The sequence below is a fragment of the Scomber japonicus genome, chromosome 19 (genome assembly GCF_027409825.1).
Source record: "Scomber japonicus isolate fScoJap1 chromosome 19, fScoJap1.pri, whole genome shotgun sequence".
Classification (NCBI taxonomy): domain Eukaryota; kingdom Metazoa; phylum Chordata; class Actinopteri; order Scombriformes; family Scombridae; genus Scomber; species Scomber japonicus.
Window position 1 is genome coordinate 9,342,798 of NC_070596.1, and position 72,089 is coordinate 9,414,886.

Consider the following 72,089-nt stretch of genomic DNA (forward strand, 5'->3'; position numbering starts at 1 on the left):
TTGACTTTTAAAGTGAACAGTAAAACCCACAACACAAGCTATGCCATCCATTACTAGCTAGCATCTTACTAGCTGTTACACCTTATCACCCCCCCCCCCCCCCCCCCCCCCCGCAAAAGGTCTTGTGTTGTCCAACATACTGGTTTCTCACTCACATTCAATCCAGTCTCCATGCCAGCTGGAAACCATGAATAGATGTCTAACACCAGGCGCCCATGTATCACTTATATAAAATGCCATTACACCAGGCTGCACATGGCCATTTATGTTTGTTTATTTATTCATTTTTACTACTATTTAACTTTAAAAAATAAATTTTTTTCCTCCAAAAGATTCTGGGTTGGACATGCACATTGCCACCATACCCACCCAACTCTTGAATATATGCACATTTTTCTTTTGGCTCAGTGTACTGTAAAAGCTCCTAAAATAAGCAAAAGAATGGGTAAAATCTGTAGCTCATGGTGCCCCATGTCACCGACAGTCTCCACAACTCCAGACATCTGCACAACTCACTACCAGACCCATTTTCTCCCAATGCCCTTAGAGCATACAGCAAGTAACACAATTGATGAAACAGTGATATGTTTTTTTTTTCTGTGCTAAATGAAAACAGCAATAAATGTATGCTAGTAGAAAATATTAGCTAACGTGAGTTTTCTTGCTGCAATGAAATCTGTGTATTTGTCACTTGTGGCGTGCAAGTCATCATGAAAACATCATTTTAACTGGAAATGACATAAATTGAAGCAGTTGTCGACAAATGCGGGAAACATTGTACTGTAGTCTTTCTCAGCTGATAATACTCACTGTTCAACACAATGACTGGTGCAGTGCATTAGCTTGGTTTACACTTATTTTTAAGGATGTTGGCATTGGGATAGCATCCAATAATGGCTCAGGTGCTTTACACTTGTGTCCAACATTGTATCTCTGTTATTCACCTGCAGTGATAGCCTGTAGCTGAATGGAGACTAGCCACAATACAGTGTCATCAACTCAGTCAAAGATGCTACTCCATCAATGTCATTGTTGTTTATTATTCTGCTGCATTGCGTCTCACTTACAGTACGTGCAATCGCCTGTCCTGCTATAGACTGATCTCACAACTCTGAGCCAGAGATAACAGTTTGAGCTTAAAACTTTCATCTTTTTTGCACAACAGGCTGATGCTACGTTTCATCGGTTCCTTAAACTCAACACAGAAGTTTCACAAGTTGTTTCTGACACAGAGGTCACATTTGCTGGTGCAACTGGGGAATTCATGTTTAAACTGTGGAAAAGAAAGATACCCACTCTGCAGCATGAAGCATCAGAGAATGTTCTCTCTGGTTTGATTGAGTAAATTTCAGGAAAGAAAATCTCCCGCTGCTGCCTCAAAGTTCTTTATCATCTGCTTAAAGGTCAGATCAGTCTCTGCATCAGTGTCAGAGCTGAATTACTGCTGTTACCAGCTACATGATAACAATCAAGCTTGGATTTTATGACTGTTATCATCCACAACTCTAGTCAGCATCTTGAATATATTGTACGCTGTCTAAGCTGTGGTTGCCTGAAAGTTACATCTTTTAGGGCAGTTGTTAAACTACAGGACCGGATATTTGAAGGGGGCACTTGTCGGTCAATCAGAAATAAGAATTTTCTGTGAAAAGTTGATGTAGTACTGGCTCTATGTACTTAATGGTCAGGGTTAGGGTTGTTTCTAATAACTAATGTCAGATTTGTCAGAATTGGTCATATTGTAAATGTATAGAGCATATTTTGGCATAATGTTACTATATGATAGATGAATAGTAATTCAATTTAATTATATTTAAAATATTTGATGTTAGAAAAATATGTTGCATCTATACAGTTTAATTGAAAAGATCATGAGGTAATTAGATCTAGTTTATGTAGTTCTGATCTGTGGTTTTCTCATCACTGAACATAGCTGAACAGATTATTCCAAGACCACAAAAAATAAAATAAAACTATTTATGATACAATATTTAACAGCGTTCTGAGCTGATTTGTAGGTGCTTTCAAGTACAGGGTCTCTTGTGTGGGAATATGTGATGCCAGTGCTCAGAGAGAAAGGCAACATTGAGGCTACTCAGCTCCATAATTCAAAGAAAAGATTTTTTCCCCCCTTTTCTTCCCTTTGTACAGTAATAAGATTCCCATTATGCTGAAGGCAGAAGGAAGCTTCTCTGCTGCTTTTCTAGTATATCAGACATCATGAATCATTTCCTATTCTACCAAAAGATTCCTTTGAGCTGACTTCTGTGAGCTGGGTTGAACCTCAAACACTAGTTATTTGAAGTAATGGAAGAATATCAGTGCAATATGCACTTATACCATATATTCTTTTCTATTTTTGGTATCATTAGAAACATTGAGTAAGCCACATAATCACTATACATGAAACTGAGAAACGCTATGAGATTTTTTTGAGGTTATAAGCCTCATTAAATGAACTCAGATATAATAATTTCTGATTAAGTGTGACTCATATTGTCTTAGCCTTGAAATATTATTTAAATCTTAAACCATGAATGAAAGTAACGTCATGTCTGAGGTTGCGGCTTGATTTTTCAAGTCTCAGTGGAAAACTCACTCCAGCCTCGGGCAGCTCAGATTTACCTTCTAATTTCAAGCTGTGTTTCTTCACAGTTCATTGTGTTTCTGTCTGGGAAGTAGCAAACTCATCTAGTATTTTCCTCTTTAGAAAACTTCATAGAATGGATTGTCTTACAGCAGTGGCTGACTTCATTTTTTACACAAACAGAATAGTCAAGCAGCTCATGAAGTCAGTGCTGACAAGTGTCTGAGCACTTGTTTATCAGTTCCATCCACATACATCTACATAATCTCAATGTTATTTTATTGGTGCGGCAGTCGCACTAGTTGATACTTTCCACTGTGCATTTTAGATTTATAGTGTTCAAGCTATGGTAGACAACTCTGAAGAATGTTGCTGTCCTGCAGCTGTTGTACCATCTCAGAGACACTAATTATACCCATTTTCACTGGACACATTCCCATTGCTGTCTCCTCAGATAGAGCAGTGTTGTGTTTCTCTTTGGCCTGAGACAGATTCTCAAGTGAAGGCATAGTTAGGGTGAAGAATGAGATAGGAGAAACAGCGAAATAAAAAGAGAAAAGAGAGAGAAAGGAACAAGATAGCAGAAAAAATATGGATCTGTGATTAATTCGGTTGCGAAATCTTTAAAAATTTGTGTCCCTGAAATAATGGCATGTCGCCAACTTGGTTCCCCACATTCTATTTCTGGTAATTGGCCTTGTAATCTTCTAGCAGTGTGCTAGCTCAGAAAATCTGTTGTTCTTTTACAGTTTTTATGCCTTGAAGTGATTTGTACAATAAGCTCCACCTCAAAAAGTTAGGTTCAAAGTTTGGTCTAAATCTGCCAGATGGCATAACTATAACGAGTTTGGTCTTGAGCCAATAATGCATAAAATATTTGTCTCATTATGAAACCATACTAATTCCCATTATTCTGTATAATTTTAAAGATTTTTCAAATACCAATGAATGTAGTCATTTTTATGAGTTACAGTAGCAATAATAACAACGATAATAATGTTGTTAACTTAATCTAACCAGGTAAATATCATTAAAACACATTGCCTGTGTTCTTAGAGGTGTAATAACAGTTGTAAAAAATGGAACAACTTCAACATCACATAAAATGAATAATCAATTGTATTTGACCTGTGAAATGTGGAGGTGGAACATGGTGCTTTTCAAATTACAGCAGCAGCCAGAATCTCCCCAATGAAATGTTCTTTTGGGGGGAAAAAAACACACCTTCCTCACCTTCCTGCACAAGCCAAGTTTAAAAATTGGTACATGCAGGATGTGTGTTTCTAAATTAATTCCAAAAAAGTGACAAATCCTAATTATACACACTGTGTGTAATTTATTGATTACACTAAATTCCTAAGCATTATCCACTTCCTCTCCAGCAAATCTGGACCCTCAGAATTCAGCAGGATTTTAAATTATTCAGTGTGGTTAATTGAGGGCAGGAAATGCTCAAAATCTCTAGATGGTCTGAGGCTACACAGTATATGTAAGGTGGCTGTGGCTAAATGCAGCAACATCAAAGCACAAAACATCCCCCAAAAGAGAACATTGTTCTGTATATTTGGCAGCCCCCCACCCCCCCTCCCAACACACACTCAACTGTTTACATCCTGTGGGCAGAATCATGTGAAAATGGTTGTGCAATATTCTGTAAAGTAAGTTGCATATTAGTAATGCAGTCCAAATCCCTCTCTATGAACCACATAATGAGGTAGCCTACTCCTCAGCTGCGACAAACCTCCTTCTCTCTCTTGTTTTTAAATATATATTTCTTGAGTCAGGATCATAACCCACCATACAGATTATTTTATGCGGCTCTTTTCTCCTCTCTGCTCACTGAGGTGTTTGACGATGTGATGAGCACCATGAGAAGTGTGGGAAGGCTGCCAGTCTTTTTGATGTTGAGGAGATGCTAGCGTGTGGAGGTGCATTAAGAGAACAGCATCTAAATTCACACAGGCATTTTATTGTTTAAGGGCATGAGGATGGCAACACTCTTCCTCATAATTCTGCTTCTGCCTGTTGTTTCTAGCTGTAAGGGCCACAGAGCCACTTCGTTGCTCTACATTACTAAACAAAAGGGGGTGAAGTTCTTGTTAGGATATGTTGGATTTTTACAATTGCTACATCTTTATTAACATTATTAAACCAGAAGGAAGAATTTCAGTATCCCTAGGGAATACATTCATATTGGACAGTGTTTCACCTTAATGATTTGCATCCAGTGCCAAAGTGGGAAGTAGCAGGCTTGATTTGACTTTCATACAGGAGATCAAAGTTTGTGTACTGTCACAGACCTGCAATTAAAATGTGAACTTTTTTATTAATCATAATTGTAATCTTTTCTTAGGTTCTAAGCCAGTCAGTTTTGATTGCTGGTAGGTTGATAGTTACCTACTGCTCTGAAACCTCATCAGCACAGTGCCAGTTAGTGCTGATTAACCCTTAAACAGGCAGGCAAAATTAAATGTGACTAATAATGTGATGTTACTACTCATTTGCACCAAAGTAAAAAACATTTCCACACATATTTTTAAAATATTTTTGATATTTTGTATTTCATGAGTCGTAGCTCCCAGGATACGCTGCTCCTATTAAGGCATAAAAATGGTCATAATGGTAACAACTTTAATGGTAAACAATGTTTTATTTGATGAAGAAATGTGATATATTCTTGTTTTCTCCAGTCATTAACATCACACATACTAGTTCTTCTAGTTTCTAAACTGATTTTTATCAGTATAGGCCTACTATAAGCTTCAAGTATACCAATCCATTTCAACAAATTCCATTTTTCAACTAATTCTAAAAAATTCATGCCATTGACTGACCTGAAGCACTTGAACATCTTGGCAAAGGTGCACTGGCCTCTGCCTATCCCCAAAATATTGATGTTCAATACTATGTTCTCAAGACCAAAATGTCCCACTTGACCAATCAAAAGCAACTGAAAACCAACTTCAAAACCTTCAATCATGCTCCTAATGGTTGGTTGTAGTAAATTAAAGTTTACTCTCCACTTTACGGACTGGTATCTCCTATACACTTTCAAACACTCCTTTATTCTGCTCTAGCACAGCTATTATAGCAGAATCCCACACAGTCCACCTGGTTGGGCATAGTGGTTCAGGGTGGCCAAAGGTGTTCTTCTTTTTTCTTAACGCAGCTGCCAGCCTGTGTAATCAGATTGATGCAGTGTGCACCGCAATGCATATAGAGGGCTAATGGCTGCTGCCTCCTCAGTATTGCCTGTGCCCCCATGTACTTTCCTGCCATGTTTGAGGCACCATTGTAAGTCTGCCCACGTAAGCCAGACATGGGCAGATTTGGCCTGAATAACACATCACCTGCCACCTTTTGCAATGTCCTGACCTGTTGTTTCAGACACCAATAACTCCTTGTGTGGAACAAGATAGTGGCCCACATAGTACAGACAGATGCTTCTGTTCAGCACTAGAATGATCGTGAGTACCTTCAACAATGACTGAAAATTGAACAATGAAAAGGGGTGTAATTTCAGTTGCAATTGCCTCCAATTATTGTATTGGTCATGATGTTCAGGATTTCATTCTGTGATTTGGGGCTTGGTACTCTCTGTTAACCACTTCAGTAAAATGGGATCATCCTCTTCTGCCTTAAGTTTCAAGAGCTGATATAGATGACCACTTTCATCAGTGTGGCCTCACCACATTCTGCACAAAACTAACAATTTTCCTTAAGCAATGCCTTGCTACCTCCTGTTGTTAACCCCATGCACTGGATAACTGGGTACTGATTGGATTCGGCGAACGTGCGCTCACAGTTGAATAGTGGCAGTGGGCTTGGGAATTTTCATGTGCAGTGAATTTATCAATGGGCTTTTTTTTCCTATTTATGAAGCGTTCACTGATGGAAGCAGCATCAGCTCTGTGTCCAAAGATGATTAGTTTGAAAATCCTTGCTATAGTTCTCACTGATTTTCACTGTAATGCAGCCATTTAAAATCTTGACTCAACTTATAAGCAAAAGTTTGTGTTTCTATACATTTGAGATTTGGTTGGTTGAGGTCTGAACTAAAATGTGCTGTGCCCCTATCCCCCTGTATTGGTGCTGCTATTGCGCCCCTAATGATCTGCTTTGCACCTGTCCCATGTGCTGTCATTTAAAGTCTCAGGCCCTCTCCCTGGTTCTAACCTTTCCACCACTCTACTGACTGTGAACAGTCCATCTCCTAGAATAGAAAAAACCCAAAACACAATTCAACACAACAAGACTATTTTCTTTCCTTTTTTTACATGCCTAAATAAGAGAGGGCTCTTTATTTCATAACACTTATAAACAAAAGCTCTATGCCTCTGTCTTACTGCCTCTGTGTGCCCAGCACTGTTCTCTGTGTGCCTTTGCCTAATGATGCATCATTATGACACATTTCCATAAGCATTTCATTCTTTTCTTGAAGATATTGTCAAATTGCCTTTGATGGTACTGGGGTCTTTCTACTTGGCGTTTCGGAGTATTGAAAAATGATTGAATTGAATTGAATTGTCTTTTTTTTTTTGCTGCAGGTTTACTGACCTGGCTGACTGAAAAATACACACACACACACACACACACACACACACACACACACACACACACACACACACACACACACACACACACAGTAGAAGAGAAGCAACACTCATTAACTGAACTAAAGGTATTATATGCCTTATTAGATTTAGTTTTCCTGAAGAAGCAGATCTCTTGTGTCTTAGTCAGTGTCTTTTTATGTATTAAAATACATTGTTTTGTATCTATAATAACATAGGTGCTTTCAATACATCTTAATATATTATTTAAAATGATATAGTTATGTTTACAATGATATATTGCTCACTGTTTTGCCCAGAACTCCCTACCTCCCACTCCAAATTATAACCCCTCCAAATTATAACCCCCCCATGTCTGTTTCAAATCAATAATGGAAGCCTATTTTGACTTCATGCCCCCCTCCTGGGTGGCATCTGCCAATTTAAGTATCTTTACTCTCTGTGTGATCTGAAAATAATAGCAAATCATAACTCAACTCATGCCTGTCTTTATTTATAAAATTACATGTCAAAAAATAATTCAGTCACCGTCTGTCCTAATTCACCTCTGAGTAATGTTCTTACACAAGCACATTCTGAAACTGTTTTTTTTTTGCCTTCCATGTAGTTACACTGCCTTGTTCTCTTTAAATCAAAATGTCTTTTTCTCCTTCTATATTTCTGTGCTTTTGAAGAAACACAAGGCATATTTGACAGGAAATTCACCACAAGGTGTCTCATTTGCGTTGCTACTGGCTGTATCTCTCCTTGGTGTATTCATGATAGTTTGAAATACAGAACGTCCGCATCAACCCATGCTGGCATTTGGACTGAAATATTGCACAAATTGCAATGTTTTAAAAGAAGCCTCACAGGGACTCTTTTTTCCCCCTCATATCTGTCTGTCTTTACATGTATCTGTATACTGCACAGTATGTGTGCATGATTTATCTCCCAGATTTTTCATTACTCTGGTGATTTTGCTGAAATGTTGGTAGACCGTGACTGTAGTTGAACACTGTCAGGCCTTATTACTTGTGATGCTGGTATAAAACAGCCTACATATGATGTAAACATCACAGTGAAAGCAACACATACACAGTCCATGACTCTTTCTGCATGGCCTAATTTCATACTTCACACTAACCCTTGACATATTTTAACCATGTTCCCAGTAAATAAGACACACACTTGAATTTTTCAGGATGCTCAAAAATTGTTAGATGGTGGTGGTGACACACACCAATAATACAATCTTAGAAAGTTTGATTGATGTGATTTCCTACTACACATGTCACATAGTGTATACTGAATTAGTTTCAGAAAAGAGATGAAAAGCGATACAAGTCAGTTACAAAATTTAAAAAAAACCTTTTTGATCTGATAATTCACTACAGTTCATGTTTAGCGTTACAATTGTGATCACAGTTAAAAGAAACCAATGCTGACTGAAATGAAAAGCTAAGGGTGGTCTACCGTATCAAAGTTTGCCATTTTGTTAACCTATCCCCACCTCGCCCCTCCACAGATTTTATGTCACACTATTTCCTCTGCTCCCAGCAGTAAAGACTCATAATTATATAGTTATGGGGAATTTATTGAAGTTTTTCTTTGGAGAACAGTTACAGATATCCTGCGCCCAGACAACCACACCATGTTGTTTCCTATAGCACTACGGTATTTCTCACTGGAAAGCAAAGTGGTTTAATCTCAAAAGAATTACAAGCTGTGATTCAGCCATTAAAACATGGAGTAAACAGCACCCCTGTGACTTGAAATAGACATCTTAGAGGAGGAAAACATTGTAATGCAACCTCCTGGTGGTACTGGTGGAGAGGTCAGGAAAGGGCAAGGTCCTTTAATGACGAGGCTGAACCATGCAGAGATACACTGTGTGTGAAATCATTAGCTGCACTCTGATGGCGACTGAGAAATGGTGTGCAGGTTGAGTCTCACTGCTACAACTTATGTTCCCACACTCGCATTGACATATTGGTACTGGAGTCACTTTGTTAAATAGTGTCTCATACATCAACAGACTCTCCTGCTAAGTACAACCAAAAGCTGCACTAATATTCAGCAAATTTTAATTGCTGTTAATCTGAATTGCTTGAAAAGAAGAATATTAATCAGTTCAGGCCCATGTTGACTGGTCCTCTGGATACGTTTCACTCTATCATCAGTGACTAGATATAAAGCTTCCTTCCCTCACAGCTGTTCTAGTGACTGTTAGCAATGTGCTCTTTGAATTTCTTCCTGCTTGAATCTGTACCCTGTTATCTGTCTATGACTCATCTTCCTTCCTTGCTGCCTTGCTTTTGCAGACTCAAACACTATTCCTTTGGTTATTCACTCCTTTGAAAAAATCAGTTTACTGACACAAATATTTCACATGTAACCTATATTTAACTGGCCCAAATAAGAAATACTTTATTAAAAGTTAGCAATAAACTTAAAGCACAAAGTTACATAAATAATATTATGGACTTCAACTCTTGCATGTGTTAATTGTTACTAGTTACCAATAAAAAAAGTAGTGACATCCACTCCCACTCTGGCTGTCTGAATGCACACCCGTTTCTAGCTGGCCAGCTAACTTTCAGCTATCTGTTCATTTGAATGGGAATCAAATTATTTATGTTATTGAGCCAAGTGGATCACATTCTGACTGTGAAACAACTAATTTCATGGGGTTGTCAAAACAATTTATCCACTGTTTTACAGCTGCAACAGTAACAACAGGGTCTGCTTCGACAAAGTCTAATTATTAATAATAATAATAGGAATATTTTTTACAGTCCTTATACTACACACTATAACATTTGTTCATTTTCATGAAGATGGAGCTGCTCATTTTGACAAAAAAAAAAGTTTTTGGCTGGTGGAATTAGTAAAGGTTGCTGTGTTTCACTCAGGACATTTATCCAGAACACAGAGATCAAAACACAAACAGCATTTGCCTTATCTTCAGCCAAAGCTCTCCAATAGCCCAGCACAGGGACTTCAAAGCGAGTATCATTCTCTTATGTTAATCATAGTTTGAATTTCTCTTTTAAAATGGTTAGATCAAAAGGCATAGACAAGTTATTATGTGAAATTCTGGAGGAAATGCAATCAAGTGTGGAGGGAGAGAGGAAAAAGGAATAAAAAAAAATGATTGATTGTTATTCTGTCCGTATTGAGATGATACAAGACTAATCAATATTCTACAGCCACACTTTTGTTTGAGAGAGAAGTCCATTACACTTTTTGTCATGAAGTTCCCCAGAGTTGGCCTCGAGCAATATTAATACCATAAATTAGAAATGAAAGGATGGCAGCAGGTACCACCGAGCCATTACATTTCATATGAGTGGATGAACACTTAGTGACAGAAGTTGGCTATTGCTCCCTTGGTTGCAGCAATTATACTGTTCAACGGGCACACAATATATAATGAGTGAAACTTCACCACATCTCTTTGTATGTGTCATCCTGATATATCCTTGCTGCTGAAAAGCATTGTTATGCATGGGAGGATTAACATGACATCCATATTAATGTTAAGCCTTCACATGCAGGACCAAGTCCATTGTAAGATTTCAGATGAGTGATGTCTTGAAATCACATTATGTAAAGATGGTAAGTTCAGACAGTGCTTCCATTTATAATACAAACTATGTGCATAGAATATCTCAGACAAGAATAAACCATGAGGACATTCTTTACTGCAGTTGATACAAAGGTAGGTAAACATACAGATGAATGGTCTCATGGGTAATACAGAATAATAAAACTTTTACCTGTCAATATGTACTGAGCCAGGTTTAATTACCCACAATATATGTCAAATATGAAAAGTGAAGAGCGACAACAGCATGATGCACATCATTAGACAACCATGGCACACACTGCATGCACCATACTGACAGAAAAACTAGCAGGATGTGTTGATCTGTGGTGCTAATCTGATAAAATTGCTGGTTTTCTGGAAGATGATGATCAAAACGGGAAAACAGGATGATGCTGTACTCTGATGTGTCGACATGCGTCAATCTGAGACGGTGGACGTCAAGACACAGTTAGTGTGTGGGACTACATGGATAACAATCATGGGCAAAGTTTTTTGAAGTTTTTGTTAAGTCTTAAAGCCCTAGGACTATTTTCATTATGCTTTTGAAGTCATAGCTGCAAACCAAAATATAAGTAATTGATGAACAATGTAACAGTGAAATACATGTACGTGATTTTTAAAGGGGATATACAGCCCCCTTAAATATCAGAAGTTATATTTTTAAGGTTTAACACTTTCTCATCCTTAATAATTTCTGTGCCTGTTACACAAGCTTTTAGAATTCTTTCTTTCTGTCTGTTTGTTTATTGTTTGGTGTATTTTTTAATGGATTTCTTTTGTTGTTGACTATCTCTTGATTATCTTGTGTGTATAATCTTTACACACTTCTGTTCACTAGTTTAAAACAGCAGGCCTGAAGATACTCTAGTTACCACAGCGGTTCTCTGTAAAGGTTCAAGTTGTAAGGGTCAATGCACAAAGTCTGATGAATGTCCACATACAATACAACAGACATATTCTTTCCAGTCATGTCTCTTACACTAACACTTTTCCATAAAATGACTCAGAAGTCAGCAAGCTGATCAATAAAGATAATCTCATCTTCCTTACATGAGTATTCTCCACTGACTTAGAGATACTTGCAGTGTTTATGAATATACGGATGCTGAATTTCTATAATGGTCCACAGCTGAATAGTGAACACAATCAAAATGATAGCTTTGTACGTTTTATGAGACTGAATAAATTGATTGGCTGTCTTTCTCCCTGTCTTCCTGAGGTTGAACTTGGAATTTAGAATAAGTTTCATTATTTAATTGTTATTTTTTGATGATTATTAATATTTTCTGACAGCCACATTTAATCTAAATGCCCTATGTTACAATTGTGTATGACCCCCACAGATGGTTGTTCAAGTATAGTCTTGAATTGTGACTAGGAGGTAGAGAAGATTGTAAAGCACAGCTTTAAGAGTGAAGAATTGAATTCAAGGCTGCATAGTTGTGTAGCTTATCATAAAGTAATCCATCATTTTGTAGAAGAAAAATTAACCTGCAAGCACTTCTCATTTTCTTTTACTATAATGGGGGGAGATATGAATGTTCCTCATATAGATTGGTTTGCAACATGTTGTTATGCTGATCCCAGTTCTATGAATTGCATATATCAAATAATCACTGTCTTAAATCACTTAAAATGTGCTACCCAGTGGACTGCTACTTTTGAGTGTCCGTATTATGTAAATGTAAATAATTCCCTTGCAAACTCCAGCAAGTGATTCACAGTATAATGTCCCACAAGGTAGATGTGTGCATTGCTGTCATGATACTGTGTCCAAAAATCATAATTTTAAACCATGGGTCTTAGTTTATTAGGGATGTTATGGTTATCACAGTATTTACATTACAATTATTTAGATAAACCCTAGAAAGGCCACCATCTGGCCAACGTGGGTGGCCACCATCTGGCTACCTGTGCAGCCTGCATCATCAGTCTGAGGTAAAGGTAAAATCCTTGACTGGGTCATGCCTGTTTGGGAGCCGCCAGCTCTCCTGTGTGTTAATTACTCCTTGTTGTACAGCCAAGGTGATGGAGGTCTCTGATCATCCAGTATCTGTGAGAGAGATGACCAAAGTGATTTAGGCCATGTGCCAGGGTGTTCATGGTGTGGACAATTATGTAATTGTGTTTCATGCATTAGTGACAAAGGGTGGCTTGAATAAGGGATCTCTCCTCATTGCCTTTCAGTATGGTTCAAATGACACTGTCAGCAATGATTTACCTCCCAAGTTGATCACAACTCCTTCATTGCTTTCTCCATTGGCATTACCTGTTATCTTAGATAGATAGAAAGTTATGTTACTCACTTGAAAGACCATTACTGCAAGCTCAGCCTCTGTCCCAGCTTCTTCCATCCCTCAGTTTTCTTGCCCTTTATAAGACACTGCAAGTAACACTACAACATTGTGCCCTGCAAACAATCAGTATCAAGCTGTGAAAAAATCTATTCATCTGAGCCTTTAATCTCTCCTCTAGAAGGCAAAGGTCACTGGTGAATGAAAAGACACTGGTGAACCAAATCAGTTCTGTCTACACCTTCCTATGCTTGCTTTTGCATCCTGCTAAAACAAAACATGTTACCTCCCTCTAGTGCATGTACTCAGACTAAACTTCTCTCGAATGAGTCATCAACAATGTATTTGTCTGTAACATATACCTACCCTCAGTCTTAAGACTCATACAGTAAAGAAGACAAATACTTACTTACTTAAAATAGACAACTGACTGTGAACTTAACTGCTCATGTGATTACGAGCCCAGATGCAGTGGATCACAGTTTACTGCAGAGTTTGCACAGATTTCCATTCTCAGCTCTGTCTCATGCCACTGTGGAACTATTTAATATATAATCTGTCACAGATAAATCCCTCTTCATACATGACCACATCTGGGACAAAGGGCTTGATTCATATGTCTAACTGAAATCTGGCATAAACCAGGGGAATACTCTGTGCTTAATGAAGCTTGCCCTCCTGGCTATAGTTAAATGGAAAAAGCCTGCAGTTCTACCTTTAGCAATCATACACCTGGCTGAACTGCAACGTCTCCCCTTCCAATGCCGGATCTTTCTTCTATTGCCTTGGCCTTAATGCCTCATTCTAAAATGTAAACCTCCATACTCAATGATGGCGCTTTTCCATCCGCACACCCAAACTAAATGAATCTTTCTTCCCTGAGATGCACAACCTCCTCACCTTACACTGCTTCATGTCAACCAGCATTGTCATTGTTGGTAATCCGCATGTCGATAATCCCTCCTGTTGTTTTGGGGTGGATTTCTTGAGTCTGATTAATCTTGACCTGAAGCAGAATGTTGATGTCCCAGAGGGCACACAGTTGACCGGGTCATCACTGACTCCACCACCATCAATAACCTGCAGATCTATGATAGAAGTGTGTCCGACCACAAGGTGGTCTCAATGGATTTGACATTCTTGTCACCCACTAGACTCCATTCCCGCAGCTCTGCTCAAATTCTCATTCTCAGCAATTTGATCACCAAAAAATAGTCGACCTCTCCCTTCAAACTGGTAGTGTTTCTCAAAGCTGCAGTCATCTGCCCCCTTCTCAAGAAGCCCAACAACCTATTTGAAAAAAAATTCAGAGAGGTTTACCTTCAGGTCACTGCACTGAAACAGCTCTGCTCAGGGTTGTGAATGGCATGCTGATGGCAACTGGTGCTGGGTCCCCTTCTCTGCTGATTCTCCTTGATTTGAGCGCTGCACTGGACACTGAGGATCATACAGTACTATCCTATTAGTGTGCCTCCACACCACCAATGGACTGTCAGACTCTGCACTGAATTGTTTTCAGTCCAACCGGAAAGGTAGGACTGAAAAGATGAAGGTCTAAATGGGAGGATGAAGGTCTAAATGGCTCCCTGTCACCTGTGGCATTAGTTCTTGGACCAAATCTGTGTACCATCTGCTCTTTCCATCCAGACATGTGAAGTCTTTTCATTGCTATGTTGATGATACCCAGTTATACATCAAAACTGCCCCAAGCCCTTCTCTGGCTATGTCACATCTCTGCATCTGTTCTAAGGAGGTCAAGGCCTGGAAGAAGACACATTTCATCAACTTAAACTCAATATCGCAAAACATCACCCCTAACTAACCTTGTCAGATGCAGGAACATGCTATAACACTGTTTTTCACTTTTAAACTTATCCATGCCTTTATCTCCTTAAGACTGGACTACTGCAATGCACTATTCACAGGGATTCCTGGCATGAGCATCCAGAAACTCCACCTCATTCAGAACAGTGCTGCCAGGATCCTGATGAGAGTGTGAAAACACAAACACATAACACCAATGCTGTTTACATTGCACTGTCTCCCTGTCTCCTTCAGGGTTAACTTAAAAGTCCTGCTACTCACATACAAATCCATCAACAGACATTCACCTTCATACCTACACCCACATATCTGCCAGCAGCTTGCTCCCGCAGGCCCCCAGTACTACGCACAATTGCCAAGTCTGCTTATTATAAGTGACTTTAGGGTTGTTTTTCTGTAAAGTCGGCTCCAAATCTTGGTTCAGTTCTAAAGTGTAGTTTCTTATTTTGGCTTGCTCTCTATATGTCAAAGGTAAATAAAGGTAAATAAAGTTTGACTGAGCTTTATCTAAGTTGTCAAATATCGCTGCCTGCTGTCAGAACCACGCATGTTCTTTCTACGCATACATTTAATTAGTGCCGGGATATAATGTTAAGAAGGGAAGATTTAGTCAATAACGAACAGGGACCAAATTTAGCTAAACGTTGTTAATTTGATTGTGTGTGTCTATGTGTTACAGAGGAACACAGCTGATAAGACAAGGAAGACGACAAAAAGAAAGCCAGGGGATGCGCTAATGTTTCTCTAGTCACATGTACTGTGTCAGTGTGCACACATGTGATTTGTGTGGTACAGAGGAACAGAACTGATGACAAGATAAGGAGAGCAAGGACAAGGCTTTTTTCTTTCTTTTTTTTCCTCCACACATTAATTGATATGGTTAATTGAAGGCCCTTTGGGTGTAATTTCTTATTTTAATGATTATTCAAACTGATTGAGTTACGTGGCCAGTTTTTCTATATGCAAACTCTTGATATTTTTGATTATATCAAAAATTGATTTGATATTCATTCATTCATTCATTCCTCATTTCTTTGTTGGCCAGTTGGTCTTGTTCTTAATTTATGAGTGCTGTAAAACAAATTCTCTCACACACACACACACACATATACATATACATATACATATATATATATATGGGGATCAAGCCTTCCGTTTTGCAGCACAACACTTGCGAAACAGCCTTCCTAACCATCTGAGGGCAGCACAGACTCTCTCTTTTTAAAAAGGCCCCCAAACCTTCTATTTTCTATTCAAGGGGGCTTTCTCATTTAAACTCTTATTAATATTTTTTTCTTTATGTTGTTTGTTCTATGCTATTACTGAAACACCACAGTGTGGTACAAATTAAATGTATTGTTGTTATCATTGTTATTATTATTATTATTATTATTATTTATTTTATGAGTACATGTCATAAAACCATTTTGAATGAATTCAGTTACACCTCAGTGATTACCTGTCATGCCCATCATCCTTGGTCATCCATGCCTGGTGAAGCGGAGTCCAAGTCCACCCAGGCCAGTCCACAGGGTCAGAGTTGCCATGGTCACTATCTCTGGCACTGCATGGTCAACATCTTCTATCTCTTCCGCTTTTTTAGTAGAACCTTCCCAGTCTTCACAGTATTTCTTTAGAGTATGAATATTTGAAAAAGGTATGTGCTGAAGAATGAAGGATTGTGTCATAAATCTTCTGCCATGCTCTATTTCCAGAGGCAGACTGTAGTCACTGATTAGCTCTAAAAATGTAGCCATGGGAAAATAGTTATGGATGCTCTCTTTTGAGAGATTATTCTCTGTGCAGCTGCCAGGTTCCTCTTTTTTGTGAAGAGAAAAGGCAATTCTGCATTGGCAACTAATCACAATCACAATCAAGAACATCATGCCTGCGCCTCACATTTAAAGACACTACCATTTTTACTAAATTGACCTAACCAATGCTTTCCAAATTTGTTGGGAGGTATAAGTGAATTATCACATTCAGCACCCTCAGTGGACACTACAAATACCTTATCATACTGACTGGGAACTTCAATTGGATTTCACATCCTTGGCCTTGAGGTTTACAAAAGTTAGAACTTTTTATTTGTATGCTGTTATCGCCTCTATTCTGGAGTTTATGATGTTAGATTGAATGCAGTGGACTGGTGCAGCCCAACTTTCAGAGACTATAAGAGGTACAAGTGAAGGCTAATTATTCAATAGTTGTAGTAATTTGATGTTGTGTTTGCTTGCTAGTCTGCATGAGTTTGTCTTCCCATACTGGCACTGTCCCAAGTTAAGCTTTGCTTGTTTTACTGTTTTACCATTACAGCAGATATTGCAAACTATAGATACACTTTAAAATAATATCACACATATCTCTTTCTGGATTTCATGAATAGTATTCATTATAACTAACTGTTTCTGGCACTCACACTCAGCAAAACTCTCTAATTATCATGCTGAAAACTTTGCTTTGGTGATATTTAGAAGATTTGTTCTATACAAACAAGGGAAATTAGACCCAATTATGATTTCATTTTTATCTCCAGGATCTCAAAAAGTGCCTTTGTGAATTAAGTAAACTAACTGTTTATATTCATGACAATGAATTTACAGAAAGGTAAATGTAATACTAATCTTGTGATTTTTAGCAGTCCTGATGTGTTATGATGCTGTGTACAATGATGAGAAAATCTCATTCAAGCAATTAAACATGGATCGTGATGTAAATAATGGATTAAGTACATCAAAATAAATAGAATTTCCTCAGCTTTCCCTGAAGATGAAATATGTTTTATTCAAAAAGACACAGACCCAATCCCAGTCACCTTCAGTCTGTTTTCTGACCTCCTCTCTGTACTGTTAGAGGGATAGATTAATTAGAAATAGGCTTAAGCCTTCAGGAGGCAAAAGCTCTACTAGACAGATGCTGTTTGAACAGCAAACTGGTATTAGGATATTAAAGGAAGATGAGAAAAATTGGACTAATTGGAAATGGAGGACATATGGGTCACAGACATAGGCCTCTGGGATGAGAATAATATAAAACTTATCTTGGGTATAAGTATCAGTAACAAACATTTTTGACACTATCTGTTTCAATAATGTCTTTTTCATCATAAGAGTGATGGCAAGAGTGTTGAACTGCTTCATTAAGCATAGTTCAAGACTTCCTTCTTTGGGTGGAAATCTTTGTGAATCTCATAATTCAATTTGATTCTGATTCTGGTGTTCGATTTGATTCTTAATCACTTCTTGATTAAACAAACGTTTCCTAATTGAATGAATAGTAAAAAGGGTGCAGTGTACTCTATTACACTATGCCAGACCAATCACTGGTGTTCTTGGTCCACTGAAATGCAATTTGACATATAACTGGCTATTTATTTGATTTGATTGGCTATGGTTCCTGTCACTGTTTAAGAGTTTGGATTTGCTGAAGGCCTTTTGATTGTTTATTCTCTAATGGTGGAACATGATTGTCTAATCACCATCAGATGTGTCCTGCTATTATTGTTGATTTTGAAGACCTGAGAGCCAAATTGTTATCTAAGTAAAAAAGAGAAAAGCATATAGAGCCAAGTGTGTGACACATTTTTCCCTCATGTGAGGTCGACCTCAAGTGATCAGCACCTCCTGATAACCCTTGGTGTTTGTTACTTGTCCACTGTATGGTGACATGGCAATATATGTACAGAGCACAGCAAAATAATGGTAAACACCAAAGGTTTATCAACTCGCTCAGTCAACTCTTAGTTTTCTATCCAGCTTCATGTGAAAGAGGCTTGTTAATTACAAGTGACATACAGAAAACCTTGAATGGAAAAATCACATGATATCAGCTGAAACAGTGATGCCAATTACGCCACCTGTGGAAAAATACTGATTAAGCAAAAGTTATATTCAGTTAAATTAAATGTAGCCTGTAATCACTAGAACAAAGAGATTCAGAAACACTATAAATAATATCCAAAGTAGTTATAAACTACTTATAAAGTTAGTATTTTTTTGCTATTTAGTTGGATGATTAAGACAGTTTCTGTTACTGAAGGAAAGAGTGGAAATGTAGTTAATGACTGATGAGGTCTATCTGCCTGAAATATGCCTGTGCATTTATAATCATGGGAGCCAATTAACAGTGTGTGGATTATATTATGTGATATTCTTTTTGTGTGTGTGTGTTTTTATTTCCAATTATCTTCACACAGTTGTCTCATGTCGTTCTCGGCTGCGGTGAAGGGATCAGAGTGTAAAATCATCCACACTGTCAGCTGTCACTCTGGGGATAAAATAGACTTTGCAGAATTAAAATGCAGCTGAAATCATAATTATGTGTTAAGGGTCATAAACAATCTCCCTTTTTATTAAAAGCTCTGTTTTAAAACCAGAGTGGTAACAAAAAGCCTGCAGCAATAAAATATTTCTAATGACCTATGAAGACACATATTGCACTTTTTTTTTTAATTGTAAACGCCAGATTTTTGTCTATTCTGCAAAAATGAAGACTTTTTTCCCGAGCGATATAATTGGTCACAGACAAATGACTTATGCATGAAACAAAACTTGGGAGGAACTCAGCACCCAGACATTTCTCCATTATCTGTCCTCTGAGACTGAATGAGAATAGCTGGTCCACCTATAGGTCAATCCACATTAAGTGAGCCTGGTTAGGTTAGGTTCCCATTGTCACTAACTCTGGGACTATAACCTCTTCACTTTTCCAGCAGTTGGGGATGCAACAGAACAGACTTTTCTTGGTCTTGAGAAGCTGCAGCATTTATTAACCGTATATTGTACATCTCCAGCCAGGTTGACAACTTACTGCTACCTTTTTCTTCTACTCCACTCAAATTATCCGTCATTTTCTGCCATTCGCTGTTCTGCTCACTTGCTCAACCACACACTCTCTACACACACACACACACACGTTATGCACTGCCCTATTCCTTAAAGGAGCTACACTATTCTTATAACAGTACCTTTCTCATAGATGTCATTTGAAAAATGTCATTTGAAGAATGACTCAAAACGATTCCAAGATAACACAGGGTGTTACTGTGCTTGCACGGAATGCAAGTAAAAATCATCAGTAGCCCACTGGCCCACAGGTGAAATTTTAGCAGTAGTGCTCAAATGAATACCAAGGAAACATTACACATTTTCATTTCTAGGACCAGTGCATTCCACAGTGCTGTTACGAAGCTACTTGCTAATTTTACATTGCAAGTGCTCAATGCATCTACATACTGACTGGCCTGTTTGAAGGACTGAAACAGGGGGAAACTGTATCTCATGGTGATATAAAGGCTAACAGTCTGGGCCAATGTGCAAAGTATGGCTTATACTCCATGATGGATCTCAGCACCAATAAATTAGGTTCAGTATTCACCTCTTTCACTTAACCGTCATGTTTGGTTAACAGACGTTATGAGTGGGCCTAGACATGAATGTGACATCTAGACATGAATGTGACAGACTCCAATGTTACAATGCTGGTATAAAAATACTCCTTCAAGGGTAGGAGTAATCACAATGACGGCTGGAAATTATCTCAGTAGCTACAACAAAACAATTCCCACGGGAGAGTTATTTTTTCTCCGTTCACTTTGATTGAAAGCCAATTAGCAGAGGAGCCATTCACCTCCATTTTATTTTGGATCTTGAAACCTGCGGCGATTAAATATCAAGTCTTTTAATAAAGGCTTTGAAATTCATCAAAGTGTGATCTGTATGTCATTTCATTTAGTACTGCTCTTTAAGTATTTTTATAGAGTTTCAAAATTGGAGTCTTTGGCACTTCCTTGTGTAGTCCACCTCATGATGTCAGTTAGCCAAAAATGACACCAAGATGAATGAAGGCAAATTAGGATCATTTCATCGTCACAATTCTGTTACTTCTTGTTGTATTTTTTTGGCCGATTGGCATGGAAATGTAATCAACTCTTCCTTGGTTGAAGACTGATATTTCTACAATGTTTCATGTAAATCGGCCCAAACTTTTTTAAGATATCTTGTGCACTGACTGACTGGGCAAAAACATTACCTCCTTTACGGAAGTATAAATAAATGAGTTGTGCTGCGCAACATTAACATCACTGTATAAAAACAATCTATGCCATCTTTTAAATTGTTCTCAGCACTTACCAAGAAGGTGGATACGGTCTCCAAGGAGATGAACTGCAAGAAGGTCAAATATAAATCACCATCGTCACCATATTATTGTGGCTCTTAATCAAAATGTTGTTTTTTGGGTAATTTACATTACTCCAATGCTGTCCCCTTGTGTATATTACAGAGGGAGCAGTGCAGATAATTGTCACAATAATGAACACTTGACAGATTGATAATTTTCTGCTGAGAAAAAAGCAACGAGTTGTGTGACAACGGCATGATACCTCTATTCCTTGTTCCTGTCTTCTTTTCTTTTTCCACGGTAGTTCAGATTTGACACCAGTGTTTTCCCCAAGCGCAGTTGTCAGAGTCTTCCTCCAGCATGTCTGCCTGCCTCTGTGTTCCTGTGACTCACCTCCTGCCTCAGCTCATCCCTGCACTATAGCCCCACCAACCCTCACTTTAAAAAAGTCAATTGTGATTCATGCAAACATGACATTACTAAACTGAATGAATGAATAATTGTTTACATAACAATGGAAGGAAACAAAACATCTGTATCAGGAAACAAGCACACCTGTGTTGACTGTATCAAAGAAAAAAAAGACGTTTTGGGTAGGTGGTAGGCGGGTAGGTTGTCTATCTTAAATTGGGTTAAATTGGGAGTTGCATTTATTTGTTTGCTTAATGCATTAAACGAAAACAGTAGATGATGACGGTGTAATTCATCAAGCAGCAGTCTGCCTCAAATCATTTAGACTGTATGGATGGATGAAGGCAGTGATTTCTTGTGCTGAAAATACTCAATTCCTATGTGTTTAATCCATCCATTCATCCATCTATATGTGAAAACCTTATACTATGTTGTTTAATTTAATTCTGACAGCAAAGGGAGATCAGTAGTTTAGCCAGCTATCATTCCAGGCTTTCTATTTCCACTATGGTTTTAAAACAAAGCATCTAACAAATGGATAATGATGACTTTAGCTGCATTTAAATTGTGCAAAGTTATCCCTTGAGTGACAGCTGACAGTTTGGATGATTGTACATACTGATTCCATCATTGCAGCTGAGAATAACATGAGACAACTGTGTGATTATAATTGGAAATAAATACAAAAGGTTGTGTTTATTAGAAAAAAATAATCCACACACTGTTAACTGTCTCATAATTATAAATGCATCATTTGGCTCAGATAGACCTCATCAGCCATTAACTACTCTGCCACTCTTTGCTTCTGTAACAGTCTGGCATTACTTTTAAGTTTTGGTTGTTTTATGTTTTGTTTTGTTATCCGATACAGAATGGTTTCTTCAGCATCCAATTAAACACTCTATACTGAGGTCATATATATATTAATACATATACAATATGTATTTGAATCCCTAGCCTACTGTTAATATGGAAATGTATTCTAGTGTTTCTATATTGTCCTATTTACAGACTATTGTTTTCATTTCATTTAGTTGAATATGACATTTTGCTGTTTCTAAATCATTTTTTTCTGCAAGCAGCCTATTTATCACTGTATCATCTCATATCACATGAAGTACTTCCATTCATGGCTCTGATGATGCACTTGTAATTAAAAAAGTTGTCTTGGCAATATGTTTTCTGTCTTAAGCTAATTCTCCTAACTTGCCATCATTTGCTCAACTGTTGCACTGTAAACATCAACTGCATCCATGAGGGACACATGCCACTTTGGTAGTCCTGCTGACCTGGCACAGAGTTGACTGTGCTAGGTCACTGAAATTCTGTGTGCGGGGGGGAAAAAGCCAACAACTTAATTTATTAATAGCTAAACAACTTGATGATACATGATAAAGCATAAGATAAAGAGATATGTAATAAGCCCTTAAAAAATAATGGCTTGAAATAATGTATGACTCACGGGTAATGTATTGGGAGAGCTTAAGGGAAAGCTATGTACTTCTCTAAAGAAATGATCATTAATTCATTTTTGAAAATCAACCTTTATCACAAAAGTAATTTCATTTTACTGTGTTCATGATTTGTTTGCTGCAAATATGTCTTCTCAGCAGGTCTGGCATTTGTTTTGGTTGCTCTTTTTGTGAAGTCATTCTTCTCTCAGCAAGCAAGCCGGTGTCTGATCCAAGCATCGCTGTCTTCTCCGTGTTTCCATGGAAGATTAAAATATGTATTTAACTTGTTGAAAAATAAAAAAGACATCTTATTACAATGAGTTACCAGAAGACAGCTCAAAGGAAAACTGCTCTGAGGTTGTTTTTATAAGTTTGGACAAGACAGGTGGAGTTTTAGGTGTGTTTTAAACATTTTAGCACCATAGTCCTGATGAATATTTATTTTCCTTGTTTTGGGACTTTTAAAGTGTGGCTGGTGCTTTTGGCTTTACAGAAGCAAATTAATTTTCTACACTGGGGAATTAAGTTTGAGTTGTCAATACCAAATTCACACTTCAGAGTCATTAAATTGGGGAGTACAGATGCAAAAGTGTCGTTTCTACCCTGTGGCAAATTGTTTTCACACATGCTACAGTATATGTAGGTGGGTGGCAAATTGCAAGGAATCTGAACATGCATTCTGTTTATAAATGGTAAATGGACTGTACCTATATAGCGCCTTTCTAGTCTTTACCACCACTCAAAGCGCTTTACATTACAACTATAAACAATAATGTGTTGAAAAGCTTCAGTTCTCCTTGGCATGGATTATCCAAGTCTCTGGAAAACCATTCTTCCAAAAGATATTCCCTCATGGTAATAGAGAGAGGTCCGTCTAACACGTCACTCCAAAATCTCCCATAGTGTATGCACAAATGGTTTTTGAGATGTGTTCAGTGCGAAGACCATTGCATACAATTTACATAATTTCCATCCTCATCAAACCATTCAGTGAGTCCTCGTGCCCTGTGGAGGGGGGCGTTGTTATCCTGGATGAGATCACTCCCATTAGGATAGAAATGTGTTATTATAGGATAAAGGTGATCAGCCAGAATAATTTAGCATTGATTTGAGTCTTTTCTCTAAGGGGATAACTGGAAAATGCCCCTCACTGCATAACAGATCCAGCTGACCACCTCCCTGTAGGAGTGCTGCAATTATGCCTGTAGGTTTCACTTGTCCAGAATATGTTGAAGGATGACTCATCTGACCTCATGATTCTTTCCACATCTCGGTATACAAGTGCTCATGCATCACAACTCTATAATATCTCTCTTTTGGTGGGAAGAATGGAGCTCAATTCCTCCAGCAGAGCTCCAGAGACTTGGAGAATATTTGCCAAGGAGCATTGAAGCAGTTGTTGTGGCAGTATAAAGTCTTTTTCTTTTTTAATTTGTCACCTATCTGTACAATATATGCCATGTACACATCATGTTCCATGTTGGAAAACTGTGATTATCCTGATTTCCCAGTAAATCTGTAAATTACCCAACTAAAGTGTTGATTTTAGTTGGGTAATTTACATTTTTCACAGCAAATCTGTATGCTCACTAACCCAATGATGAATGTGCACAGAAACAGGTTATGCATATTTCCCGACCAGATGGGAAATCTGGGTGGCTTTCCCAATGAAAAGGTTAATGTGGGTGGAAAGCACTGCAGTGCTGCACAAGTGGTGAGTCTGGCTGTGTGCATAGGTGGATAATCACAGGCACTGTGCATCTACATCTTCTTGCACATGGATGCTGTATGACTTATCATATCTTTCTAAACATGCTCAACACATTTAGGTTGGAAGCACACAGACACATCTTAAAATACACCCGATAATAGGATCCCTCAGCATCTGCTCTTAAGTGGTGTTCTAAGACTTCCTTGAAAAAGTGAAGTTGGCATTGTATCTGTAGCAGAAAGCTTAGGTGGAGAGCAAATATATGAATGTCAGGATCCAGTTGCCCCTCTGCCTCCACGTGTGTGTGTGGGAGCAGGTCAAGGACTTACTGGTTTACGTCTCTCCATAATCGTTCAATCCTGCAAACGATTAAAGTGTTTAATTAGTTGTGTAACACACTTGACAAGGTTAAAGTAAGATTTATGCACTTATTAGTTTGTTATGCATGTAATACAACCCATCAATATATCCATGGCTACATGCCACCGACACACATTGTATGGCAGGGTGACTTTGATAATGGTATTCTATAAATACATGAACTATGGCACACATGTTTTTTACACTAATGTTTTTAAAAGTCTAAATGAGTGTGTGCTTCAGTATATATTCTCTGTTGTGTATAGGCTTTTAGAGCACAGGGCCCCACACAGAGGGCTGTGCTAATTTAACATCCCTCCTTTCATTGTACCCATATACAGTACATACAAAGCACATATACACCACTGTATGAAATATTGGTACTTAACTTATGCATGTGTGTACTACACATCACAGTTGGCCATGCAGAGCAACAGGGAGAAGGCAGAGAAGCTGTTCCTCAGTTTCTGTAAAGTAGTTACATTAAAGATCACATAGCTTGGCTGTTTTCTCTACTGCATGAATGTGCTTCTCTGTAATGGACAGTTGGTGTTAATATTTGTGGACATGATTGGCAGTGGCACTGATAGTTATGTTTGAGACCTATAATGAGTTTACATCAAACGCTAGATTATTCATATGTGATACATATTATTATGATAATGTTTTGTGTTTCTATGACAACATCAACAAAATGTGTGTCTCAAAAGAGTATCCTCGCATTTGTGTGTATCAGAGAGAGCGTGTCAGAGAGAGCTTAAAGTGATATTGGTATCAGTCTCGGGCCAAAAAATGGTAGACTTTGTGGGCTGAGCTAAGGCAGGAGTTTGGGGGCCATGTAGGACTCTATTCTAGAGGTCTGAACATTATACCATTGAACTCTTAAGAGGATAGTCTGGATCTTGATATGGTTGTAGGAGTTATTGACTAATAGTGAGTTTTGGACTGTGTCCTACCATTGATTGGGGTTGCTTACAGGGGTGTGGCTTTGAAGGGATTTTTATTTTGGATTGGGACATATTTTTCTCTGCCACCCAGGTCAGTTTGGAAAGACAACAGCAACAGCAACAAAGACAATCTATCTACAAAAATATTTTCAACCACAACAAACATGCAGACAAAAACCAAAAATAAAAAAAACATATCTTACACACATGGACATAAAGGAGACTTCTAGGTGTACATACATTTAAAATCATTCCATTAGTGCAGAAACACAAGCACATCAGCTTAGCATTGCTACATACTGCAGGCTATCTCAGTCTATTGAATGATATGTCCTCCTGCACCTTGCCCAAAGGACCCACTAAGCTTCCCCTAGTGCCTTTGCAAGCTTTACTGATTGTAACCACGAAATTAACCCACAGGCTCTTGTGTGTCCCTAATACCACTTTTCTTTAAACAACAGATAATCTAACACTGACAAGTTACTGAGAAGATTTAGTCTTTTTTGTGGGCTTGCTGGCAGGTATCCAACCAGAGTAGCCATTACCTGAGATATGCCCCAAATCCAAGCACTTATTTGAACGTCACCCCACTTAACTTGCTCACAATCATATGTCCACAACAACCACAGCTCTGGTGAGAATGGCCAAACCAAGCATGATTGGTCAGTAAGTGCCCTGAAAGTCTCATGGGACTTGAACATAGTACTGAGCGATTACCCAATTATATTAAATGCATAATACACTCCTCAAATCAGTAAATCTTAGAGTCTAGGCATTTCAATATTGGTCAATAACTCCTAAAACGGTATCTCACAATTCCTTTTTCGTTAGATGCCAATTCACAATGACATGACAAAAAAGTATCTTAAAAATGTCTACATGTGAGAGATGTTACACACACACAGCAGAAACAGACTTACTCAAGTGATATTAATTTCCCAATTGAGCCAAGGCTTCGAGAATAGGGTGCTCTCCAGTGAAGTACCACACATTCAAATAGTCGTACCCCATTGCTATGAGCAAGCACATACTGTGTGGGTCTTAGATGATTGCACCAATTATGAACCCACATATGTGCTCAAAAAGGAGAGATGACACTCTGTCTTGAATGGACAGTGTAATATAAGCAAATAAAGAAAGACTTAACCACCAGAAAAGGTGAAGAGTAGCTTAAATTAACATACCCTTCAGTATAACAGTAAAATGACTTCAATCACCTTGTTGCCATTTATAGAATGACATTATTGCCCTTTCACAGTCCTCTTCAGAGCGTGTTAGATCTACCTACACAAGTCAGACGTGTTCTCTGCATTTCTTAGAATGTACATGTTCAATACAAGTTTGCCGCTCATATGAAGTCAGGTTCAGTCTCCCAATCTCTTTATAGCACTGAGAGACTCATAATATGCACATTGCAGGCTTAATGTCTTATTTTTTATGTCACTCTAAAGATGAAGATACACAAATGCACGCAATGTGCCCTGGATGCATTGACAGAGAGCAAGCTGTGGGAAAAACATCTTCAATATCAGGCACTTCGGGAGGCTGATGACTGCTTGAAGAACTAGCTACACTCTCTGCAACCCTGTTCTGTTTCTCAGTGATTCTCTCTTCCACTGACCCTGCTGTGGTGGTGTACTGCCTGTCTGTCGATGAAGCTGTCTTCAGATCTTAAACTGTTGCTGTTACTCTCCACTGAACTCAAACTGGCTCTCTCCAGATTTGCTGGAACATTTAAACAGTGCAATGTGATCACAAAATTAAAAGGCATGCTCATCATTTCCCCCCAGTTTCATTGTCTTGTTGTAGTGGCATGCAAAATTGTTGTGAAGAAACCAATATACTCTGTGTGTGTAGATTACCATTGTTTACCATTTGCACTGTAAAACAGCCAGTAGGTAACAATGAATTGCATGGGTGTTGCACTGACAGGCAACATGACTTAGGTAGAACAGGATGGTTCCTGATGCCAGATTTCTCTATTGAATCAACAACAAAGCTATTCCTGCATACACTGTAGATCTTAAAAGAAGAAAAGCCTGCAAAGTTTTCTGGGAGTAAATGTGCACATTGTATCCAATTAAGTATTATATCAATATAAACTAGCTCTATGACTGATATAAAGCTTATTGCCCTGCATATGGCATGAGGAATGAATTTACATCCAATTTTGCTGATATATTACCTCTCAACATCATGTCATGTATTTAACCAAGTGGTTCAGGCCATGTAATAGAACATGATTATAATATCCTCATGTATAAAAGAACATATATGAGACAGATTTATATACGTTGAATGATATATCTATGTCTACTTTCTAAAGTTCAAATGTACTTTTTTATTAGGTAGCCATGGTAACCAATACACTCTAATCAAACATTTCATTAACTGTCAGCAACACTTACTTTTTAATCCAAACAGAAATATTCAGTAGAGAAGCTGTTTACTCTCCATAGTTTGAGGGGAGTTGGTGATAATAACAAGCAGTAAAAACCTATGGCTACTACATGTGAGAGATACTCCTGACAGGAATATGAAATTATAGAACTGACAGAGGAGAGCGGGGCACAAATGGACGACCTGTTTGTGATATTTACCAATAATAGAAGGAATTACCAGCACTCATGAATAGTGTAGCATAACATCAATTTTGCGCACAGCTATTCATTCTGATATTTACCAAAACAACCTATCACTGAACATTTGAGTGTGAGGGGAATGAAACATACAAAGCAACACTGTTGTTTTGATATATTATTCATATTTTGTGATGTTCTAATGAGCAGTTTAAAGACCAATTACTTATCAAAAAGAGAAAAAAAGTTGAAGTATATTAAAAAAGGTTAACATTCATCTCCATTTGGATCCAGATTTTATCTTTATTATTTTTAAGTAGCGTAACAAAGTCTTCTGTCTGTCTGACTGACATGATGCATAAGGTGGACGAACTGGGACGGCCACCTTCCAATAGTGGATTATTATAACAATTTGTACATGAAGTAATGTGGATACAGGTATCTTTAATATGCCCCATTCAGTGGTGGGGGTGGTGGTGGGTGGGGAAGGGGTACAGATCCTGTTTCGGGTAGGGGGAAGGGGGAAGGGGGAAGGGGGATTGTGGGTGGGATAGGGATACAGACCTTGGTTCAGTTAGGGGGAGGGGAGGAGGGGTTGTCAGGGGTTGCTGGGAGGGGTCTGTGTGAGTGTGTGTGTATGTTGATGTGCGTATGAGTTGTAGGAGGTCCGAGTGGGAGCGAGGGTGGCCAAGGTGTCGTTTTTGATTTTACGGAGGAAACATTTGGAGTATTTTCTGTTTTTGAGGCTATGAAAAAGGGTACGGATGGTGGTTTCAAAATCTGACTGGAGGGAGGAAATGTGGTGGTATCTAATGATCTGAGATTTGATGATGCCTTTAAATGTGTGTTCGGGATGGTAGCTGGTTTTATGGAGAAGTGCGTGTGTGTCTGTATCCTTAAAATAAACCTTAGTGAGTATTGTATTGGTGGTAGTGTCAATGGGTTTGAAGAAAACTATAGTGTCCAGGAAGTTAACTTGTTGTGGGTGTATGGAAAATTTGACTTTAATGCTGGGATGGTGATTGTTTAGTGTGTCAATGAACTGCTGGAAGTGTGAGATTTTATGTGGCCAGATACCTATAATATCATCTAAATAGTGGTAGTAGATGGAGGGTTTTTTATCACACTTGGCCAATGCCTCTCGCTCCCACTCGGCCATGTATACAGCATGTTTGCATAAGAGGGGGCATATCTTTGACCCATGGCTGTTCCAGTGGTTTGTAGGTAGTGTTGGTTATTGAATTCAAAGTCATTATTATTTAGGCAGATGGTTAAGAGGTTGATAATTTCCTGATCCGGTCTATTGGTATCTGGGTATTTTTGAAATACATTCTGAATGGTTTTAACTCCGAGTGTGCTATTGATGTTTGTGTAAAGACTATCTATATCTATGGTAAATAGGTAAGCTTGTGAAGGAACAGCCATGGGTTGGATAATGTCTAAAAAGTGGTATGTGTCCTTGCTATAACTTGGGTGTTTTGTGGAGAGGGGATTAAGAAAGTGATCTATGTATGTGGATATATTATAGGAGGTACTATTACAATCAGAAACTATTGGTCTGCCGGGAGGAACCTCAAAGGGAACTGTCCATGTGGCAGGGTCTTTGTGGATTTTGGGGAGAAGGTAAAAATGTCTGTGGCGTGGATTGTCCAGGCACATAGTTACATAGAAAATGTAACTGCTTGGTTTTGATGAATTTGTTATGGTACAGTGATGTGATAATGGTTACAGTTCTTTTTGGGCATTGCTTTGGATGCTTTGTGGGAGGGGTTTGTAATATCTGATGTCTGAGAGTTGTCTGTTTGCCTCCTGTAGGTATTGTTGTCTATCTAGTATGACTATTTTTGAACCTTTATCTGCTGGTTTGATGATAATAGCCTTATCAGTAATAATTGATGAGGCTTAGGCTTAGGGTTAGGGTTAGTCAGTGATTTGAGCAAATGTTCGACATCTTCTTCTTACCCCTCTTCAGTGTCAAGTTCTGAATCAATTACGGTTCTACTTTTCACTGCATGTCTCCTGAAAGTTGTCAAATCATGTTCAACACTGGTTTGATAGCATCAATGACCATAGCAACACATGGAACACCGTAGCATGGTGTGTGTATCTACAGAGAGCCTGTCCTCTGCCTGGATGTTCATGTCTCGTTAGTTTTGCTGTGTGTGGGACACTTCTGGAGCAGCGGGTATGTAGCAGTGGCAGATGGTGTCAAAAAACTGTGGAGGACAGGAGGAAAACCAACCCACCGCATCATGTTATTTAACACTAGTTGGCTACTTATATCTACTTTCTTATGTTCAAGTTATGTTCTTATATTCAAATGCAGGCTGTGCTTTAGAGGAGCAGATGCTCAGAGTTAAAAAGGGGGACATGGAACAAGATTTTTTAAAACACCATACACCTGCATAATTTAATACAAAACCTGTTGAATTTTAGCAACCCACTGGTGAGTGAAGTAGGTCTCCCATATTTATTGTGTTCTCCTCTGTTTTTTCCCTCCCTTGTGTGTTGGTTTGTCCCCAGTTTGTCTCTCTGTGTCTGTGTGTATGCTGGGTGTGACCTCCTGGTTTCCCTCTCCCCACTGTTCAACTGGTACACTTGCAGCTGATCACCTAATCAACTCCACAAGCCACAGCAGCATAACAGGACGCATCCATCAAGACTCTGCAGGATCGTTCCATCAACCATGTGGTACACCATGTCAAGACCAGCTCTATTGTTATTTGTATCAGCTTGCAATTTAGCTAATTCTAATCTCCCTGTACTCCTGGTTTACACTCCAGTCAGTCACAGTTGTTTGCCACAACCAGCTTAGTTCTTGTCACCTGTCTTTAGTTTGGATCATCTACTCATCACCTGCCCAGCTTTGTTACAAACCCCATTCTCCAACGTGCTCATACCATCTAATACCCCTCACCTGCTCTACTTCACCTACTCTGTTTTCCACTCTCTGCTTGTGCCTACATCAGACTCTGGTGATACCAAACCAAGCTGCTTCCATCCTGTATTTCAGATCCTAGATTGAGTAATTATAACACCTGCCTAAAACAGAATGTTATATTCCCGTGAACAATTTGCATTCAAAAACCAAAACCTCTGAGTGGTGAAAAAGCTGATTCTTTAATACATTTAGCATATAGGTGCTCATTTTAGCTCTGGAGTGAGTCAGAATATGTCATTTTACAAACAAAGTTGAACAAAGTTAACTTCACATTTATGGTATTGATCTACAACAGATTCGTGTTCTGGCGGTTCTAGTGTTCGACACGGCTGAATTGTGTTAGTGGAACGGCTTGAGCCTTAAGTGCGAGTCGATGTTGATCCAAGGCGGGTTTTTTCAAAGTAAGTGCAGCTTTCATCAGCTGCATTGATGGAATACCCCTCAGGTACATTTTCCTGCCTCACAATATTGTGAACTCATATGTTTAAAAATATGTTGAAATGTCTTAATCCTTTAGCTCATGCCTTTTTTAAATTACATTTTTGTAGATTCTGAGCAGTGATTAGGTCCCATTTGATTGTATATATATATTCAACTGATTCATGCATCATTTTTTTTCTTGTAATGAACAAAATAAAAAGATGACATCATTTAAAAACAAACAAAAAACAAAAAAAACTGGTGGACCACCTACAACACATACGGATTTAAAAGCTATGAGAAACAGGTCCAGTCAGTCTCTTTGACAAGTGTTTTGCTTGAACCTCAGTTGGTATTAAATTCAAAGTATTTTAAGCATCGGCTGAGAGACTGGCATACTGTATTTTGTAAATTAATGATTGCATTTAATTAACATTTTCAATCCATGTTTACAAGATTGTTTTCTTAGACATGAACGCAGAAAATAACATGCATGTATTGATTTCAAATTGAGGTGAGAGTGGTTTATAAGACTCAAACAAAAGACAACAGACAAGCTTCAAGAAAATAAGTTTTATCTACAGAAATGTTAATGTCTCTGAAGCACAAAAGAGGATTTTCCCTATGGTTTACATAACCCTGGAAGGGAGGGCACAGCACATTATACACTTTAACAGTACCACTTTCTAATCCCTTTATAAATTGTAATTAGTGTAATTTAATGATGGATAATTGAAAAGCATCAATTAAAATGTGGGCGTCTTAATAGAAACTTGTGCTACTTTATTTTTCAATTTTGAAAAAATATCCTTTTTAATCATGATAGATATGGACACACAGATGTATGACACACCTTTTTGCACACCACCAGCTTCTTTGTCTAACCTCTTGGCTGATGAATTATGCAGGGTGGCAAAGCTCTGGAGTACCATGGTTGCTCTCAATGGACTCATTACATTGCCTTGGCTATTTGTTGTCCACAGGGAACTGTATTAGTGCCCTCATTCGTAATTAAAACAATAGATAATCCCTAGGCACAAACAACACTTTGGTAGCACATTTGTTGGTGCAGAGAGTAATTAATTGTGTCATTAGTATCTGTTTTGTATTTCAAACGAGAGTCTCGTTTACAGCGCTCCTAAGGGACTGTGTCCATACTGTGTAAGACCACACCAAGACTCTTTTTGTTTTTAGCTGGCAATACAGTTATGACTACTGAGAGGCCATGCCAGCAGCATATCTAATTAGATGTAATTTTGCTTGGTAGCTTATCAAATCCCACTCTGTGCCACAGAGCTCTGTGCTCAGGAACGAATGACATCAGGACATTAAAGGGCTATGCCTGATTGCACTGCTGGATGTTTCACTGACTGTTTGTTTTGCCTTTTGTAGAAAGGTATCCTGACTGTGATAAGTCATATGAGGGTGGTCTGCCTCTGATAATCGTTCTGTTAGACAAACCGTGACCTCCCTTGCTTGTGTTTTATCCAGCAGTTTAATGAGTTCCAGCTATCTAGACAGAACAGAGTAAAAGCGATTCTAAAGAAGAAGGGCACATGTGACTTGGGGTGAAATTGATGAAAAATGTGTATGATACAATCAGAACCATAGTGTGTTGTATTTATTTCGTTTTATTTGCTTTGTTTATTTATTTTATAATAGACTTGCACACAATACACACACACACACATACACACACACACAGATACGACAATACTATTCCTAATGGTAATTGTGCATAGGTTCACAAATTAAGAAACAACAGAGTACAAATAGGACAAAAGTATTACTACCAGCAGTTGGATAATGGTATAATTGTATATAATCAAACCCATTCATTTGTTCAGGGCATTGCGTTTAATCAAATAACTGGCAAATACTGTTGTACTACAGAGTCAAGTGAGCACTTCCTCTACCAGCTTATTCTACTAGTGTGTAAAGAGTTCACTGGTGTGATGATACCATTAGATCAGGTTGAAAGATTGACCTTTTCATCTCCTATTTTCTGCGGTCACTGCCCGCTATTACTCTGACATCCTTTAGATTAGTTGGTCACTGCATCTTCTGACAAAATATTCTACTGTGTCACTGCATATGCATACAAGTTGTTATGAAAGCTTCAGTTGGTGAATATTAGGCTCCTGTTTCATTATCATGAGTTTGCTGTTACAGTAAAATATTCAGAATTTGATATAGACAGCACTTGGAAATTGGATGTTATTTACACTACATTAAACTCATCTTTTGCATTCACTATGTCCTTACACTGTGATTTCTTTTCCTCCTGCATACAAGGGATAAAATTACTGTGTTTTCAATTTAGATGACATGCAAAAAACAAGTCTTATGGACCATATCGTCTTGTGAAGATGAGCACAAGGAAAGAGCAACTTGCACCCATTCTATCCATTTAATGTATCCATGATATAGTATCTGGACTTTGACCAGCTTTCTGATTTGGTCCTAGCTAGTTCTCGAAAGATGTTAAAGTTTATAGGGTTACTTGAATTGCAATTAAGTTAGATAAATGCATAACGGCTCAGGGGATGGCGATGTCATTACTGGTCCACACTGAAATGTATAATTAACAGTTGACTGCATTGGAATGAAATTTCAGTTCAGGTATTCATCTACAGAGGATGAATCCACTTGACTTTAGTGATCCCCTGACTTTCCCTCCATTGCCAGCAGCAGATTAATTTTTTGTGTTTAAGAAGATATCTCCATAATTTGCCAATTTACCTCCAGTGTTACCACAAGGTTGTAATGTTTTGGCTCAGATTGAAATATCCCAGCCATTAAATTTGTCAGACATTCATGTTCTCCATTAATTGCTATAAACATGGTTATTCCCTTAGATTTTATTTAGCGCCATCATCAGGTGTAACTTCCAAATAGTACAAAAAATGTGGGTTCAGAGCTAATTAGCAAATTCCAGCGTGCTAACACCCTAAAATGAGATGATGACATTATCTGTTTAAACATCATGTTAACATTAACATTGGTATTATGATCATGCTGATGTTCCCAGTAGCTAAGTATAGCTTCATAGAGCCACCAGTGTGGCTGCAGACTCTTGTTCCAAATAGGAAGCAGGATTTCACAATTCCATCATATTCCTCCATCTAGGAAATTAACATTATCCTTTCTCCCCATAGTAGGCAGATTGTTTAACTTTAAATTATGTTTAACATGAACAGATCACTGCAGTTAAAATGTGCAATTATATACATATATTTACTGTATATTGTTCTGTATAACACATTTAAGATAATAATGTAGATAATTGTGATTTATCTATGGGAGAGGAAAGAGGTTGCTGCTGTGTTATGTAGCCCCCTGTGTAAACTTAAAGCAAAATTACCTCTGTGTGGTGTGCCTGCCTGTGGCAAGACACTGTTACACTATCAGCAAGGTCAGCTCTGGACAAATACATTAAATAAGAACCTTCCTGCGGGCCAATAAATATGCTGTATCATTTAGGTTAGAGTGTGTGCTTAATTTCAACTTCTTATTGGACATTAAAAGCAAACAGAAAATGACAAGAAACCATTTTCAATAAGTAAAACCAATGTCTGTACTTCCCTTTTACCATCTATCATCACCTGTTCAGGGAATGCAGCTGTTTAATTTGCAACCAACTAGAGTGCAGTTTATCCACCCTGCTCACCTGCTCATAGTGAACTAGCATGCACAAACATTATGATAATAGATTTTATCATTTGCACATTAGAGGGCAAAACCACAAATGTACATCTTTTTATTGAAAGATTCATGAGTTAATCAGGTATTTTGACATTTTATATTTAATAGGATATTCAAACTAGCTTTTATTAATATGGTGTTGGCATTAAATACAGTCTAAGAACAGGGCCTGTGGACAGATGAGGTTGTATTGCTGTACAGATTGTTAAGCTCCCTGAGGCAAATGTGTGATTTGTGATATGGGGCTATACATTGATTAGACTGCAAATTGATTAGACTGCAGTTAACACCTAAAAATATTTAGAAAAGGCCTTAGCTGCAATCGGCCTGATTTTACAACTTGGGAAAAGAAATAAGATATTCAATATTCACTCTCCTTTTATTTCAGTTTTTGTCTCCAACTTCTGACACACATATTGACTTCTGACGTTGGCAACAGCTGGCTACCAACTGAGTTAAAATGGAAAGTGAGGTTAAGTTTATCAGGATTAGTTTGTTCAACAGTTGCTGGTTGCTGGTAGGGAACAGGTTGGTAAGATCAGTGAGTCTAAAAGAAAAAAGAAAGAGAAAAGAGCTTAAAAGAGGCTAAAAATCTGCAGAGTTTGGTGTAATTCTAACCTAATGATAAAAATAGAATGACTTGCGGGGTTGTAATGGGTCAGCCAGTTTTAGAAATTAGATCATAACTAGATGAAGATGAAAAGACATGTTCATCTCACTAATATAGCTATAGTGCCACCTTTTTAAAAAATGATGAAAAACTTCTGATCTTACATCATCTTACATTGGGGTCAACTCGCTCCACTTTGAGCCTGAACTCTGGGATCAGCCGTTAATGAAATACAGCTTATCCTTGCTCATGGCTGACACAGTCTTCTTCTCCTTTTTTGCCATATGCTAATTTTATGCAGCTATCCATGCATGAACAGTTACTCTTGATGAAGTACAGGGGAGCAACACCAAAAATAACATGGAGCCCAATATCAGGACTCTTATTTTAGGATTCCCATTAACCTCGAATGAGGGCATGATTTGATATCAATGGAAGTCTGATGCTCTTGACTTTCTTTTTTTTTCTTCTTTGAAATGCATGTCAAAGTTGTAACTATACCAGATACACTGAGCCAATTAAAATGCTACTGCACTGCTTCACGACAAGTCCAAAATATTACAACATGACACGCATCCTAGTGCTCGCTAAAAAGACTTGAGAGAGGAAATAAGAGGAAAAGTATCTCTATATGCCCCATTGCCAATAACCCAACCTTGACATCACTTCTATTCACTCAGTATGAAACAAAGAAAACCTTTGCACTGACATCGACATGAAACATTACACTTCTTTAACTCTGCACTATATTGCTTTGAACATCAACAGAGTGTTGGGAAAAACACTTGAAAGGCATTAAGTGAGTCCTGCATTGTGGCAGAGTTCTCCACAACAATGACCTATTGTATTTGAGATCTGTCTTTTTAAGCAGATCCATCCACATGATAGAAAATCAAACTTTTCTACTCATCTTTTCTTTAATATTCCACCCCCTCTTATCCTGAAAATAAATAGTCACTTCACCCCTAGTTAAAAAAAAGGAAAGAAAAAAAAGAATGATGGCAATGTGAGAAGGGGAGATTGAAATCTCTCACTTAATTGAATGGTAGGAAATGGATTCAAGTTTACATCCTAGATGCCTGGTTGACTGGGGGAGTGAAAGCAATTACACAAGGCGCAATCTGATCAATTTTCTGTTCTAAATACGTAGGTGACAAATTAAGGGCAAAGGGCTGTTTTCCAATATCAAGAACAATTAATTCAGAGTTGGTTTCACTGAGTCAAGTAGCCTTTATGGCAAGTGTATATTTTTAAGATGGAAAAACTATAATACAACAAAATAAACAACAATAAATGTATAATCTGTTTGCTGTCTGTTTTCAAATAGGTGTCAATATACTGAAATAATCATATATGTTATGTTATGTTTCAAGTCTGGTTAGAATATCGTCTTTAGATAGACTTCGCCATTACCCTCGGTATAGTTTTCATTGAAAAGCAACAACTGCATGACTACCAACCCTGAAGCCAGAATCCAATTAATTGGATTTTACTCTCATTTGAAATTAACTAAGGATCATAAGCAAGACCTGGTCAGTAGCAACCTCATCTCTTAGTATCAGTGTAATTAGTGGTTTTTCTTTTACTGTACTCAGTTAAACTCTATGTAAAGGCCAATGAAAGGACAAAACTTGAAATATATATATCTTTGCTATCCAGGTCATATTCTAAGGGTCTGAAGAGGGCCAATGCTGTACCCATGTGTGAAAGAATACCATGGTTACATTAATGCAGTGACCTCAAATATCCTTAATAGTAATTTTCTTTGCATAATAGAACTCTTATGAAGAGTGCCCTGCATCATTATTCTGATATAAATGCTACATTTTTCTGGTGGAAGGGCATATTTCATGAATACATTCATAAAATATTGTATATACAGGGAAGGTTACATGGTTGCATGTTATCTCTCTATATAAAGAGATGTGGTGGGCAGTTATAACTTGACAGTATGTTCCTTCTGCTTTCGTTACAAATAAGATCACCTTTGACAAATATATTAACAATAATCGTAATAAAAATGACAAAAGTGGGATAATTCATTGAGTCAAGTCAAGTCTATTTTATTGTACAGACCAATATCACAAATCACAAAGTCCTTGATTCAAATAAAGAAAAACTCCCTAAACAATACTTTAATGAGGGAAGAAACCTCAGGTGTGTATAGAATAGAACATATTAGAACATATAGAGATATAGTATATAACAGAAATACAGTGTGGAAAACAAAATTGATTTATAGTATATGAAACCGAGCAACTTCGAGGTGCCGCCAAAAACAGAATACGACTTTAGTAATTTGACCTCCATCACCATGGAGACTTGGGAAGAGGACAGACAACACATGCACACAGGGAAAACTCACATCATCACCATTTACACACACAGAGGAGAAGAGACAAGAGACCACACACACATACACATACACACACACACACAAACACACAGGGGAGAGAGAAAGATAAGGACATCATTCACACAGGGGAGAGAGAGGGAGGACATCTTTCATGCGGGGGAGGGAGATACATGAGGTGAGGCTGACACTGCTGTAGGATGAGGAGCCAGATCCAACACCTCTGGAAATGGCACTGACAGCCTGGGAAGCAGAGCGGCTCCCAGGATGGGCGTTGGTCCAGCAAAGAGATGCCTAAGAGAAAAGAGAGGCTGAGGAAGAGAAGATAGGGAGACAGACAGCGTGAAGAGAAAAAGGAGAAGAGAGAGAAAGGGGACCACACGGCTCAGATGCTCATGTGCTTACGGACGACAAACAAACAAACAGAAGGTTAGAATAGTTGCGATAATCAATAATCTCGTCGGCAGCAGCACAGGCGAAGTTAATTTGCATATTTCCTTTTGTGTTTGTGCACTTCCAAAGATGTTACCAGACCAAACAAGATGATGATGTCACATTTTATTCAGCAAATGAACCTAACATAACACAATGCTAATTGAGGACGTATGAGATGAGAAATAAAACTGACACTGCACTCTTTGTGAACTCTGGCAGAGCATATCATATGCAAGGACAAAAAGTTCTAATTTCATCAAAAGCCTTTAGTGTAAAACTCGCTTTGAATTCTCTTCAACTGATTATAGTTTTATGATTCTTAAGAGATTGGGTCATATTCCTTTGAAGTCAGAATAATGTTAAGACCTTATGATGTGGTTAAGACTTTTCCTCCTGTCCATGAAGCACCCTTGATGCCCATTACTGCAAATTATCCTGTTAGATTCCCCACTACCATGGGGGCATTCTTAATATCCCAGTTGTAGCCTTTGATTCGGTAGACTTCAATGGTGATGGTAGATGTTATCTTCTGCAAGTTTGTTTACGTAGCCCATCCTCGTTGAGCATAATGTTTTCATCCTCAATGTGCATAATGTATAGCAGTTTGAAGTCTGAAAATGGTTTACATTTAAATATAAGTATAATCTACATCAGATACAGGCTCAGTCTGTTTTAAAATATGTGTAACATAAACACAACTCCTCCACCAGGGTTATCTGTGCTGACTGCAGTAGAGTTGGCCATTTTCCATTAAAAGTAATGGAGCAATACGAGGGAGTCAAGTGTTGTTGTAATAATCATCAACATAGTGTATGTGCCTTTAGATACAATCTGTCGTATTTCTATCTGTGACAGGCTGATGTCAACCTCTGTTATTTGGCTCTTGATGCGCATGAAATAAATGAACCAAATTGCTGGAGAGAGGAGAGAACACAATGCTTCAAAACATATGTTGTTTTTGGCAGAGATAAATTTAGTTTAGCCATGTTGACACAATCCCCCTGGAAAAAAAGTTCCAGGAAGTGAGGATAAAAATAACAGAGCTGCTTTCCAATTCCAATAAACAAAAGTGGATTGTTTTAGGAAAGCAATATTACATCATTTGAATAATACTAGTTGGTTACTTATTGAGTATGTCTGTATACTTCAATTGACACACTTATTATTTTACCAATTGACTGACCCTCATTGGTTAGTACAGTAGGTTGCAAGGTGGTTTAGTCCTTTTTTGAGAAGTTCAATAGTCCTGCAGTCGGCCTTTCCCATTAAGCACTAGTTCTTTAGATATTCTCAAGATATCCAATGACCAGGCAATATCACCAATCACTGCGCTCAGACAGCAGGCCTTTCAGTTCTGGATCCGAGCAGATGGAGCTATGACAGCGGCTTTGCAGGTTGAGAGCTTTGGGCAATGGCTGCAGATGTTTGAGAAGATCTGGCAGTATGAAAGTTTAAGAAAATACTTTACATGCAGGTAAACAAGTCTACATTCATCAACGTGTTTACAGCTCCACAGAGATATTGTATTGATTTGGCAAATGAATATTGAACAATCCCAAAGGGTGCAATGTAAAGGTTCATGATATAAAGACAAAATATGTAATTTTACTGAAATTCACTGATGCCAACTATAGAGGACATATGCTGTTTAGGCTTATTCATATTTACATAGTCTATATTTACTTGATTTCTTTTTACAATAGGAATAATATAAACTTATTAGCTCAAATGAATGACGGGTTTACATCACCATTAATTAGGAAATCCCTCTCAGTGTTAATATAGAAATAGTCAAGCAGATGCATTGAACATCATTAGTTACATTTCATAACAGTTGCATGTGTGCATCATTGTTATATTCTATGTAGATATCGTATGTAATAACATTGCTATTTTGTCTGCAGTGACTTTGCACTGTTTGCTTTGTACGTTAATTGTCATTCCAAACCAGCAAGCCTCTCCCTGACTACCACTGATTCCCTGCAGACAATTGAACTGTTAATGAGATCTGATGGACAGATGGACAGCAACCGTGAGGGCAGCTACCGTGTCCTCTCTGACTCAGCGGGGTAGACGTGGAGGTGCGCCAGATCCATTTCTTCCAAGATATATTTGAATTCCCATACTTTCTGTCAGTTTGTCATTGCAGAATTTTCTTTTTTAAACAGAAAACAGAATATATAGTGATTTCTCAAAGTTAGCAATTACTGTATAAAGACCTAAAAATCATTTTCAATTCTACTGCACCTACGCCTGACTATGTCTGCATGATTCAGCATTTTGAGTTGTGGCCACCTGACAAATGTCTAATCTTCACTTTCATTTTAGCTCTGTTTTGTTTTGTTGTTGTGCATTTTCTGTGTTTTTTGAGCTGTAATATCATTTTGAAAATAGTATTTATGTGTTTTAAGTGCACTTTTAACAAGTATTCAACAGATTCAACAGTAGAGATGATGACAGATGGAGATTGGAGAGCCATGGGACAGAAGAAGACAAAAATGCACTGAAGAGCCTTCTGATGGAAACTGACCGCTACGGAGTCCTGGGGTGGCCAGAGAAGAAGAAAAAAATATATATATATATATATATATATATATATTAAGGCCACTTTTTACTACATTGAGCACTTGAAATGCTATTGCATGTGCATGAGATATAATTTCATCCCACGTTTTGGGAAACAAAATAAGTGTATATACCAGCATTTCTCCCCAAAGCATGCAGTGCACCAGCTTCAAGCATCGGGTGTCAAGCTGTGGTTGCCTGCTGCTCCTAAATAGTTAGGATGGGTATAGAGTATAACAATATAATTGGATGGGTAAGGATAGGATGCAGAGTATACATTTCTGTATTTGGACGGCAAATAGATTCTAATTATAACTTGATGATGAATTTATTTTTGTCAAGTGTCAGTAAGCCCTAAACAGTCCAGACTGTCTGACTGTACACACTCCCCATCAGCTCTGTAAAATATGAGAGGAGACTGCTCTACAGCCAGGATGCTTTTAACTACCTATACTTTAAATGCTGCCAGCTGATAATCAGTCTCTAAACAGTGGTACTAGCACCAAGTAAAAAGGGAAAAGTCAAGAATAGAAACTATGTTTTTAAAAAAGAAAAACAAAAGATGGGATTTTAATTAGAGCCCAGAATTGCTTCATTGTCTTTACTGGCCAATGGAACAAACCAACCCTGTTATGCAGAAAATGATGTCACTCCAAAATGGCAGCTCACTAGCAGGATAGCTAGATAGAAATGATCTTACAGTTAAACATAATTTCACATTTTTTTAAATTTAATTTTAGTAAAGGTGTTCTAATCTTCTAATGATTTTTGCACATTTCATAAATCCCCCTTCACTTAAGAATGTATCTTTCTTTTTCCTTCGGTTGGATGTTTGAGCTTCATTGTGCAGTATGATGTATGTGCAGAATTTGACACTACAAGATTGTTCATATTTGCCTGATGAAGAGAGAAAGTTTGTCTGTGCTCCCCTTAAATCTGAAGGGTGTGCCTATGAATTGGATTTGTGATGTCACAAGTAGTTTGGAGCCAATCCTGGTCCAGTATGCGACTTGATCAAGTGCAATGTAGAAACCTGAAGCCTTTAGTGCAGATACACTGGCTCATTCACCGCTGTGTGGCTATAAGCTAACTAACACATTTAATGTATTGTCTCTAACTGATCAAATATATTATGATATATCCTGATATGGGTGAGAGATACTAATTCTCTTACTGAACACCTATGTTCACGATGGAAAAAACCTGACACATTTTCAATTGGGATTCCATGGTGAAACACACACATTTGCACACAGGCTAACACTGTGAAATTAAGCTGTTTTACCAGAGTATGTCTTCGCCATGGCAGTAAACTCTGGAGATAGATAGTACAGACAGTATGTATAATGGCAGCATGCTCTGTCAGTTCTCCTCCTTGTTCACAAGAGTCCTGGGATTTACATAGTCCGAGTCCATCCTTAATGAGAGCTGTAATCATCCTATGCACTGGACCAGACAATCCAGCTAACGAAGACGACCGTAAGATGAAGAAACCAAACAGACTTCTCATCCACTCCTCTGGGGCTTGTGTTGCAGTCTTAATCACACAATTTGACAACACATTCCACGCTTGTCATTTCCAGGCTTTGAACTTGATCTAATTTTGCATTTCTGGTAGAGTTTAGTCAGACCAATTATTTTACTGACACAAGCTGTTCCACAATAATTCAACCTATAGAATCTAATAAACTGTTTTTACACTGGCTGGCAATGCCCACAGCACTTCTATTAAATGCAGCACAGACGATGATTCTGTGGGTAAATATGAAACGACAAGCATCACCACTAAAACTGCTCTTCTAGCACCATACAGTTCACCAACCATGTCTACTACTTATTTGACAGGGTGTATCAGCATCCTGTATAGATAGATTCTGATGTTTAACAGATTTCAGTAGCATTCCTCGAGGACACAGGCATTCAGTGGTTACCTTGTCAAACCAACTGGTCGGTCTTAAAAGGAATGATTGATAATTTCAACAAGTCTTGGATCGTTTCTCTACTGATTCAACATTTTCTATAAAGTTGTAAAGTAGGATGAAAAAGTAGGCCCACTGGTCCCAGAAGTGTTTTTCTCCATTCTGTATTCACATTTTATTTTTTTTTATTTCAAAAATATCCTCACTATTACTTAACACAGAAATGTAAGTCTCTCAGATTTATTTAATGATTTTATGGCTTTATGTTATGACCATCAATTTCAATTATTTAAACTTAATTCCTGTATATTTGGGATGATGGATGGCTAAAAATACTACAATACCCATGAGCCTAAGCTGCCATTGCAATGGATAAGAAACTAGTCCAAGGAATGAATCAGAGCAGTAATTAATTCAAACATTTCGTTGTTGCAGTGTAGCAGCATGGTTTTATAGCTACTGAAATCGCTTAAAAGGGACACAGAATTAAAAGTGACCTGATTTACCCTGCAGATTGAATCAACACTGTAATTGTTAACTTCCAACTGCCAGTAATTCAATGTTCTTGCTGAAATGCACCTTTTAGAGTTGTAGATGTAGTTTTTATGTATAGTCTTGTACCTTCAACTTTTTATCACCTAACCAGATATTTTCTAATGCATCTTTTATACTAATGAAACTTAGCAAAAGTTCAGTCAGGAAGTTTCCATTTTCATAACAGCTATAGTTGGTGCTAACTCCTTCCTGTATTACTGTCTCTTGTGCATGCTGCCTTATTTCCCAGTCAGTGTTCAGGGGGGTGTAGTTGGAGTTTTACATCTGTCACTCACGCTATCCCGATAGCACAATGCCACACTTATCATTAGCCTATCATCTAGTTGCAGTCTTTTTAAATATGTCTCTCTCTCTCTCTGCTCTAGTCTGACATACAGCCGTTATCTGCACCCCACCACCTCACCATCTCCACCCAGACTCTGCAGGATCAACTGTCCCATCTTTTCACTGGGCATCATTCTCATCTGACTCATCAGCATCATCACCACCAGTGTCTGGACTTCATGAAGGATCTATCTGTCTTGCGGCTTTTCTAGGATGATGTCCTCATGGAGTTCAAGCACCAAAGACTTTGTCTATCTCATCGTACTTCTATAATAAACATCATACTTTTCTTATATACTTGTGTCTCCTGATGGAAATGATTTAACTGGAGAGTTTTATGTTGATCCAAGTTGTAGAAGTGCTTAAACTGTGAGTCACCTAGCATTGTCTTTGGAAAAATGCAAGGGATTTTTACTCCCTAATAGGTTTTCCCATTTCACAGCTTTGTAACTTTGTAACACAATGCAAATCTGCTGACTGTTCAGTTGGAGATCCAAGAGCCATAAAATACTTTATTGCGCCCCCTCCCCTCCACATATGCAGATTTTAATATGTAAATTCAGTGGACTCATCCTTTAAAGTCTTGCTATGTTTAGTGCTGAACTGATCAGTCAATTAATAAAATACAACAGACAACAATTTTGATATGTGATTCAGTCGTATTCACAATTTATGGAGGTGCAAGAGGGTTGCTGGAATTTCACAAGGCCTTGTGAAGTTCTTTTCCCCTTTGTGTTCATGTTTTTCTCTGTTTGAATACCTCCTCTGATACATAAAGGGAGTGCACCTGAGGTGAGTTCGAAGGCAATAGAAGAGGGACGGTGGAGTGGGTAGTGAATAGTTCCCTTCCAGCAAAAAAAAGCTCTTTTGTTACAGCTCGTTGTTGGAGTTTATTTTATTTGGGGTCCAAGATCACTGGTAGTTGTCTTTGTCATGTTCCTTTTTTGAGTTTGTTTCCAGATGCTTCTGTTAGTTGAAATCTGAGGCTGACTTTCTACCATCACTTTCTAGGGACTTAAAACCTCCCCTTTTTGTCTGAGTTTAAAGATTCAATTGTGTTTTATGATTAAAGAAAATGTTTTCGATCAGCTTTGTGATTGCGTCTGCTTTCTGCTCCAGCTATTGTTGTTTGTGAAGGCCATGGCAGCTTGTCAGAAAACCTTTAACATAGGTCATTTGACGCATTTAAAATCAATACCATCTTTTTTTTTTCTGGTGAAGACAGTTTCCTCTGCTACATGCTTCAGAGAGCCAGACGTCTTACGAGATCAAACTTGCGCGTTTAAGAATTTGACTTTTCTATTTTTTTCTAACCGTCAACACATTTCAAGTGTGGAGCTGAACTAAAAATGAACTCATCCTGCTTACAAGTATTGTGTGTGTGTGTGTGTGTGTGTGTGTGTGTATCCAACAATCTGACATTCAAGAGGTTGTGTTATGTAGCACATGCATGCACAGTGTAGTCTGCTCTACAGAAACCTATTTCCTGAGGGTTACTAACTTATTGCTGTTATTACTCTTTGGAGCTGCTTCTAAACAAACTACGGTAACCACTCTCTTCAAGGATGAAGGAACATGTCGGCCGGTGCAGCAGTGCGGTACACTGATGAGTTTTTAATAGTTTTTTTGGACATAGAAGTCTTTGGCACAGAGGACTAGGATATATCAGACTTTGGATACACACATAATACTTGTAAGCAGGATGAGTTCAGTGTTGGTTCGGCTCTGCATGTGGGATTTGTTGAAATGGTAGTAGAATATAGAAGATTGCCATCCAAATCCTATATAATGGTGTAGCTTAATATGTTCATTCAATCATAAAACATTAATTTGAATAAACAAACTCAAATTGATCATGCTTATTTATTTTTTATTTATCTCCATATTAAGAGGTTTTTCCAAATTAATTCATTCCTTTTTTTTTTTTTTTTTTTTTTGCCTTTGCCAAAACAAGCTTCCAGAGACATAGTGACTTGAATTGCACAATCATCATTACCCTCTATGGGTGAGACAGCAACGTTCATGTGTATCTCCATTGTGCAATTGTTGCAGGACCACCGTGAAACTGATTGCACCACAGGACCCTCGCACTGTGCTATTCTCTAATCTGCTCCAACCTGAAATAGAAAAAAAAAAACACAACAGTGGAAGAAGGCTGATAGTCGCACAGACACAGAGGGGACGACTGGAGGTGATGTTTCCTCCCTGTCAGAAAGACAAACCACTACAACAGTGGCCTCGGCCGTCTCAGTGTTCCGCCTTTCTTTAATGAGAATGAAAATGCTGCTCCCACAATAGCAACAGATTAAAGAAGGGTTATAAATAACAGCACCTTATCTTTCCTTTTCTCATATATGACACAGTCATTTTTTTTTTCAGTCCCTCACACCAGCTGCAGGACGGTCCCCCCCCTTACAGTCTTCATCTTTCTGTCGGTCTCAGCTTCTTGTTTAATTAGCTGGAAAAGTCTGCGTGAGGTACGGAGCGCGTGAAATACAGCCCCGCTTCTTTCCGCAGAAGATGGTTTGTTTAAATGATTGAATTCATCCAGATAGCCAGAGCCACCAGTTATTTAAAAAAATAAAGTGACTTCAAGAGAAGCATGTCATATAATATAGTGAGCTCACTCAATTTATGCAGTATATCCCTCTATTATTACCTCTCTCTTTAGTTAGAGGTGAGAGATGCCTGGGAGTACTCATGTTTACAGTACAGATTATCACAACTGCTGAATGTCAGATTCTTATTATGTACAGTGTTGTACTTATTAAAGTTATTTTTTACAATTGTCTAACATTTCTCTGTTTGTATTATGTTCTGTGTAAGTTTTGTGTCTATGGATCATGGCAGCAATAGAAGACAGTACACTAAGAATTTCTTTGTAAAGTGTTACCCCTTCAGAAATTAATGGCTATGTCTTGCTGCCATTTATTAGTTTTCAGTGTTTTCTCTCTGTTTGATGGAGTAAAGTTTTTACCTCCTACATTTCTTTATGACTGCTTTGGGATTTCTTCCTCTGCTCTCCTGTAGTGGTTTGCTGGACAAATTATTTTGGATTGAAGGATAGTTTCTTTATCAAAATGAATTACTGTTGTCAGCAGTTGGGGGATACAGTATAACGTAAATAATGCATCTCATGTGGAAGCAACAGATTTCTGTTTCTGTGCACAAGGCAGAGTTTTACTGTTATCAGTCTGAATGCTTTTCCAAAATGTAATAAGTGTATGAGGAGTTGGGGTTGCTATCTGCCTCTCACTTTGTGCTGGTTGTCGACTTTTTTTTTTTTCTCCCCCCACTCTGAAGCTTTCTTCTGGCAGCTCAGCTCACTGGACCTTGACAGCATTTCATTAGACGGGAGGTCCTCAGGGTTCTCAAGGAGAAGAAGGCTTTCTTCTTCCACCGGTGCACTCACTGCCGCTCTGTTTTAGCCTGCGAAGACATCTGCTAAAATAGTTGTTAATGAGATAAGAAAATATAGCCACCCTCCCTGCAGGTAGGCCTTGTGCTCAGCAGTCAGTCAAAAACCTAGACGTTATTTTATTTTATTTTATTTTTTTTATTTCTTTGAAAGCACCGATGTCAAACGCCAGCATAAACAAAAAAAGACAAATTCAACACACTTTAAACTTAAAAGGTCCACAAGGCTCTGTCCTTCTGTCCATCTTTTAATAGGAAATGCACTGGAAACTACTTTTGTAGAATACTAAAACAGTTCGATATACTTCACTACTTTAGCCTCAAAAGAGAGTCAGTGAGGTCTCGCAGGAAAGGTCAAGTTCAGCTGATATGGAGTATGATTTTTGCATTTGTTCAGACCTAGTTCTTGGTTCCCTGCAGAGCCCCACAAATCAATCCAAGAGGTCTAGAATATTATTACACAAGGGCACAATGTATTGAGCGTCCTAAATATATCTATGAACAGCACATGTACACACTGCACAGTATTATTCTAATTTTGGAAGTGTCAGTTAGTGTTCCCCAACTGAGGTGGAGTTCAACATGACAACTGAGATCCACTGATGCACTCAAAACTATCCATATTGATGAGGAAAAGTGCAAACTGTAGTGTAGGGCAGGTAATCATTGGGGTGGTAAAAGCACACAAAACTCAACTTTAACACAGCAAAATACACACCGGTATTTGAAATTACATTACAAGGCTACCAGTGTGATTTTATGACATATTGACAGATCACAGGATCTAGTGATGCTTTACCCATAAGGCAGTGCGGTGGTGGAGACCAGACACTCTTGTTACATCCTGATCTCTATGAGCAATCACAGCATTTCTCTACTGAGATAACTGACTCATGTTCTCACATGATGTTTGGGATTTGGCCTTTGAAATGTAATGAGGGCCTATGAACCAGAACAGCTGAAAGAAAAAAAAAAAAAGTGCTGTTCTCATTTATTAGGTTTGGGCTTTAAAATAAAGTGAAGTAAGGAAGTTATTTAACCTGAAGTTAAGAGGAGGATGGATAGTGAGTGGGGAAATGTGGAAAGGGCTACTGGAAGTCACTTTTAACTGGTTTGGACATAGTGCTTCACTCAGCAAAATATTGTGCCTCTACAGACATCCATTATGCTGATGAGATCTTTCTCAGACTTCTCTATTGACAGACGTTATGCAAAAAAAATGACAATGAAGAACATTTTATATTGATATGGACAGCAGGACCCATTTTGATGAAATAGTCTGATACTTAGTGAAAGAAAGTATTGTTCCATGTAAAGTTTGAGGATGATTTTGGGAGAATTTCACATTTAAGACCCATGTTAGAGGTTAGAGATTCATTAAAATGAAAGCATGGAGTGTTCTTTTAACAGTACTAGAATCAATGAGTAGTCCGTACTCATTTGACTATCTTACACTGCTCAAATGCAACAATTATTACTGATTTCTTCAGCACGGAAAAGCAGAAAAAGAAGCAAACACAAAGCTTGCTGCTGCATGAGGTACTAATAGGTGAAGGCTCAGCGATGCAGATAATGAACTGAAACATATGATTGAAGAGGCCGGTGGATTGAATCAAATCTTCTGTGTTCGTAATTCAAAACAGCGTTTGTCAAAAGGCACAAAGCAGAAAAAAAAATCATTTTAATGAGCGGAGAGAAACAGGTAACAGGAAGACTGGATGCTAAAGCAGAATGCACAATAAATGATTAATCTGGTGGTGAAAAGGAACGGTATACAGTTTATAATGAGGGGCTTATTAGTTGATTAGGGGGAACAGGTGCTCAGGCAGGTGTGGGAGTCAGGTGATAGCTGATGACAGGACACACTGAGGACTACTGTAGGGCAGGAAAGGAACAGCAGGCTCTAAAATGACAGGATAAATTAATGGCCACAAAAGTGACAACAAGGAAAAAGTATGCAGGTAATATTACAGCATAAGGTACCATTGTCTTATAAACAAACAATTTATGAATTCCTCATGTGCTTCACCAAACAAGATGCGGGCCTGACAAACAAGTGGAATGCATGCCCTCCCTCATAAAACATTAGCAAAGCCACATTTTTAAAAATACTATTTATTATGCATTGTTTACATCCACTTTTGTTTTCTTGCAGTGTTTGTCCTCACTGCTTTTTACACATTCGCTACAATTACCACCAACTGTCAATCAGTAAAAGAGCGTGAAATCCTTGGCATCAATGTGAATAGCATCAATATTAAACAAATGGGGACCCAATTATAAAAACTTCATAGTGCTATCAGGGGTCAAAAAATCCACAAGAACAGGTCATAGACATGACAGTCAAGAATAACAACGATAGAGACAGGATATGATAGATTAATGACAATGAAGGCATAAACAAAGTACTCAAAAAATAGACGTGAATGCAGACAGGAAGCTGAACCTCGTAGACGCACTCGTTTCTGCCGGTGAAGGAAATGTCATCTTAAGAAATAATGTATCTACTGTAGCTGTGAAGGAAACCTGTGACAAGTGATACATTTTAATTCAAAAAGCACGGAATGCAGAATACAAGAAACAACACTACAAATATCTCCAGTTGTTTGAGGTACATACTGTTCCAAACAAACACTTCAGAGGCTGCCAGTAAATGAGGCAACAGGGGATGGAGCCTGCCAAGAGCACTGCTGGAGTCACAGCTGTTCAAATGGGAAAGAGTGGGAGACAGTGTAGACACTTATTATGATTCTGGGACACTCACTCTGATTACACATTGGTGGCCCCGTAATTGTCATCCTCAACAAAGATGAAGTAGTTGCCTGCTGCACTAAACATAATAAAAGAGGTTGAGCCGGCCAAAACGGGTACAACAACTAAGATTAGTGACAAACTTGAGGATGGGAAATTGTTTTTATTGTGCGGGTATCCCTTGAAGCGTTTTTTTTTGGGTGGTTTTGTGTCGAGTTATGGTACTTTTTTCCCTGAGTCTGATACCAGAAAGACAGTTTGACCCAGAAGGGCTTTTGATTGATAAGGGCACTTTAGCCAGGAGGGTCCTGCTGTGTCCACAGTGGGCATGCGAGCATCTTCATCACTTTCCCTTAAACCCAGGAATCACTCTGTAGTGATGAATGAGGACGAGGCAGAGGGGGGAGGGGGGTTTACAGGAACAGGAGTGACAAAGCCCTGTGTCACGGCAGCACACAGCTGGACAGGGGCAGAGGAATGGGAGTCAGTTGGGCAGGCCTGGAGGGAGGAGGGGTCTTATAAATGGCTCTTGCTTTGGGCCAAATACTCAATTAGCTGATCTGACAAAGTGCTCCGTCTCCCCCCTGCCTTTGTTTTTTCTGGCTTGGTGCAATGTTTGTCCTCAACTTACAGGTGGAGGGTAAGGAGGATGGGGTGCAGATGTGACCAGACTCCAAGGTCAAATATGTTGTGTTCTCATTCTTTACCACTGATCATCAATTAAATGTAATGAGACTGGACTATATTGAGAGGGATTTTAATATTAAAAGATTTTTTTTTTTCATTTTACAGCTTGGGTCTTATTATCAGCATTTTGGCTATGATGGGTTTTTACTTACCAACTTAATTACTGGCATATATTGCTGTAGGGAGTCCAGCTTGTTAAATAAGTCCACTATTGAAATTAATCCCTGAAGCAAAATTCGCTCTTTTTTAAAAAATTTATGGGAGATGGTCAAGGTTTCAAAGTTTTAAAAATCATATCTGTATTCAAGACACACAGCACTGTGGACATTATTGATAATCCAATCCAATTTCAATCCACATCCTGTTAGTTTGTCTTCATTGTGCATTACATTTTAGAGAAATATAGGTTTTACTTTGACCTGCTGCACAATAAATCTTGCTTTTTTTGTAGTAATGTAAAGAATAATAATAATGATGTCCCTTCCTAGGCTCCATTTTTAACCTACAATGGCCCTTATACTATGCTAAACATTAGTGTTTTTTGTATATAGTGTTATTTTAACCACAAGTGATATTTTTGCAATAATGTTTATGCAACTCAAATTAACCTGGTTAACTTAACAAGGAAATGATGGGTAGGATTACGAGTTAGGTTTAGGGTTATGAGTTAGGGTGATGATTTGCAACTAAGATCGTAATATTAATCAAAATACATGATCTATCCCTTATTCTGAGTGTTTTAGTCATTTAAAACAAGATGCAGGAGGCAAACCATGGTCTTTGCTTCCCCACATTTCACCCAGGTATTAAATTATGTGCAATATAAGGATTTTGCACTGTAAGGATGGAGGACAAAAATGTTGCCAGTGAATCTCAGCAGCAATTACTTTTCCTCCAGAACTTATTTAGCAAAGCAAATTAGCAAAGCAAAATAGAATATAGATGTATTTTGTGGGAGATTGCTGTGCTACCAGAAGGATGTGTATTTACTGCCATAGAGGACCTGTAGTTGTTTCAGTGTTTGTCATCGTGGACTTAATGGTGTGTGGGTGTGCATAAATATGTATGCATATATATTTATATTTCTATAGGAGGGAGGGGGCTTCATTAGACACCCTCTATCGTCCTGCTGTTCCATTTGCAAAGTGTGATCAGTAATTATCCGCTCTCATTACTGCGACCTCGAGAGCCAAGCCTGAGGAGCTCGCTGGGACCCTTCAGATAACACAGTGACACAGGGAACTGTGGAGAACACCAATACTTAACCACTAACTGCACAACACATAACAGCCCTTATCTGGAGGCTCCAGCCAGCTGACAGAGGCTCACTAAAAACATATTGAGGAGCATTCCCTTCAGAGCATGGGGGCTGTAAAAATAAGCTTAGATATATACAAACACTTAGTCTATATACACACACACAAGCTTTAACTTTTCTCCTGTATATGAACATTTTACATGTGGAATGACTGACACATTAGTTACCATAGAGGTCCATATTCCAAGTATTTTAAGACCCTCAAAAATCTTTATATTTGACTATTTTGTTAACATTTAATTAGCTTTTAATAGAAAGGTACACACATGTAGTATTTTCATTTTAATTGCATTCTAATAATTGTGTTCTAATGTATAACCTAAGACAAAAAGAAGAAAATAATACATTATGTGTGGTCAAAATAATCCGTGCTGGGGTATAGTTGGGCATTTTGACTTCTTCCTAAATTTGCCTTCACAAATATCCAGTTTATCCTTCCCTCTCAGGAAAAGAGCTTATTCAAACTCTCCTTGGTAAACTATTCATGTAAGAGAACTGGCAGGAGAGGAAAAAGCTGCTTGGTAAAAACCAAGACATGCTTATTGTTCAGGACTTTTTTTGTTGTTGTTTCTTTGTGATTATAGCTCACTTTTTTAGGTCAGGTCTGTAGTGGAAGGTGACCACAAATAAACATCCACCTCTTGAGGGTTAGTGCACTCCTACAGTAACAGCTCCCCTACTGCAGTTTCTATTGTAGATTCTAGGAATTCTTATTGTGTTCTCCACTTGAACATTGTATCCTTGTATGAACACTGTGGCCCTGTTCACACCTGGCATTAAAATGTGTCTTGGGTGGTCCAGTGACAAGTGGACAGCTGTAAGTACAGGTGTGAATGCACCCAAAATACATGGAGGATGCTTTAAGATCTGATCACACATACCACATTTGGTAGAAGTGGGCTGTATATGGCCACAGGCTTTTATCAGTGTGTACACAAATGTGTCCTGGGTCATATTGAAGGACTCAGGCAGACTTGGCAGGGGAAGGACATTACTGCCTCCAAAAACAAGTTGTTTGCTGGTTTTGGTTTAATTTTTATTCCAATGAAAATGGAAAGGAGATCTTAGTGCTGTCCACTTGTGATTGGAACACCCAAAAACCCAAAATGGGTGTAAAAAGGGCCTGAGACAACTCTTTATCATGAAGCGATTATCAAACCACAGCCCACTCATGCTGTAAAAACAGTTTTTGGTGTGTGTGTGTGTGTGTGTGTGTGTGATATTTCAACTGAATTCATAATCCCTATAATTAACACCATAGAAATAAAATAAAAAAACAAACCCACTGTTTCCCTTTCTTAGAAAAATAAATGAATAAATAAATAATCCACACACTGTCAGATAGGCATTCATTTATATTTTTCAGGTCTTCCTTTGGTCTTTTTTTGTCTCTACAGCTTCTTATTCTATTCTGGTTGTGTGAATACAATATATATACTTCTATATATGCTCTAAATCCCTTTTTGCTGCTAAAGTAACCCAATTTACCCATGAGTACTGTACATTTCATCTCATATCACATGAAGTACTCCACTCATGGTTGTGATGATACTACATGTAATTAAAACCCGCTTTTTTTCACGTGCACACACTCATAGCTGGATTCTTAAACCCTGTGTTTACTGAGCCAGTTGATAACCAGCTTTGTGATACAATTATTAAGGATTTTCAATAGACTCAGTAAAGCCAGGAAACTGAAAGAGAGACAATATTGAACTTACTTCTGAAGCTTTTTTCATACTCAAACCATTCAGGGTCTCCTCAGGTCTTGTATGGATGCACCTGTATTTGATACAGTGTGTTTCTACAGTCAGGTATTGAGGTTTTTCTTTGATTTGTCATCTGTAATTCATCTCGAGTTGCTAATGAATTAATCCTTTTAATCATAATAGCATGCCAATAAGGGTTTATTGAATGGAATTGTAATGTGTGTGTATGAGAGAGAGAGAGAAAGAGAGAGAGAAAAAGAGAAAGAGAGAGATAGGTAGTTAGTCAGTATGGGGGTGGTACAGTAGCAGGCGTTGTATTGTAGCCAGCAGTTGCACTCTTTTGGACAAAAAGGCTTTTGGCAGTCTCAGCAAGGTTTACAGCTGAAATCCCTGCAAAATGTTTGCTTCTGTTTTTGGATCTACACCATCACCATTATTTAGCTAGCGAGCTTGCCAACACTAACCGCCTAATTAGGCATTCAGCCGTGCTCTCACTCTGACTTTGAGGTCATTTTCACTCTGGCTTACAATACAATGATTTAATTTTGCAGATAGTACATCACCAGCTCATTGTTATGGATAGCAGCTCTTGGAAACAGTTTTAGTTGGGCTCGTTTAATCACAGAAATTCACATTATCTAGACTAGGCTTTTATCTAAATCTAATAGACGTGACCACATTAGACCCTCACCAGCTTTTCCACGGCACACCATGCTGCAAGTAAATTTTTAGAACTGATGTCAAGATATTGCTGATCACCTACAGGGCTCGTTCTGAACTATACCGGCGCTATATCTCTGGCCTTTTTATCCCCCGAAATCTCAGCTGGGGATCTTCAGACATGTGTTGTTAGTCTTTTCTGAGACCTGGCTGAAAAGAAGGGTAATTGGGCCTTCTCGGTATGGGCACAGGCGAAAAACAACTTCTTTTTTTTCGGTTTTAAGCGGTCACCAAAACATTTATCAACGTGCTTTTTTTCACACATTCTGCATTCAATTTGTCCTTTTTTGTTGTTGTTTGGAGAGACAATGTTGCAGAGAGAAAGGCCACACTGATGAACAACCCAAAAATATCTTGTTCTTATCAACTTAGAGACTTGCGGTAAAGTGCTTTGAGTGTATTTTCTCTTCTTATCTATAATAGTATTTATAGTGCAGTAGCTCAAGCTTAAAGTTCTTATTAATACATACAAAGAAGAACAGTCCGATACTGCCAAAACCATGGATATGGATTTTTTTTAACCTACTTTTGAAGTGAATCATAAAGAATGAAAAGGAAAAAAAAGACACTATTTATAGACGCCTTTTTCTCATCTGTTAAGTATGGATATTTTTTTTTTCTTTTTTTGGAATACAAGTTGATCAAAACAGCATGATAAAGTAAACTGCTGAGCTATGGAGAACTCTTAATAAGTGTGAGCCAATCATCTGCTAAATTATCATATGTTTTAAGCGCGGTGCATTCTATTGACATTTTTAAATGTCACAGATGAAAAACAACAACAGCAGCAACAATTATAATGAGACTGGGAGGCAACGCTTCAAGCAGGAGCGTCGTTAGAAACAGGGAGGAGGGAATCATGTCACAAATATTAAATCCATGAAAAAACGGTTTTGAGACTGGGAAGACAAAAAATACAGTACATGGTGAAGGCTCCGGAAGGTGTTTGTTTTCCCTGCTTTTATTTGTGAGGAGTGTTGTCCTCGCGGCGGCTGTTATACTTGAACACAAGGGTCAGTGGGGTGTTATAAATATTTATATTATCATAACCTCTCACAACAATGCTGCGTCGAGAGCTATTCTACATGATGCAGGGCCTCTGTTGAAACCGTGGCTCTGTTTCACATTTAGTCACACCATGGGCCTGAATTTTAATCACACTCTCTTTCCAAGCCATTAAAACTAGAAAGTGACGTTTATTAGACAGTGGAGGAAAATAAACAAGCCCTAATTGGCTCACACCAAGAGCATTGCACTCTCCCCTCGGCCCTTTGTTGGTGAATAAACCTGCCTTGGAGTAAGGTACAATGCTCAAAAGCAGCCTGACCTTTGGAGGCTCACCACTTTCCTCAAGTGGACCTGCAACACCGATAATGGCCCCAAAGGATGGAGAGCTTTTATTTACAAATATGCAGACAATACTGACATCTAAGATCCGTAATGGGTGGGAAATGGTCCATGTTATGTAACAAATGAAAATGAGATGGAGCCCCCTTAACAGCTTCCTTTAATTGCCTGACCGACCTTGTAGCCCATAGCCTTGCAATTTCATCAAAATAACATTTCTGATGCTGTCATTCTTCACGAGCCTCGCAATGGAAGCTGTGTAAAACATCATTTACTGATAGAGAACCCTCTTAAGAATTCAATTTGAGGACCTTCTGTTCCTGAGTGTGTTACAATCATCTTCACAGTTGTCTTTCATCCTTCCTTTTTTCACACCCTCTGTTCCTGAGTGAGTTACAATCATCTTCACAGTTGTCTTTCATCCTTCGTTTTTCACACTATTAAACACCCACCTTTGTTAGGAAAAAAAAAACACACACAAATGCCTGTGAGAAGGTGGTACACAACATGCCTCCGGGGAACAATACTCTGCCACCAGTTATTGGGACATTAGAGCGGTGTTTGCAAACAGGCAAGATGACACTTTGACTGCATTTGAATAAAGTGCAACTATCACACATCCAACAACTGTCGTACTTGAAAGAAGCTCAGATGGTTGCACGCTGACAAGTACAACTGTTGGATCAGCATCTTCTCAATGTTTTCTCAAGGCGATTGACCTATGGAAATACATCATTCATCATTCTGACACAAAATTAACTCACTAAGGATTCAGGCTAAGTTGTGTTTTTTTTACCCAAGGATGTAGTTTGTCAACCAAATAAAGATAACACTTGCTTGCAATAAAATTGGCATTTATTTATATAAGCCTAGAAATGCACCCACTTATTGTGAAGTTGATAACTGGGTCTTCTAAAAAACTGATTTTTTGATTGTGGGCTGCAATTTCAAGCAGCTATGATCAATAATTCATATTACCAAAAGATCATTACTGCTTGCATATGAAAGGTGTCACTCATCATGAGTTTTGACATTTACAGCATATACAGCATTTACAGTCTATAGACTATTTGTCCTCCATCCCACAGGGTTCACCATATCCAACCTCTGACTACAGTTACCTCTTCTCTGTTCAGAGAGACAGGCACACACATGTCTGCCCTCAGCTGCTATAGCAACACTATCAGGGTGCCTCCTATTATACCCAAAATGAACAGCCTCACTGCCTACTACTATCTCAAAGGGAGTCAGTGTCTTCCAGTCAAGATTGGGCGTGACCTCACAATGACCGCAAAGCCTAGTGTGACCCAGTACATGCCAATGATTGACGTAAATGGTGGAAAATTCCCTAATACTATGCATTTATTTCACTTTTCAAAATTCAAAGTAAATCAAAGCAATCTCCTTCTCCTTCTCCTTGGGTAAATGTGACCCAGACATCTACCCATCTTTGATGTTACTGACACTATTGAATTAAGCTTACCCACCATACTGAACTGAAAGCAAATAACACCGACCTCGTTCGTGTAGTCATTAATAAATGATTGATTGATGATCTGCCAGTGTTGTAAATAGCATCGCCATGTGAACTTAATTATGTCAATGTTCTGTTTACAGCTTGTTTCCTCTGAACTGTTCCGTTACTGCAGGTTTAATATGTATTGCCATTATAAACATGATAAAAGTAATATAAGTAAAATACAGCTAAGATTTCAAGACTGAAATATAGATTTATGTCACCAAAAATCAATTCATTCATTGTCACCAGTAAATCCAAATCTTGAATTTAAGGCTTCTTATGAAATAGCAGAGGAGGCCAGATTTTTTTTTTCCATCCCTCAGTACAGGTTTCTTTGATCAGAAATGTTAAGCCTTGAGCTGAACGGGATGTTCTTATCGGGGTTTTTTTTTTTTCGTTTTCATTTTATTAAGTCACATTATTTGTTCATTTAGACCACAGCAGGACTTTATTTTTCAAATTTTAACTCTAAGCTGTTCAACCTGGGGAATAAAACTGGGATTTTGTAAGATCTCTCTCCTGTTACTGTACACTGCTGTTATTTTTTTTTTTTTACCAATCTTTCATATTATACTTGCAAATGTTTGTGTTGGTGATAAGATTTTGTATTTTATTATGTTGTTTGAGTGGTGATTATCTAACATGTACCTTATCACTGTTGGTCCCTTGCACTTTCCCTGCCTACAACTCACACAGTAAAATACCCCAATACCAATACATCATAACAATAGGCAGTCCGGCAGCCATAGCTTTAAGGAATAGCGCTATCATGTCCTTATATCCTCTCCCTCTACTTGAAACTAGACATGATGCATAGAGGGGATTGCCACAGTTGACATAAAATTCAGTTTATCAAATAAGCTCAGTGCGGCGGCCCAGCAGCATGTCTCCAGGTAACAGTACTTCAAACGGGTAGAGATGTATCTTACTGATCCTCTGTAAGGCATGAACAGAGATGAAAGAAGATGATTCCTGTTCAGGTAAGTAAGTAAATGTATCATAACTGCCAAAGAGTCCCACGAGAATAAAGGGAGGCATCACTCCTCCGTACTGGAGGACCTTCAGGCTTTGTTAACATTACTGCTTTCTTTTTTTTTTTATGAGTGTTTGTATATTTTTGTGCTCGTTTGTTTTATCTGCTTTGAATTTGACATCAATGCAGTATTAAATATATTCAGACCAATTTTTTGGTAGGCCTGCTGGCTGTCTGCTGGCGTGTTTGCAAATGCATGTCATCAAATCTGTGCTTGTGCTATGATGATCCAATCCTATCCTCATATACCTGGCAGCATGTCACCTGCTAAAACAAAACAGCCACGTGCAGGATAAAATAAAATCCCAAAACCTCAAACTGGATTTAGGATAAAACTTTCAGTCGTAAGACCAGTTGAATCCTGGGCTTTTTGATGTTTATTTCACCACTGTGAGGACATTTTCTCTCTCTCAAAGTGACAAAGCTCATGGTACAAGAACAAATATTTCATTTTTGGCTTTGGAAGAAAAACTATTTACTGTTTCTAGGATGAAGAATATGTACATTTGAATCATGTTTCAAGTTAGAGAGAGAGCTTATTGATTATTGGCTGAGGAGAACTCTGTTGGCCTTCGAGGTATTTAGTGAATCCTTTAGATCTTTTATAAACTTAGTCTAACTTGTCTTGGCAGATAGTGGTATCTGGGTGTATGAACAACTCCCCCTCAGCCAGGACCCTCAGTAGCTATAACAAATACCTGTGAAAGTCAAGTCAAAGTCAACTCCAAACTTTCCACGCTGGCTTCACTTGCCCGTGCTCATGTGCACGAGTTGCTGGTTGTTACCTTGTCTCATTGGTAGCATCATCAGACAGTTGCATTTGCATGGTTAAAACTGTAACTCTGTTGACTATTTGTTCAATTTTGTGTCTTAATATTTGCTGCGGTTGAATTTATGTTGGGTATTGCAGTGTTCAGGCACAGAAGTCAGTATGAAATTGATACATTTGTCAATATTTTTCAGTTAAGACACATTTCAATTGTAAGATACTGTAAACCTGCACCTCCAGTTTTACTGTCATGTGCATGAAATGGCAATAAATGGCTTAATTAAGGAAGAATGACTGAGAATAGCTTTACAAGGGGCTTGTGTTTTTTCTCATTTCACCTCAGGAGGTGTCGGCTGCTCAGTATGAGACATCTGATGTCTACATTAAACTTGTTTGTATGCTGCCTTTATTTCTGGCAGAGAGATATTAAATCTACATTGAAATTCAAATACGCCTAAGCTCAAACAAACACAAAAACTGGATTAGCACAGGATCCAGCTTTAGTTGCCGAACAGTACCTAACGATAACTCTAGATATTACTTTCATTCCAGCTAAACAAATATATGAAATAAGTCAATATGATTTGCCTGTTTCATTTATCACAGAATAATACAGGCCTAGTTGTTTATATGTCATATTTAAATTTAGTGATTTCATGATAGCCAGCTTTGTGTGACTGGTTCTCCAGAATCACCGGTATTTGCTATGAAGCCAGTTAGAGCTATGAAAGCTTCAATTTGCTCATAATTAAGGCATGTGTTAGCTGATGTATCATGAAGGCTAGAATATAGTACCCATTTCCTCTTCTCTACTTGCATGAAAGCAAACCATGACATTTGCAGAGAAGGTACAGCTAATTCTGGTTTAATACAAAAGGAACGGCATGCTATGGCTAATTCAAAGAGAGCTATTGACTTTACTGGAAGAATATAGCTTTTGAAAACGGTAAAATCATTGTATGGTGGGAACATCTGTGTACTTTTAATTGAGCTCCTCTATCACTTTATGCCTTTTTAATAATAAAAGTTTCAACTGAAAACAAAACTTAATGATTCTATTACTTACTGAAGTAAAAAAGATCATGCTACAGCTTCTAAGTACACAGCAAGAGTTTTCCCACCATCCTACAAATGAAGACCCGTGTGAATAACCTACAGATAAAAGTGTTAACCTATGTTTTTTCCCAATTAGTTTGAGGTTCTCAGTCTCCATATTGCATAGCACCAAAACATAACACCTAGTTTTTGTTTTTGTCTTTATCATTACAGGGATACATGTGGCTCACTGGGGTAACAAGATTAAATTATGCTATATATAAACTACACGTGTGGGAGGAGATCATGGGGAGAACATGCTGGAGGTGGGGAATTTCACACTCATAATGGGAATGATGATACTGACAAAATAGTAGGGTATATAAAAGACTAATACAATAAAAGTAGTGATAATAATAATAATAAAAAATCTCACCAATGGCCTTGTTTGAACACATTTTTTTCTTTCAAATAAAAACTCACATGACATCTGACCACTTGTTTCTGTCTTACTAACTGATTTTTTTTTCTCTCTCTCTCTGTGTGTGCTTTGTAAGGACACAAATGACTGCAGGGAAGCACTGTGGATAAATTCCCCTTGTTTCTTTTTTTAGTTTGGCGGCAACAACAGCAGGAAAACAGACTCAGTGCCGAGAATGGCGCATGAAGAGAGGAGTTAAGACAATTCCCCACATCCAGTGACAGACGAGTGGGTCACTTAACCTTAAGGCATTGTGCTGTGGCCGCCTGGCTCCGAGAATCTCATCTATAGAGAGTTCAGCTTCAACGGTAGCATGAGTTCTCAGAGTAATTAATAACATTATGTTCTGTAATTACCTTCTATGTGTCCCACATGGCCCCAGGGAACAGAACTGCAGCTAATGGGAGTAATACGTCAGGTTTACAGAGCAGCCACAATGACCAAAAGTCTAAGACTGACCCAATTATGTTACTGCTTTGAGACAGAGAGGGAAAAAAATAAATGAAAAATAAAATGATCCTCTTGGTTATATATATAATAATTTTAGATACATAGAAAAACAGGTCTACCAAGTATATTGTAGTGTGAACATGTCTGAGTGGTAATTAAAATGTACTACCATAGCTCTCAGCCGTGGATAACGTTCCTCCGGAGGAAGATGCTTAACCCATTAGTTCCTCTCCCAACCACATTGTCTACCCCTCCATCTTAATAAAAGGGACACAGATATCCATGGGAGTTTGTCTTCCCCAGGCCTCATCATTAGTACACCAGCTCAGCAGAGCAGCACAGTATGGAGACCAAAGCACCACCTTCGCTTTTTAATTAAACAGATCGTATTGTCTTGAAAAGCAGTTCTTTATTTATGGTAACAATAATAATAAAGCATTTGCATTTTTACAGCGATTTAGAGTAATGCATGATGCCAACATATGTGAGGAAAAATGAAAATTCTTCCTTCATTTTCATTCGTGCCCCCCCCACCCCCCCTCTCTAATCATGGTGGTGTTTATAGTGTGTCATCATCTGAGATTGTTACCACTTATAAAAGGTCAAATTAATCAATTTTCCCCTATGTTAAATTAATTAGGCATTTGAACTTTTCAGAGAACAATTGCATAATGAGGAGATTTTGTATTTTCTTTTTTAGTAAGGCAGAGAGCATTCAAGGACTAATAACAGAAGTGAAACAACTTGCTCTATACCAAAGTGAAGATAACCATTGACCGCAACTGTATTATGGATGTCACATACAATTAACCCCAAGGAAAGTGCTTGGCTACTGGGATCTTTTTCTCAGATTAAAGGAGAGCTGAGACAGGCTCCGGCAGGGATATGGTAAGGGCAGGGGTGGTCTGTCTTTGTTCGAAATTCAATGTATTTAAAACTCTTTGGCTGATATCTTAACTCAAACACTTGAAGGAGCTTTTTTTAGTTTAATCTGTGAGGAAAGAGCTGTATAAAAACATCTGTGTGTTAAAATGTGTGCATTATGATGCTGTACTGCAAAGAGTTAATAGTATCTTGAACATAAACTCAAATTAAATAAATGGCTTTCCAACAGCATATTAACAAGCATTCAGTCAGTATGTCAAGTCATTGCACCACGTCTGCCTTATACCAGATATGCTGTATAAATAGTGTTCTCAGTTCCATTCATTAGTGTGCTTATGTTCCATTTGATTTACTGCTAATGGCCTAGCAGTGGTAACCACAGCTCTGTATGACATTGCCAGGAATCATAATGATAAAACCTCACTTGATCTTTCCATATTTGTTTGGATGTTTACAGGCGGAGGCGCTGTAGACCACCTGCGCCAACATGAGATGGATGAAAATTGATGATGCCCCTGAACCATAAAGCTACTCAAAGGAAACTAAATAGAGCCTTATGAGTGTTCACAACAAGTACAGTTCTAACAGCTTCCATGTGCTCTCTCTCTTTGTTCCTGCATACTGCCCTTAGTGTGGGTTTCTGTTTATGTGAGGACCTGACTGAGGTTATCACCCTCGACAACAACAACCATGAATAAATAAAATCACTGGAGCCATCTAATTAAAGGGCAGTTTTAGCATTTCTCCTCTAGCCTTGGTTGGGCTGGATCCAATTTAGCCCTTGTTATAGACAATATGTACTGGAGTAGTTAAGCAAAGGTTATTTGCATAATTTTAAGTTAGTATTACTGCATTTATCGTGTAAAAAAACCCAGGATACAGGCTACATATGAGGAGGCCTGCAGAAAAATAAAGGAGTGGGAAACAATCAATGCAGATCTGAGCAAGATCGGGGAACAGCAAAGGAAGAAGCTGGAGACAATAACCAACCTGTTTTATGAATACAGATTGGAAAGGTTTGAAGTAAGAGACCTACAGCTGAAAAAAAATGACAACAACCTTATCAATGTCCAGAGGGCAACAAGAAATACAATGCTTAGTCAAGGAAAGAAGGGACTTGAGGTAGCAATGGAGGCAATGGTCGATAAAGGAGAGGGAGATTATCACGTTCATGCAAATGGACCTAAAATAATGCCTGGCAAGACTATGGAAGGCATAAAACCTCAGAAGTTGACTGAGGAAGAGGGTAAAAGCATCATTCTAGGATTTGTTCAGATTTGTGAAAAGTCTGCTTACAAAAGAAATGAGCATAGCATTCCAAGTGTCAAAAAGGGAACTTGAAGATCATGTGAAAGCAATATACACAGACAGCCAGAGACACATGACGCAACGTTGAGTGCAAAGTTGTGTGTGAGTTCCTAACCAGCTCTATTAGAACACTACAAATGTCCTGTGGTTAGGTTTCTGTGCAGGTTAATGAAAGTGGTATGGAAGAAGAAAAACATCCAAAAACATGGCAAAGCATAGCCTATTAATTCCCAAACAGAAGAATAGTTCAATTCCAGCAAATAAATCTTCTAAATGCTGAACAGAAAATTTCCTTCAGCATCATTGCCCAAAGATCGCAAGCTACCTGAAAGATAGCAATTTGATTGATACCTTGGTGTAGAAAGTCAGTATATCAAGTTTCTCAGGATGCTTAGAACATTCAATCATGATATGTTATCAGATTTAGGCTGCAAAAAATGTAGGAAAAAAATCTACATATTGCATTCCTCGACCTGGCCAATGCTTTTGGATCCATCCTTCGCACTATCCTCTGGGCAGCCTTTGAGTTCTTTGTTCCAGGGACGATCTCCAAACTGGTCAGTAGATCTGCAGTTATGCCTCAACATCAGAGTACACCATGTCTTGACAACCCCTGGAAAAAGCAATAAAGGCATGATGCACCATCTCCGTCTTTATCATAGCCATGGAACTGATCATCATAGAACCCATATGGGTGGTAGGAGGAAAAATGCCACCTGCTCCTATATGGATGACATTACAACTCTGATCACCACCATCGCATGTACAATGCCACTCCTAAATAATCTTCATTCAAACATAACATGGGCATGGATGAAGTTTAAGCCCAGCAAGTCCAGGACCATCTACATTATCAAAGGAAAGCTCAAAGATCAGATATTCCAGTTTGATGGAACCCCAGTTTCATGGCAACGATATCAGAGATGCCAGTCAAGAGCTTAGGGCAGTGGTGCGATGCAAGCCTATAAATAAAGAATGTCCAGAATGCAAAGGCTGAATCCTCTGTGTGTGCTTAGTCATAGTAAAAGGCTCTTTCTTATGTACAAGTGGTAATTGTCTCCTCTGGGAACCACTCTTTTAAACAGGAAATGTCAAGAAAATCTGGCCATCATTTTTTGTAAGATTTTTGTCATGGATAGATATAAGAAAGGGTGGCTCTAGACTACTGGGACCTCCAAAATAATTAAGGGTTCATAAATCTGGATCCATGTCAAATTTCAAGTAAATCTGGCCAGAGATGTTTTTTGTTCACGCCTCACTGGTGAAGAAAATAATGATTAAATCATACCTACAGATTTGGTGTGATACAACATTAACTTAATCCCCATAATCAGTCAGAAAACATGCATACAAAAGTTCCATTTTAAATGTCAAAAGAATAATGTACTGATTCATATCAATTTTCACTGCACCATCATACCACTGTAGGGCCAATGGAAAGGTGGCATTATTCACCAGCTATTAGTGGTGCAGGTAACAGGGTAAGGAAGCAGATTTTTCAGTGATTTCTAACACTGAGCAACCTCCTTCACACCCACTCAACACCAAACACAACTTTCGCCACCTACACTACTCATATCTTTCTGAACCTTACCTAGCATGCATGCTAACCTTTTTCCCTGCTTGTGGAGTACATTTTTTTTTGCATATTTCATGGTACACCAAGAGACACATACATGCATTGTATTATCGATTTTAAGTATACAGCACAAGGGAGACTAGACATGAAGAACAATCATCATCGTGGGCAGCTGGTACACAGGTGCATCCATTTTGTCTCTTCAGCCTGATGGAGGCAAATGCTTGGCAGTGGACTATTTCACACAGTAAGCTTATATTTTGCCCTGAAAATATATCAGATCAGTGGTACTGTACTGTGGTAAATTTGAGGCTTATTCAGTTGACAGAAAACTGAACCATTATGTGAGGAGTGGAGTATGAGAATATTGATAAAGGTAATAATTATTGACTGTGGATGGATGCCAGTGCATACAGTAATTTATTTTTAGAGTTTGATCTTAAAATCAAAGTAAAATCAACTGATTAAAACCCTCTAAAATGGTTCCAACCAGGTTAAAAGCCAGTAGAGTCAATTTCCATTAAACAGAGAAGTCTCTGTTTAAAAAGGAATGCAGCCAGACCAGGATAGGTGACACACAAGGTTCAGAAGAGGAGACTTGTTGCAGTGTCCGTTAGCTTATTTCCGATGTCTTGTCTCTCCCAACATGGAGGCCACCTGGAACACACAATCACTGCCAGTATCATCGTTCAAACACCATCCACCCTCTCATGGGGATGTCCACACCAGAACGTTACTAACAACCCAAAGGGATACTCACACACCAGGCAGAGCGTTGAAGCCCTGCCGCTGTGAGTGTGATTCGTTGTAACGTTCTGGACTTTCCGTCTCTCTCTGTCTCCGTCTTCCTCTCTGCCCAAGGTTCCTGGTCACTCGCTGTCCTCTCCAGCCAAGCTCTGTCTCTCCTGCCACGGTGTCTGAACGGTCTTGTTCCCCTTCTCTTTCCGGTCGGGACCCTCCTCCTCCGCTGTTGATTGGACCTGTGAGGGAGAACGGGAGAACCTCGCAGGTGCAGCGCATTCACTCATAAGGTGGATTCACTGGCAGTTGGACAAACTAAAACATGCAATAAAAACTAAAAACACACTAGTAACTTAAAACACACAATATGAATAAAAAAACATACAACAATAAAACCAGTCCCAACTGCCGTGTGACAATTAGGTATCACCATATATCTATCTGGATTATTTTCTGATCATTTTACTGTAATACTGAAGCACAACAAAATTTGAATGTATAAGTGAAATCAACATTGTTGTAGATGATACATTTGAGCCAGAATTGTAAGTGTTTTTATAGTTTGTATGAATGTAGTATGGCTTCAAATGTTTGATAGTCACTCATTCAACATCCAGTGAATTTTTATGGGAATTTTCAGTGCTAGAACGTACAATGCACTTTTTGTCCTCTTTGTTACAAATTCATAAGTTTTACTGAACATTGTGCTTTTGGAGCAATAGCACAGCTCTGCACTGTGGCAGAAATAAAGAGGGAATGTTTGACATGAAGTTCAATGCTAAGAAACATCTTTCTAAAGCAAAGTGCTCTGTCATCAGATATATTACAGGAGAATATTATAGTCTACAGGTGTTTTTACACTGTCAACTTCAAGACAACAGAGTTGTTGAGAGCTGCTGAGACACAGAGGCAGCTGTCAGAGTGAGATAACGTCCTGGGGAACTACTGAAATGTAAAAGTTGGTGCACCAAAATATTGGCCAAAAAAATCATAAAATCTAAGAAACCTTTGAAATAAATTGGCAGCCATGATTTGAAAAAATATGGTAAAGATAATATTATAATTTACATTAAATGTGTTCATTTTGGTAGCATATTTAAACTACAAATTAATTCAGATTAAGGCAATTAGTAATTTTGAATTGTAAATTGAACAAGTGAAAAGGCAGAGATGATCTTTCTATGGTATGTATGAAAGGTAACTGAGTGCCAATGAGTTATTTATCCAATGAATCAACCAAGTGACAAATATAAAATCTCCATGAATGGGGATGAACATATCTGATCTTGAACAATAATTGCTAATAGTTTTGCAACCATCCAAATAATAAGAATATCAATTTATATGAAATTGTTTCTGATAATAACAAATCTGGGTTCATGGTGTTTGGCTGTGCAATCATTGTACTGATGCTTTTCCTTGAACAGAAGGTTAAGAACAGTCACACAGTGGGCAACTGGCTCATGTAGAGAATACATGTTCAGAATCATCTATTGTGCCTTAATAAAGAAACCTTAAGAACAGGGGTGGCCATGGGTCAGGGTGAGCTACAGAACCTTGTTTACAGTCACAATAAAAATATATACTATGTGTGTGTATATATATGTGCTGGTTTTAACGTGTTGCTTACCTGACCAGATTGGCTCTCATAATATATTTTTCATTATATTGTGCAAGAAAACATTCAATCTCAATGTATGAACCTCAGAGAGTGTAATGGACTGGCCTTGACGAATTTTTGCAGGGAGAGAAAGATTATTTTGCCACTTCTGCTCAGATTTGTCCCTATAACACTGCTGACTGATAAATGACCGCAGAGGAGCTACAGTATCAGACCTGGAAAATACAGGCTGTGCTGAGTTGTTGGGTGAACTTTAGCTGAGCTGTAGACTTTAATGAGAATGCATCATTACAGCAGCGACTACAGTCTCTGATCCTTTTAGTAATGTTTTCTTTTCAACACAACACACACACATGCATTTTTAAACATTACAAAACAAAAACTATAAAATCATTGTCAAAACATACAACATGATGCTGCATTTACCAATTTACCGCTCTTAGCTTGAATGTTAATGGGCAAAAGGATGGGTTGCCAATACGAAATGGTATTATATCAACAAGCAAGCGCCGCTCATCACATCTGGGAGAAGTGGAAATTCTGTGAACCCGAACCATTCTTCTCATTGCTGCCAGCATCCTTTGTAAAGGTGTGGCCGTGACTTTTTCATGTGCCAAGACTAAATTGTTCATGACCTTGTTGCTTATCTCCAATAATATCCATTACAGCATATTTCTGACTTACCCATTGTTGTTGTTCTCCTTATTGTGTCCTACAGTGCTGTACTGCCTCATGTTGTATTTGCTTAGCATTAAGTCAAATCAACATTACATTTAAGGATTAACTGTGCTAACAATAATCTTTGATAATACTTGAATCAGCACAACTATGACAAACAATGAAAAACTTTTGGATGTTTGAAAACAGGCAGTAAAGACTGAGCACCAGGGAATATTACAAACATGAACAAGATTAACACTACAGCCACCATGGGATCATTATATCCCCATGGCAACCCCTGCATCTCTCAATTCATGACTTTTCTCAAAATTGGTTAATAATAGGGGTATGAATTGAACTCCTAACAGCCAAGAGGTCATTTGTACGCCTCATAGAAACCACTTGATAATTCTGTGCTTAATATAAATTGCTTAGCAACGCCCATTGTTTAGACATCTGACTGTCATATCACAAGCTAGAGCTAGCTAGAATTGATAAACAGACAGATATAAAATTGGAAACATAAACGGGAACAGACGAAGAATGAATGCCCAAGAAGTTCTGGCAATGCTCTACGACGACATGAGTGAGGAACATAATGTAAATACTGATTATGGATACAGATCCGACCTGGCTAGTGTTCATCCTGGAGCTCTGCAATCAGTTACACAATGAGCACATCATTAGGCCAGCACAAACACTGACTGGGCTATTCTTGCTGTCCACGCCCTAAGGGAAGGAGAGGAATTGCAGTGTGCACAAAAAACAAAACAATAAAAATATGCCAATGTGCAGAGTGTGAACAGTGCACCGGAAAGTCTTCAGTGTATCTCTATTATGAGTAGTGTGTACTGCATCTTTCTTGTTGAAATAGTGCAAGTACCCAGTAGCGTAACTAAAAGAACATGCTATCATCTTCTACAATAATTAAATGATTGAAATGTTAATTATTTTGGTTTTTGTTTGTTGTAGCCTGCAGTTTATTGACACATTTGAAAATGTATTTAACCTTTTCAATCTGTAATGAAAAAGCCTAAAGCAATTTTAAAATTAATACACCACATCACTTGAATAGTTATTTGGTCAAATCTTATTACTTAAAAATGACAATGAAAGAAATGACATCTTTGCAATTGCTGACGCTGTTGTGGCAGGGGGGGAAAAATGACCGCCCCCCTCCCCCCTCCCCCTCCCCCTCCACCCCGGTGGTTCTATGGAGGTACTGGAATGTTTTGCAGTTCTAGTGTTAAAATGGACGCTTATTGAATCTGAACTGTTCAATAGCACTACAAGATTAAAGGTCTCATAAATTCCCTTTACTGTATTTCTGTCTTTTCATACCTAAGGCAGTATCAGGACCAAACACCTGCAGCCGTAAAAAAAATAAAAATAAAAAAAGCAGCAAAAATGAGAAAGGGTCTGCAACTTCAAAAGGGGCGAGGGATTTGTGTCAAGGATTCTAATCAGAAACCTTATCCTTGCTCCAGGCACATATCTGTGAACTTGCTTATCAAGAAACCAGCCCGCAGCTTGGGGAAAAGAAAAAAAAAAACAGGAGGATTCTAACGGGCAATAAGTGAAACTCAATAAAAATCATTTACAAACTGTTAAAAATACACAGCGGATGAATTTCATTGATAATTTCTGGTGTCTATTATTGTTTTATCATGTTTCTTGATCTGAAACAGCAAAAAAAACTGAATATAATGATATAACAATGGGTTATTTGTAATGTTCTTGTTTAAATTCTTTATTTTAACTTTTTCTTTTCAATTGAGGGTCACACATTTTTGCTGACTTTCTTGATACCTCACTGGCTAATTAGTATCTTTTATACAACATTTAACTATGGAAGTTCCAATTGTGGTTGAGCTGTTCAGGCTAGCTTGTGCCCAGTGTACCCTGTGCATTTTGTCCTGTCTGCAATAGGTAGGTACATCCATTCTTTTTAGTTTTATATTTTTAACAAGAGCAGACTGTGATGTGTGTTGTTTTTTGTTTTTTTTGTACTGCACTGTGGGGATTCTGAATAAAGCAAATAACATCAAAACTGTGCACAAACATCAGGGGATGGAGGTTGCACCATGTCAAGTTGACCCAGAAAAGATGAATTGTGTGGTGTGTTGTTTTTGGACTGTGTGAACAGTGAGAGATTTTTTCCATCTACCTTTTTCAACCATATAATAAAACCTGAATTACCTATTTCAAGTAAAGTGCAAATTGGTCAAAGTCAGAAAAGTCTCTCCAGTCAGACGTCTATGAACTCCACAAGCCTTTCACCACATTGATATCACATTGGTGTCCAGTCCCGTGGGTGAGTCGAAAACTGTTCCCCCATAGACCAAGGAAAGTGAGCATACCCACAAAGGTCTAACAGAAAATCACCTCACGGTATCACTCTTTTTGACATGCACATACTGTACCTTTTTGAATACATTTCTAAGCTTAAGAGAGCTTGGAGTATAATTGAAGGCATGTGACAGAATTGTGAGCCACTTGAAATGAATACTTAGTGCCTGGACAGTGTGGCTGACAAGTACACCTCCACTTCCTGTAAGAGGGACTCATTAATCCAAGCACTCAATGGTGATAGCTCAGTGCAAAAAAAATAAAAAAATAAAAAAATACAGAGAATATTCTTTGGCACATGGAGATTTGCAGACGTATTTGTCTTTATGAGCTTGTTAACACTGACATGCATGACTCTCACCATGCAGTATGTGTCTCATTACTGGTGTTGAAATGCTGTCCCACCAAAGATGCATCTTTGCTCCCGGCCCAGAGGTGAGGATACTGGTGGAAAAACAAAAGCGCCTTGCCCTGGTGAAAACAGACAAACCAACATCAGATGGAGGCAAGAGCTCTGCCTCGGGGCCCTGCTGGTCTGAACAGCTGTCCGTCGAGCCGAGGACAGAGCGAGGGAAGCCCCGGGTTTCCAAACAAACACACAAACAAACAAGCGATCAGCTAGTGTACTTTTCAACTTAGCAGATGGAAATTTTGTAAAAACACCCTTTATGTTTACATTCAAATAATACTTGTTTAAGCTATATGCATACAACCTTGTGAATGCAGCAATTCCTGCAGACAGCATATGGCTAAAACTCACTTTTACAAGAAATCCAAATTGATTTTTTTCTCTTTAGTGTGCCTTATTTCTAATGCTTCCTTTGGATGAAAGAACCTAACTCTCAGTGATACAGATGACCACGCCCTTCTGTCGGGACAAGCTCTATAAATCCACTTGTACTGGCTATTCACACAATCAAGACAAGGCAATGTATTTTTGTGGATTGGATATATTAAGAACATTTAATGTATTTCTTTCATCCAGTGTCCCACAGTTCAATTCAATATGCTTCACTGGCATGAATGTAACAAGTACAATATTGCCAAAATGTCAAGTAATAATGAGATTAAAAAGAAAAAAAAGGTTCAAGTAGAGGTGGTGGTTGGTTGTGTATTTAGCTCCTACATTAGAAACCTCCATCACACTGTATCTGTATCATCTGTTTTTTTAAGCATCTCATTATTCAAAATCATGAAATAATTTCAGTTTTAAAGTTTTTGCAGAGTTAATAATACATTTAAAAAATATAGCAACATATATAATCAGGTTATAATAAATCATATATATTAGTCAGAATTTAATAAACCACATAAATTATAGGCCTATCCAACCAGGTTGACTGAAACAAATAAATAAAACATATGACTTATTTAAATAAAAATAAGTCAATACAGTGTTGTGTTAGTCAGATACTACTGGCTGTCCTTTG